The following is a 72089-nucleotide window of genomic DNA, read 5'->3' on the forward strand; positions in this document are numbered from 1 at the left end:
AAAGCACATGAATAAAAAAAATAAAAACAATCTCAAGCAAGCTATGGTAAGGGGACCTCAAAACAGTTTTGTATTTCATCACATGCAGAGGACAAGGTACTACTTAATTTCCTCACACACAATTAAGGTATAGTCAAAACACTTTCGTTAAATATTCTGGTTAACATGTTCTTTAAAATTTAGGGGCCGTTTGTTATAAAATTTTGAGTAATAATTTTCAGTTTTTAAATAACATTACATGTATTTTTACACTCTTTTTTATCCACACGTATTTTTAAAAAATACAAACAACATTATCAAACCCCCTCAACATTTCTAATTTTACGGACATTCTCATATTCAAGACAGTTTTGGCTGAATAAATATAACACTATTTATTGAGGAACAAAGGCAAATGACCCTAGGAGTTGGGACCAGACCATCTCACTTTTTACGGCAATAGTGAAAATGTTTTTTTTCTTTTTTTGATGGGAGCAATAGTGAAAATGTTGATTTCAATGCAACATTTAGAAAAATCCAAGACAGTTAGATCTGAAAGGTACTGCTACTATATTTTGTCTGAGATTCGACCCCACTTAAAATTATGCAAGAGTCAAACAATCACGTGAAGCAATTAAAGAAAGTAGTTCGAATATAGGACAAACTCAAACCAATCATCCATGTACATTTAAGGAAAAAATTTTATAAAAGTTGACAAATTTCTCATTTTTTAATAATTTTTTTAAAGTAATATAATAATATATATACCTTTAAAAATATATATATGAGTAAAACCCATTATATATATATATGTCCAATGTCAGTTACACCCAAAATGGAAAGGGACATTATATGCGTTTGTTTGAGTAATTTTTTTTTTGAGTAAAGTATTATTTTAATAACGTTATTTAAGTGTTGTAAAAATACATGTTAATGAAAAAGTGTTGTGAAAATATGTGTTTTATTATTTAAACAATAAAAATTGTTGTTTAAATAATATTACCAAACAGGCCTCAAATTTGCACGGTTACTTGGACTATACTCTCTCTCGCTACATATATATATATATATATATATATATATATATATTGTAACTTTAGAAAATATAAACACGAGTGAACTTTGAAACGTTAATTATTAAGAACAAAACAATTTCCTCTTGATTGAAATCCAATGCTACTCCTTCCTCTTCTTTGTATATCTCATCACAACCCTCCCAATAAGATGCATTCTCAACAAACCCACCAAGCGAACTACGAATCTTCACCTTCCTCTTCTTTGTATCTCTCATCACAACCCTCCAAATCCGATCCATTCTCCACAAACCCTCCGTTGCATTTGAAATATTCAAAACCCGTGACCTTGCCTTTGCTTCTAGGCCTATTGTTATTTTTAGGTATTTTTATTTTTTTATTAATTTTTTTCATATGTGAAAAAATTAGGGTCATATTTATTTGAACCGTCAAAAACTAAACTAGTAATACTCGGTTTCATAAATCGTTGTAGTCAAATCTATATTTTACTCAACCATATTTGAAGAAATACTATATCCATAGCACTTCTCAACCATATTTAACCAAAATTCCTGTGTACTAGTACAACATGAATCTGATCTTGGAAGATTTTCAATACTCTTGTCTCTTGGACTTTGACACTTTATCCTCTTTTTTTTAATGTATATTTTATTTTTTAATTTAAAATCCTGACTCACTTAAATCAGATTTTTTTTTTTTTTTTTTTTTTTGAGAAAGCACTTAAATCAGAATTTGACATTTTATAACAAAAAAAAAAAAAAGACATGCATGACACAGGATCACCTAAAAAATAATAAAACAAGCCACTATCAAACTCACAATCTCAGAATCACAAGATAACGTGACACAAAAACTTCCTACCAATAAGTCGCCTCTTGAATGATAAATAGTTATCCACCATCTTTTTATACGCAACAACTGCTTGGTGCAATTATTTTAATGGTAAAGTAACCTTACCTCCCAAAACAACAACAATGCGCACAGAAAATATTTCAATGTTAAGCCTCACCTCATATTTCACAAAGTCGATACTGAACAAAACAAGTAAACAACAACGTAAACAAATATTTTAATTATAAATGATACCTCATACGCAAAAAAACCACTACTATAATTTGCAAACAAATTAATAAAAACAAAATTCCTGTGTACTAGTACAACACAAATCTGATTATGAAGGATTTTTAATACTATAGAGTCTAGACATGTGTAAGGTTGAATTTAATCAACAATTTTGTTGGCTTTATTTCATGTCAATTTGCTTGTAATTCAGTATTTAGAAACCCTGTATTTAGGTGGGAATCATGTAAGAGTAGTGTGTGAGAAAATGTGAAGAAAAACTTAGTAAGTATGCATTCTGCAAGGATTCGCGACTGGATCTCACGAGTGGCTCGCGGTTGGCAAGTCGCCAAAAGAGGCACATGTGTGAAGCATGCAGGGGAGCTGAAGAGTCACGCCAGCTGTTGCACTACAAGACAAAAGTCCCAAACTGGCCAGACAGTTAACTCGCAACTTGAACTTGCAACTTAGTTCAGTCGTGAGTCCAAGTCGCCAGACCACTCTATTATGAGAAAAACTAACCTTTCGCATTCCAAACACATACTAGTATAAATAACCCTTATACCCACGTATTGTAGAGAGCTCCCAGAGAGAATTTTGAGAGAGAAATCTTAGAGAAAAACAAGATTGACTTATCCACAATCTTCATCTTTTGATTCTCCAAATTCCTCTATTCTCACTCTCTCTATTGTTACATCCTTGAGAGGTACATTAGCTAAAAAATTTTCTCACCATGCCCATATCTGTGAGGAGGCTATTTGGTGCTTGGGAAGCAATTAGGAAGGGACCAATTGATATTGGTTGATGCTATGGGCTATAGCAGAATCTGGTAAGCTAGAAAAGACAAAAGTTTGGCGTAACCTCGTTGGAGCAAAAAACTTGGAGGGCTTAGGTACACTGGGTACTTTAGGCTTGGAGGGTCTTCTACTGTTCATGTATCCCAAATTCATTCTCTAGTGGATTATTGACTGCTTGGAGGGCGGTGGAGAGGTTTTACGCTGAGGACTTTGGTTTCCTCTTCGATAATATATCGTTGTGTTGTTTTTGTGTTTGCATCTCTCTTCCCTTAATCTTTGCCTTTTAATTACTGCTGTAGTTGTGATTAATTATGGTTTAGATTGTTTTATCAATTTTGTTTTAGCTTATTTTCATATTCGCACATACATTATTTGATAATAAGCTTGAATTGGTATTTATTAAGTTGGGGGTCTAAAAGTTCAAGGTGTTTTACACACTATTTGAACATTCAACATGTATGTACTTTGGCACGTTATCCTCTCATCTTTTATTTTTTTTAATATATATATTTTTTAAGTCACGATCCCAATTCATTTAAACTTGCATTTGACATAGTACAAGATCACCTAAAAAAATAATAGAACAAGCCACTAGTCAACCCACAATCTCATACTCACAAGATAATGAGATATAAAGACTTCCAATAATTAAACTCCTAAATAAGAAATAGTATCTTATGTGTCTAGTGCGTACAAGATTTTTGCCGTGGATGGTAAGTTATTATCCATCTTTTTTATGGACAAAAACTAGGTGCAACTATATATATTAATGGTAAAGTAACCTTACCTCACAAAACAACAACAATGTGCACAGAAAATAATTCAATGATAAGCCTCACCTAAATTTCATAAAGTCGATACCAAACAAAACAAGTAAACAACACCTTAAACAACAAATATTTTAATCATAAAAGATACCTCATAAGCTAAAAAGCCACTACTATAGTTTGCAAACAAGACAATAGAAACGAAATTCTTGTGTACTAGTACAACACAAATCTGATATTGGAAGATTTTCAATACTCTAGAGTCTAGTGGACTTTGGTACGATATCTTCTCATCTTTTTTTTTTTTTTTAATATATATTTTTTTAAGTCACAATCCTGGGCGCTTACTTAAACCCAAATTTGATTAGTGCAGGGTCATCCAAAAAATAATGAAACAAGCCACTACTCAAACCCACAATCTCAGACTCACAAGATAATGGGACACAAAGACTTTCTACCAACAATTAACCTCCTAAATAGGAGATAGTATCTAGTGCACCAGGCACTTACAAGACTTTTGTCCTGGATAGTAAGTAATTATCCATCTTTTATGCACAACAATTAAGTGCCCATTTGGGAACAATTTATTTAGTTAAAATTGAAATTTTTTTATTGAAAGTACTATAGATAAAGTTAAAAAGTAGCTGAAATAGTACAGTGAAATCTATGAGTAATATAAAAAAGTGCAATAAAACTCATAAATGATAGTAAAAATAAATTGAATAGTAGCCAAACGCAAAAGTGCAAATATTTTAATGGTATATAACCTTGCCTCACAAAACAACAGAAACGTGCACAGAAAATAATTCAATGATAAGCCTCACCTCACATTTCACAAAGTCAATACCATCCAAAACAAGTAAACAACAATCAACACTGTAAAGAATAAATATTTTAATAATAAAAGATAACTCATAAGCTAAAAAGCCACTACTATAATAGGCAAAAAAAATAAACAATAACGTATTCAAAAGTGGTCAAAAAATTCTAGCCATGGTTACCACCATTAGTGATATCCAATGCTACTCCTTCCTCTTCTTTGTATCTCTCATCACAACCTTCCTAATCCGATCCATTCTCAGCAAATCCACCAAGGTAACCACGAATTCTCACCATCTTCCTAGCCCACCAGCCCTCCCAATCATTGGTCATCTCCACCTTCTTGGTCCATCCTTATACAAATCCCTCCACAACCTGTCTAACAAATATGGCCCTCTTCTCTATCTCCGCTTTGGTGCATCACACTGCCTACTTGTTTCTTCAGCCTCTGTTGCTTCTGAAATATTCAAATCCCAAGACCTTGCCTTTGCTTCTAGGCCAAGATTTGCCTTTTCTGACAAGTTACTCTATGGAACTTCAGGGTTTGTCACTGCTCCATATGGTGATTACTGGAGGTTCATGAAGAAACTTTGTGTGACTGAACTTCTTGGCACAAAACAGCTTGAGCGTTCCCTCTTTGTTCGGCGAGAACAAAAAGAGAGGTTGTTGAAGAGAATGTTGGAGAGTGCAAGGAAGAAAGATGATGTTGATGTGGGTGTGGAAGTGATGAAGTTCACAAACACTGTGACTTGAAGGATGGCCATGAGTACTAGTTGTTTGGAGCAAGAAGGAGAGGCAGAAAAGATTAGAGATCTAGTGATGGAGTCCTTTAAGCTGGCTGCAAAGATGTGCTTTGGGGATGTGTTAGGGCCTTTCAAGAAATTGGGGTTTTGGGTGTTTGGGAAACAGGCTTTGGATTTGACTAGGAGGTACGATGAGTTATTGGAGAGGGTGTTGAAGGATCACGAAGTGAGAAGGAGCAAAAATGGGGGCGAGAGAGAAGATAAGGATTTGATGGATATACTCTTGGACGTTTGTCATGATGAGAAGGCCGAGGTTAAGATTACAAGAACCCATATCAAGGCCTTCTTTGTGGTAAAGTTTCTCCTTCTTACTTTTCAATCTATTTATTTTTCATTATTTGATTTCTTTTTTAAAAAGAAATTTCACTCTAACATAATTTAAGTGTATAAGAATGTAAAGTTTTTTTCTCAAAACTTAACCTTGGCCCTTCCCTCCACCCAAAAAAATACAAGATAGAAATTTTACTTTACCTTAATCTAAGTGTATATGTGTATGAAACTTTCTCATAGAGAATTGAATCCTAGTATTTGCATTCCAACCCACAAAAACTTTAAACTTATGGATTAACCATCATGCTAAGAGTGTGCGGTTGTTCCATCCTATCTTTTTATTTATTTATTTTTATTTTTTTGAAAGTTTAAGTCTATGACATCCGTTTCTGATGATAATTCTTTATCATCAAACCAAGACATAAATCGATTTCTAGTGTAGGCGGGGATTGAATCTCAGATCTCTTGTTCAGCCATCAAAGACTTTACCAATTGAGCTTACTGAAACCCATGTCCCATCCCATCTTTCAATATAGAGTAACAATGCCTTTGAATTAGCTTAATTAATTTAACTCCTCACTTTTTTTTATAAAATTTTATTTTTAACAACTTTTAGGAATTTAGTAAATCAATAAAAAGTCAATTCAAACAAACATTAAATGACATTGTTACTTGTTTTTTATTTGTGTTAAAAAAAAAAAAAAAAAACTATACAATATTTAAATGCTGAAGTTGAGTATTTATTGTTCTTACACTTATGTTGAGCCACATTATCATATCATTTCAATCCATTTCGGTCTACTTCGACCTGATCGGTACAGCTCAATCCACTTCGGCCCATTTTGGTGCATTTATATAAGAATGAGAAAACACATATTTGAATTAAGAGTAATTATTCTAAATTTGAATTTATTAAAAATATAGATCTTAAACTCGTTCCAAATTCTATTAAATTTTGAAATTGACAAAACTTAAATATAGTATACTGTTCCTTAGGTACCTTTCTTAAAAATCTGCTTATATCTAAGTGAACATAACTAAACAAATGGTGTTAAAACACCATTCTTTTTTCTTTCTTTCTTTCTTTTCCTATTCCTATGAGGAAAGTTAGAAGAGCCAATTGCAAATCTCTCAAAACTTCTCCCAAACAATATCAGAAAATAAAATCTGGCTTTAGAAGGACAAGTTTGTAATGATCTCCCATTATTTTCATTAGAAGACTAGTTGATATGTTCATATTTGTATCTTAGACCAACGGCTTTTTAAATAGTAAAAAGAAAAAATGAAGACTGTTGTAACAATGGAAAAGGTTTCCTTCAAACTCTTCCTATATATATATATATATATATATATATATATATTTATATTTTTAATGAAAATTTAAAAAATGTAACTGTTAGATTATATGTTCTTTATATTCTTAATATGCATGTCAAATTTCACAACAAATTGTAGGTAGTAATATGCAATTGGTTCTATAATTTGACTCACCATTGACATCACTTTTGTTTCTTACCTATCAACAACATATTATTACCTAGAATTTGTTGTGAAAATATTGCAGATGTAACATTACTCTAAACAATTTCTTTTGAGTAATTTTAGGGATACAAAAATTTCACAATATTTCTAAATTAGCATAGCAAAAATTTTAATTAAAGATTGTGGTGAGCTCATGTGTGAGTTGGTATGTTAATTTAGGAATGTTGTGAAATTATTGTTGTAGGGACACAATTTTTAACGACCCAAAGATGGGCTCGTATGTAAAGGGGCTCGAACAATATTATTTGTAGAGAGTGGGCTTGGAAAAGCTGGACCTTGGTCGTTGGGCGACGGTTTAGTCGGGATTTTCATGGAAGCCCATACGAAGGTGGGTTTGGCCTGTATGGCTAATCCTTACACGGATGTGGCATTGTAGGGACACAATTTTTAACGACCCAAAGATGGGCTTGTATGTAAAGGGGCTCGAACAATATTATTTGTAGAGAGTGGGCTTGGAAAAGCTGGACCTTGGTCGTTGGGCGACGGTTTAGTCGGGATTTTCATGGAAGCCCATACGAAGGTGGGTTTGGCCTGTATGGCTAATCCTTACACGGATGTGGTGTGAAGATCTATCTCCTCGGAATTAGTCCGAGGAGCGTCTCGCCCTTGTCATCCTTCTTTTCTATGAGTTCCTTCTCCTCCTTCCTCCGGCCCAAATTCTATTGATCAGGCCTTTGCCCAAGGCGCAACCCACAATAAATATTTGTAGAGGATGGGTCAAAGAACTTAGCCTCGGTGAGCCTATTCGGTCTGATACATGGACAATATTGTTGCAGAAAATAAAAGCACAAGAATGGATCTTTCACGTATGATTCTATTTCTTCAGTCCTGAATACCGTTTTTCTGTCTCCTGTCTTTGAGGGACTCCACTACATTATATAGTTCTCCTCTTCTCATCTCAACCTTACACTTGTTGATCATCTAAGCATCTACTTGAGCATCTGTCCCATCAGACGCCCTTATCACTCCCTTTGTGAGTTGCAGAGGCCAAGGTAGTACTGTTCAGGGGTCTTTTCCTCATTAATGCGGCCAGGGGGGTGGTTGAGGCGCAATTAATGTGGTGATGGCAGCTTTCCATGAGATATTTTGGATTTTATTCATTTTATATGTTGGGAGGATGAACTGGAATGGTTGGGGCGAGTTCCTCGTCTGGGCTTCGTAATGTCCGAGGAGGAGTTACTCCTCGGAAAGGTTTCCTTGACGCTATTGGGACTGAGTAATGCTTTATCTGTGATTTCTCTTCGGGCAGGATGCTCCTCGGACGGGCCTGAATTTGGACTAGCCCATTATTTTTGGGCCGGGCCCTACAATTGTAATATTTTGTTGTGTCCATTGCATTACTGTTTTATATATATATATATATATATATGGGCTAATATTTGGGGTCTAAATAATACTCTTATAGATATAGCAATATTCCTATTGGTTAGAATTTGGAGGCTTTTCTGCAAATTGAATTAGTATATAAAACTTATGCTTATTAATGAAATTTCAATTAAAAACAAGTTCAACGTCTAAAGGATGCCATCAGAACAAATTGATTCCTTCAAGGCTCCCAATTTGACCAATTGAATTTTGCTGTTATGCCAGGATCTCTTCATTGCAGGCACTGGCACCTCAGCAGAGTCAATGCAGTGGGCAATAGCTGAGCTCATTAATCATCCTAGTGTCTTCAAAAAGGTTAGAGAGGAAATAGAATCAATTGTGGGAAAGACTAGACTAGTTGAAGAGTCAGATATCCCAAATCTCCCTTACTTGCAAGCAGTTGTAAAGGAAACACTAAGACTATACCCACCAGGCCCTGTCACAACAAGAGAATGCCGCCAAAATTGCAAAATCAATGGCTATGATATACCAGAAAAAATTGCAGTGGCAATCAATCTTTATGCCATTATGAGGGATCCAGACTCCTGGGATGATCCCAATGAGTTCCGCCCGGAAAGGTTTTTGGTTTCACTCAATGAGCAAGAGAAATTAGACCAATGTCAAGTTGAAGGAAAGGGACAAACCTTCAATTTTGTACCATTTGGGGCAGGAAGGAGAGGGTGTCCAGGAACAGCATTGGCATTTAGTATGATACATACCGCAGTCGCAGCATTGGTTCAATGCTTTGATTTGAAGGTTAGTGGAGAAGAATATGGAACTAAGGTTGATATGCAACCTGGACCAGGCATGTCATTGAGCATGGCTCGCCGACTTATAGTTCGTCCTATTGTTCACTTCAATCCATTTACTGCTTCTATATAATCATATAAGCATAAACAATTGCCCTTGTTATGTATGTATGTCCAATAAACTAGGTATTTGGTTCTTTACTCAACATCGTATCTGCAACTATCTTTCTATGTCAAGCACCAGTTGGTGATGTAGGTCATTAATTTTGTTTGACATGGTACTTTAATATTATGATGTGTTTCTAAATAACATGTTTCGTCGTGGAATGTTGTTCTGGACATGGAGAGGTTGATGTTCATCATGATATAGAATTATTATCAACTCTTTAGATTCTCAATAACATAAATACCTACTTTGGCTTCGCTACTCAAAGTGAAACAAAAAGAATTGTTTCGGCCAAAGAAGGTATTAGTAGTGTCTTGACCTGAGGGATCCAGACTCATGGGATGATCCTAACGAGTTCCGCCCGGAAAGGTTTTTGGTTTCACTCAATGAGCAAGAGAAATTAGACCAATGTCAAGTTGAAGGAAAGGAACAAAGCTTCAAGTTTGTACCATTTGGGGCAGGAAGGAGAGGGTGTCCAGGAACAACATTGGCGTTCAGTATGATGAATACTGCGGTTGAGCTTTGGTTCAATCCTTTGATTGGAAGGTTAGTGGAGAAGGCGATGGAACTAAGGTTGATATGCAATCTGGACCAGGCATGTCATTGCACATGTCTCACCCACTAATAGTTCGTCCTATTGTTCACTTCAATCCATTTGCTGCTTCAATGTAATCATATATGCATCAAGAATTGCCTATGTTATGCATGAATGTACAATAAACTAGGTATTCTACTATTGTGATGTGCATCTAGAAAACATGTTTTCTCGTGGAATGTTGTTCTGGACATATGGAGGGGTTCATAATAATTAAGAATTACTGTCAACTCGTTAAATTCTCAATAACAGTAATACCTAATTTGGATTGGCTACTCAAAGTGAAACAAAAAGAAATGTTTTTGTCAAATAATGTATTTTGATTGAAATTTCACTTACACAAAAAAGAAACACAGTAATGTCTTCACTTTATGAGAAAAAAAAATTATTATGAAGTGAACACTATTGGTTTCAAATGTTATTGTATTAGGGCCCGTTTGGTACATGTATTTAAACAACATTTTTCAGTTTTTTTAGAAATACGTGCGAGTGAAAAAGTATGTGAAAATACATGTAATGTTGTTTAAAAATTGAAAACATGTGTTTGAACTCGCGTACCAAACGGAACCATAATTTTCTTTTTTTTTTTTAATAACATCAAACACAAGAATTGATTTATCGAGAGATAAAAACATTCAACCTTCGCATTTTGCAAGATGAAATTCTTTATGTTGTACCCACATAAACAAGATGGTTTCCCACGTTGAGCCAGGTACCCTCAAAGACTCATTTGCTGAAGTTGATATTGGAAAGTTTGACTCCCCTTCCATTTAAAACTCTCTCATTCCCTCCCATTTTTAACTGGATGAGTAATACTTAGCAAATAAAAGATCCAAAGGCTAATAATTACCCACTACAATTTCAAATTTTCTCTCAATTTGTTTCTTTCTTGACACCTCAGCATCAAAGGTGTCAAGACCATAGCTTTCTAGAGAAGAATGGGTGAAAACGAGAATATCCATTTAATTTGAAATTACTTTAAACCAATTTAAATCTATTTTCCTTTTGGAAAAAAAAAAAAAAAATCTTTTTTCAATCCACTTTAATTTAATTCCAAATTGAGTTTCAAGTGTTATACTTATCACTAACTCAAACAAACATTAAAACAACTTTAACTAAAGTTATTCTTTCTATCTATCTTTTTTTTTTTTCTTCAGAAGAGTTATTCTTTCTATCATTAATGCACGTGATTTCAACTTTTCACTTAACACTAAATTATCCTCCTATTATAAATAGACTAAAATGTCATTTTACGTTCTCTAGCACTGCATACCTTTAATGCGATGGTCACTTCACAAGTATAAGTGCTTGTGAGGTGTAAGGGGAAAAAGTCTTGGTTCAAGTTTCCAAGAGAGAGTTTCACATATATATACACTTAGATTAGGTTAGAGTAGAAATTTTATCTTGTAAAAAAAAAAAAAAACAACTTTAACATGTTATATATATTATTTCTTTTTAGAAAATATAGATAGGATGGAACTTTGACACATTATTCAGAACAAAACAACTTCCTCCTAATCCTAATCCTATACAATCTCAACAAACCCACGAAGCCAATAATCACAAGTCTTCACCTTCCTCCAAGCCCACCAATCATCTGATCTTGGAAGATTTTCAGTACTCTAAAATCTAGACACTTATGAAGTTATCCTCCATTTAAAAGAAATAAAACTCATAAAAATGGTAATTCCAGTTAACTCAACTAGTGAAGTTTTTGATAGTTGAATAAGAGATATGAGGTTTAATGTCTTCTTACACTAAAAATCGATTAGTGTCTTTGTCTGATGATAGAGAGCAAAAATCACAGAAGCGGACATCATAGATTAAAACTCTATAATAAAAAATAATAATAATAACTCAGTAAAGACAACTCATACTAATCGTCTGATCTAAGTGTCAACTTGGTTAATTAATTAAGTTAAACAATATGTTTGTTTAGGGGTCAAAACAAACAAACAAATACTAAACAGTAAGTTACAAGGGATGCACAAGTGATGCTAACTTGAAATTATATCATTCTCACATTTATTTTTTATATTTTTTATGAGATCATGTCCACCTTTCAAGGTAGCTTTTATCATTATTATTACTAGCCGCGAACCCGCGCGTTGCACGTGATAGTTATTTTTATGGTGGTTTTATTAATTTTTTTTTTACAATTTAAACTAATTTAATAATGAGTAATGTATTTCGTAATTATATTTTTATTTATTATAGGAAAAATCCAAAACACCAAAAAAAAATGTAAACTAAAAAAAATTAATAAAACTTAAAAATGATTAATTGAAACAATATTAGGATAAAAATTTTGTTTTGATAAACTATTAAGGTTATTTTCTTTGTAGAAATTATAATTTCAGCCACCCAAAACATATTATCAAATAAAAAATTATTAACAAAATCTAAGAATTAAATTTCTATACATGCATTGTTATAAAATAATAATAAAAAAAATAAAATTGCAAAAGTTAAAATTTGTCACCTATCCGATTATTTTCGTTTGGCTAACCTTTACTTTTCTTTAAATGAATGGTATTATAGAGTACTTCTAATACAACTATTAAAAGTACTTTGTCCACCACAAAGGATTAGAAAATAAACAAAAATTAGTAAAGTCTCATAGTTTAACATCTAAATTGAGCACTATAAAAAATCATGATATGTAACAAAATAAATACCAAATTATCCAAATCATGCTACATAATAGAATAATATTATATTTTTATATGCTATATTTAATTCTTTAGAATGCAATAGGATAACATTTAACCAAAAAAAAAAAAAAAACAACAACAACAACAACAATAATTTAAAAAACAAAACAAAATCACATTAATCAAAATAGAGTTTTAAAGAATATAAAAAATTATCAACCTAAAGTAGAGATACAAGAAAAATAAAAAAAATCCACCAAAAAATTTAGAGAGAGAGAGAGGGAGTACCATTTTTTTGTGAGGAAAAACTATGCATAGAATAGAAGAGATAGTGACAAATTTATAGTAAAAGGGTGTGAATAAAAAAAGACAAAAATAAAGGAAGATGAAGGGAAAGAGGTAAAATGATATTAATATAGAGAATAGTGGGGAGATGAAAAAGTAAGGGAGATAAAAAGGTAAGGGAGGGAGAAAGATTGAAGAAGTAGTGAGGAGATGAAATGGTAAGGGATAGAGAAAGGTTGGAGAAGTGTACATATTAAAAAAATAAATGTTAAAAACAATTATAGGAAAAAAAAAAAAAAAAAAAAAAAAAAAAAAAAAAAAAAAACCCCAAAGCTTAAAAGGATTCAACTCTTTTTTTTTTTTTTTTCTTTTCCTACCTTTAAGCTAAAAATGCTCACACAAAACCCTAAAGCTAAACTGAAAATGTTTTGGATTAGGCTTGATAGTGGAACTAAATAAATAAGAAGTGGGCTAGATAATTATACAGATTTATTATAGGGTGATAATGGAAGTAAATAAATAAGTAGTGGGTTGCATTTATAGAGCTAAAAATTGTAAAAACCATTTTAAAATTGTAGGACAAATTATATTTATAAAAAAAAAATGATGTGGCAGCTGATATGGTAAAAAGTGAGAACTATATTAAACGTTACGCTTCAACTTTTAGTAATATATAGATTATTATTATTATTATTATTATTATTTTACTATGCAAATGTAATACTCCCTGGAAATTATTCTATGTTTATCCACCTTTCAAGAGAGAATTTTATAAGGCATTGTGTATCTGAATCTAATTGATGGTTGTTGTAGCGGTAAAGTCTCAAGATCATACGATGGGTCTTGGGTCCCATATAAAATTCGACCACGTCCGAAGAGAAGGTGTGGGTACCAAAAGGGCTCCCGGCCTAATTCTTATGGGCCCAAAATTGTTTAGAAAGCGGTCCGAGGAGGAATGTCTCCTTGGACGTACCAATGTGTCTCAAACATGCACTCTGCCAGCTATAAGAATTCACTCCAACGAGTATTAGTAGCAGGGATGAGTCTCACAAGCCCGTAAGAGGGAAGATAGTGTAGGATGCCAAGAGAGAGGCTACAGCTGCCACATTAAATGCATGACAGCTACTTTTTTGGCCACATTAATGTGGAGAGGACTTGTGAGCAGTGTTACCTTGACTACTACAACTCACAGAAAGATGGGGGAGATGTCCGATGGGACGGGCACTCAAGTGAAGGCTCAGATGATCAACAAGTATAAGGTCCTAATGACTTCAAGGGGGCTATATAAGAGAGGGGAGTCCCCATGAAGAGGGGGACGAAAAAAAAAGAGACTTAGAACAGAAGAATAGGATGAGAACCACAGCCTTTGAGCAGGGACAGAGATACATCCCCCACGTCTCCTCGAACCGTATATCTAATGGACATGAAGGAGATTTTTCTCATTGCCAATTGTTGTATGGGCCAATGTTAACTAGTATGCACTCCGTTAGGGCCTAGTTCTGCAATCCACTCTCTATAAATTCATTATTTCGGGCTCCTTGGGCCAGAACCCTATACCTATTGGGCCTGAACCCCAAGTTGAGATCCCACAATTGGCGTCGTCTGTGGGGAGAACTTGTGCCTCAGCAAGTGAAATCGTTAGAAATGGAAGGATCAGGTCCGCGCCAAGCGGGACACCCAAACTCCCAACGGCAGGACAACTTCTTGAATCTCGAACGGGAGAGAGATCAAGACAAGCGACGAGAGGGTAGTGTAAATACCTCTCACACGAGCAGAAGTCACTTAAAAGGGAAAGGTCATGCATCCCAAAAGCGAAACAATCATAGGGATCTACAGCAAGAAATCGACGACTTGAAGAAGAAGTTACGCCGAGCGCAGCGAAGGCATCCTTCCCCCAGTCCGGACACTAGCGATGAGGAGGACAATGAGTACAGGCGGAGATTGAGAACCCCGCCAGGTGAAACCTTCTCCTATGAGGAAGAGCAACCTCATAAACGCGGCCACAAAAGCCCATCTTACTAGGGCCTAGCAAACGACGCTATGAGTAAAGCCCTGGACCGCATCTCCTAGTCACCCTTCACACATAGGATAGAGGGGGCTGAGCTTCCTCGGTGGTTCCACCAACCCGCTTTTGCTATATATAATGGTCGGACGGACCCAGTAAAGCACATAAGCCAGTTTAACCAAAAGATGGCCGTCCATTCTAGGGACGAGGCGTTGATGTGCAAAGTGTTTCCTTACAGTTTGGGACCCATGGCGATGAGATGGTTCGATAGTCTCAAGCCAAACTCCATAAACTCTTTTAAGCAGCTGACACAAGCTTTCGATTCTTGCTTCATAACTAGCAGCAGGGTCCCTCGGCCCCTAGACTCCCTCCTGTCCTTGTCCATGCGAGAAGGAGAGACCCTAAAGGCCTACTTAGACAGATATTGGGAAATGTATAATGAGATAGAGGGAAATTACGATGGCGTCGCCATTAGCACATTCAAAAGGAGCCTGCCGACAGAGCATGGTTTAAGAAAGTCCTTGACTGGGAAACCGATCACCAGTGTGCACCAACTCATGGACAGAATCAACAAGTATAAGAGAGTCAAAGAAGACCAACAGACGGGAAACGGCAAAGCGAAGGTTGTCCCTTAGGAGAGGAGGGACTTCAGGTTGGACCGCTTTAACAACAGTAACCAGTCGAGAAGGGATTACTCGGAGCAGTCTGGATCCACAGGGGCACAGGCAATCCATGCTGTGTTCCGAGAACCATTACATAAGATCCTAGAGAAAGTGAAGAACGAACCATTCTTTCAATGGCCAAGCAGGATGGCAGGCGACCTTGCGAAACGTAACCAAAATCTGTATTGCGAGTATCACTAAGAGCCAAGCCACACCACTGATGACTACAAGAATCTGAAAAACCATTTGGACCGGCTGGTCCGAGAGGGAAAGTTGAGACACCTCTTGCATCATCCTGTTGGATGGCAAGAGCAGTCGAACGTCGAAACAAGGCAAAGCACATGGAGACCACCCATTGGCACGATAAATATCATTCTTGCCGCACCAGGAAGAAGTGGCTCCCATCCTTTTAGAGTGATGTCGGTGGGCCGACTCCCCGCTGAAGCTAACGACCGAGAGTCCAAAAGGGCTAGAGGGATGGCCACGCCCCTAATTGGATTCTCGGATGAGGACAAACTAGGAACCCTATAGCCCCATGACGATGCTCTAGTCGTCACGCCCAAGATTGAGGGATATGACATGAAGAAGGTGCTAGTCGATCAGGGCAGCGTCGTGGAAGTAATGTACCCTGACTTGTACAAGGGGCTGAAGCTGAAACTAGAGGACCTGACAACATACGACTCCCCTTTAGTGAGTTTCGATGGAAAAACCATCACTCCGAAAGGCCTGATTAGGTTGCCTATACAAACAGGCTTAGACGTAGTGGAGGTGGACTTCATAGCGGTAGACGCTTACTCCCCCTACACCGCCATTGTAGCCAAATCATGGCTTCACGCCCTAGGGGCTGTATCATCAACCTTACACCAAAAGGTGAAGTATCCGTCGGAGGGTCGAGTGAAAGAAGTGATAGGGAACCAAGCCATGGCCCGGTAATGCATGGTGTCCGCCATCTTGCGACGACCGAGTACTGAGCCCTCCACCTCAGCCGAGAACGGCTTATAGCAATTAACAACCCCGGCCGTGGACTCGTGTAGTGAGGGACCTGCCGAGGGAGCGAGTTGTGAGGATTTGGAGAAAGTTCTTGTGGGCTCCGACTCGGAAAGATTTTTTCAGGTCGGCTCAGAACTGCTGCCCCAAAAGAAGGAAACACTAATTGACCTTCTCAGACAGAATATGGACGTGTCTGCATGGGACGCCTACGAGGCTCTGGGGGTCGATCCAGATTTCATTTGCCACCACCTTAATTGACCTTCTCAGAAGGAAACACTAATTGACCTTCTCAGACAGAATGTGGACGTGTCTGCATGGGACGCCTACGAGGCTCTGGGGGTCGATCCAAATTTCATTTGCCACCACCTTAATGTTAGCCCGGCTATAACACCTAAGAAGTAACCTCCTCGACGACCGTCGAGAGAGCATGCAGACGTGGTGAGAGAGGAGGTTATGAAATTGAAGAAAGTAGGGGCTATCAAGGAGATATTTTACCCCAAGTGGCTGGCCAACACAGTCGTGGTGAAGAAGAAGAGTGGAAAATGGCGGGTCTGCGTAGACTTCACAGACCTGAATAAGGCCTGCCCAAAGGATCCTTTCCCAATGCCTTGGATAGACCGATTGGTGGATTCGACCGTGGGACACCCTCGAATGAGTTTTTTGGATGCCTTCCAAGGCTACCATCAGATACCCCTGGCTTCCGAGGACCAAGAAAAAACGGCTTTTGTCACTTCCGTTGGAAACTACCACTACAAGGTAATGCCCTTTGGCTTGAAGAATCCCGGGTCGACCTACCAGAGGATGATGACCAGGATGTTTGAACTACAAATGGGTAAGAGCATCGAAGTCTATATATACGACATAGTGATGAAGAGCAAGTTAGTGTCCAACCACGTCAGAGACCTCGGTGATGTCTTTGGAATTCTGAGAAAGTACAGGCTGCGCCTGAACGCGTCCAAGTGTTCATTCGGAGTGGGATCAGGGAAATTCTTAGGTTACATGGTGACCCATAGAGGTATTGAAGTCAGTCCCGAGAAAATTAAAGCTATCCATAGCCTACAGCCTCCTCGAAACCCGAAAGAGGTCCAAAAACTCACTGGCATGATTGCCGCCTTAAACCGTTTTATCTCCCGCTCGGCGAACAGGTGCAAGCCTTTCTTCCTCTTATTAAGCAAGTGGAAAGGCTTCGAGTGGACTGAAGAATGAGCCTTAGCCTTCCAGCTGCTTAAGGAATACCTGTCTCGGCCACCAATCATGTCCAGTCCTGAAGCCAACGAGGTGCTATTCGCCTATATTGCGGTAGCCCCTCACGCAGTGAGTCTAGTGCTAATCCGGGAGGACAACAGCACACAACGGCCCATCTACTACGTAAGCAAATCGTTGCACGAGGCAGAGATCTGTTACCTCCCCCTCGAAAAGGCCGTCCTGGCAATCGTACAAGCCACACGACAGCTCCCCCACTACTTCCAAGCACATACTGTTGTTGTACTAACCCAACTCCCGCTCAGATCAATACTCCGGAATGCCGACTACAAGGGCAGAATAGCAAAGTGGGGGACGATTCTAGGCGCTTTCGACATTAGGTACATGCCTCGCACCATTGTGAAGGGTCAGGTTCTCACAGATTTGGTAGTTGAGTTTGCCGAACCCACATCAGAAGGAGGAGGAGGGCCACTAAACCCAAACGAAAAACTGATTGGCACAGTCTCTCAGCAAGAGCCCACTGGTTGGAAAGCATACGTCGACGGCACGGCCAACCAAAAGGGCTCAGGGGTGGGGCTCGTCCTAGTTTCCCTTGAGGGGATTACCATCGAAAAATCATTAAGGCTGAGCTTCTCTACCACGAATAACGAAGCAGAATATGAGGCATTATTGGAAGGAATGTCAATGATCCAGAAACTGGGTGGGAAGTCCATAAACATGTTCTCAGACTCAAGACTTGTCGTGGGACAAGTAAATGGAGAATTAAAGGCGAGGGATGAAAGAATGCAAGAGTACCTAGTCCAAGTCAAGCGCTTGCGGGCGCATTTCAATCACTTCAGCCTAATGCACGTATCTAGGAGTGGGAACACCCATGCTGACTCCCTTGCAACGCTCGCCACCTCCTCGGCTCAACCACTTCCTCGAGTCATACTCGTAGAAGATCTATACAGGCCAACGATGGCGAGAACCGACTTGGTACGGGTCCACAGCGTCAGGGCAGGGCCTAGCTGGATGGATCCTTTAGTACTATTTTTAAAGAACGACACCTTACCAGAAGATAAGAACAAGGCCGACAAGATTAGAAGAAAAGCTTCTCGATTCTGGCTGTCCGAGGACTCCAAACTGTATAAGCGCTCATTTTCAGGACCGCACTTGCTACGCATGCACCCAGATGCCACTGAACTTATCCTGGAGGAATTGCACGAAGGAATTTGTGGGAGCCATACGGGGGGTAGGTCTCTGTCCCATAGGGCCATAACACAAGGTTATTAGTGGCTGAGCATGCAGAAAGAAGTGCACGAATATGTGAAGAAGTGCGACCAATGCCAAATGTTCGCCCCGAATATACATCAACCAAGCGGAACCCTTAATCCGCTGTCCAGCCCTTGGCCATTCGCGTAGTGGGGCCTGGACATCCTAGGACCATTTCCTAAAATAGTGGGGAACAAAAGGTTTCTTCTTGTCGGCACGGATTATTTCACAAAATGGGTCGAAGCTGAGCCGCTGGCAAACATTAGAGACGTTGATGCCAAGAAATTTGTTTGGAAAAATATCGTCACCAAGTTCGGAGTCCCTCACACCCTAATCTCGGACAACGGTCTCCAATTTGATAGTAAAGCTTTCAAAAGGTATTGTAGCGAGTTGGGAATTGCCAATAGGTACTTCACACCGGCTTACCCGCAGGGGAATGGGTAGGCTAAAGCCGTCAATAAAGTCATAGTAAATGGGTTGAAAAGGAGGTTAGATGACACGAAAGGAAGGTGGGTAGAAGAACTGCCCCATGTCTTGTGGACGTACCGCACCACGCCACGCAGGTCCACAGGGGAAACTCCCTTTTCAATGACCTATGGGGCTGAGGCTGTTATTCCTCTAGAGACAAATTTCCCAACACTGAAGACCAGCACATTCTGCCCCAATGCTAACAACGGACTGCTGGAAAAAAGCCTAGACCTCATCGAGGAAAAAAGGGAGAGTGCAATGATCCAACTCGCCTACTACCACCAGAAGTTCAAGTAAGGTTACGATGCCAAGGTGAAGCGAAGGCCCCTGGCACCCAGGGATTTGGTATTGAGGAAGGTCCTGGGCATTGCAAGAAATCCCACGTGGGGAAAACTCGGACCAAATTGGGAAGACCCATATCGTATCACCTCGGTGGCCGGTATGGGGGCCTATTTTTTAGAAGATTTGGATGAACATGTAGTGCCACGCCCTTGGAATGTAAATAACCTGAAAAGGTACTATTATTAATGAAAGTTTGTAATTCTTGGAGCCACACTATTGTGCAATTTTATCTAAGTGTTAAACAGAACCCAAGTCTTGTTTGGCTCCTCGGACCACAGGTTTGGGGGAAATTAACCAGTGTGCAATTTTATCTAAGTGTTAAATAGAACCCAAGTCCTGCCTGACTCCTCGGACCACAGGCTTGGGGGAAATTAACCACTGTGCAATTTTATCTAAGTGTTAAACAGAACCCAAGTCTTGCCTAGCTCCTCGGACCGCAGGCTTGGGGAAAATTAACCACTGTGCAATTTTATCTAAGTGTTAAACAGAACCCAAGTCCTGTCTGGCTCCGCTTGGCTCCTCGGACCACAAGCTTAGGGGAAATTAACCACCATGCAATTTTATCTAAGTGTTAAACAAAACCCAAGTCCTGCCTGGCTCCTCGAACCACAGGCTTGGGGGAAATTAACCACTGTGAAATTTTATCTAAGTATTAAACAGAACCCAAGTTCTGCCTGGCTTCTCGGACCACAGGCTTGGGGGAAATTAACCATTGTGCAATTTTATCTAAGTGTTAAACAGAACCCAAGTCCTACCTGGCTCCTCAAACCATAGGCTTGGGGGAAATTAACCATCGTGCAATTTTATCCAAGTGTTAAATAGAACCCAAGTCCTACCTGGCTCCTCGAACCACAGGTTAGGGGGAAATTAATCACAGTGCAGTTTTGTCTAAGTGTTAAACAGAACTCAAGTCCTGCGTGACTCCTCGGACCACAAGCTTGAGGGAAATTAACCACAATACAAGTCTATCTAGGTATTAAACAGAGCCCAAATCTTATGTGGCCCCTCGGACCACAGGCTTGGGGGAAATTAACCTCGATGTAGTTTTATCTAAGTGTTAACTATCATTTTTCTCATCCTTTCATTCATGCTTAGCCGTATTGCTTAAATTTCAAGTAACGTTTGGCTCTCAGCAGTTAGTAGCATAACCGAAATTCATTCATAACAAAGGCATAAAAGGAAGCAGTGAAACAAGATTCAAAGGAGAAACAATATCATTCATTAGGCTCCAAAATGTATTCTCTTACAAACATTGGCAAAATAAAGAGATAAAAGATAAAAGAAGACAACTACAAGAAAAGTCCTACACTAATATCCTAGCCTTTATCTTGGGCAGAACTCTTTGTAGGGACCTCTGCCTCAGGGTGATCACCTCCTGCCTTGGGCTCAGGTACGGCCTCCTTGGCTTGCGCAACAACGTCCCTTATAGTGAGGGTGTCCATAGGCGACTTGTCCTTTGTAAGTGGCTGCACCTCCTCGGCTTCAGGTATGAGGGAATCCGGAGTAGTGACCCTAGCAGAGAAGGGCTCCTCAAGAGGAACCGAGCCCGGAATCTCGCGAATATCTTTAGGAAAGAAGATATTCTTAATCTTTCTAAGGTCGGAGTCCCCAGGAACTACCGCCTGGTCCAAGGCCACCCCCTAGGACATAGTAATGTAGTCCCTACATACCGTAGCCACCTCCTCAGTCAGCCTGGCCTCGGTATCCGCTACTCCGCGTTCGTAAGAGGCTACCACCGCAGCCTCAGCCACCTCCCTGGCCAAGCGAGCCACCTCTTTTGTCTTTGATAGCTCTGCCTTGAGGTCTAAGACCACCTACTTCTCGGTTGCGAGGTTTATTTCGGACTGATGAAACTGTTGGCGCATGTCCTTAGCCTGCTTGGTGGTGGTCTTAAGTCCGGCCTTAGCACTGTCACAGGCCTTCAGCGCCTCCTTTATTTCCTTATTCAGGCAATCCTTTTCCAGCCTGAGGACGTTGGTAGCCTTCTCCGCAGCAAGGCGGGACTGAACCTCAGTGTTCAGATCTTCATGAGATTTCTTGGCCCACTTCTCAGCTATAAAAATTTGTTAAGTGACCTGCGTGGGAGTAATGGAAGATTGATTAAAAGAAAATAACAAATAGGCAGGTGCGGAATAAAGAAATTGAACAAGAGTCTTCGTTTAACATGGCCATATCTCTCTTCAGCGACATGAAGAGATCCGGTTGCCGAGTAGCTCGGAGCCCCTCCATGTCACGAGGCAGGAGAAGGGGCTGTTGCAAGGCCTCAGCAAGGTAAGACGCCTATCCTCGTTGGGACTCCCATATAGTTGCGTCCCACAAGATAGGGGTGCTGTCCAAATCTAGGGGTAGGGACTAGGTCCGTTGCTCCCTCTTCATAGCTGCCTCGTCTCGGCTATCAACAAATCTTGTCCTTTTTTCCTTGGGCTCTTTACCCTTCTTCTGTTGCTTAGCCTTTTTAGGGCTGACCTCGCCCTCTTCCAACTCTTCCACTGGTCTCTTCCGCCTCAAATTGGGAAGAGGTTGTAGCCCTGGGTCAGTTGAGGGGGGAAGAGGAGGAGGAAGCTTGGCTGTAGCCTGCTCCTTGGGGGCATCCCTGGAAGACTGCCCCTTGTTTTTATTGGACAAGAGGCCCCTAAGACCAAACCTTGGCTTCAAATCCATGTCCTCTTCTTCAATCTTTAGGCTAGTGTCAACCTGAGCAATTACCAAGCCAAGGGTGGGAGCCGCCGAGGAACAGTCTATGTCCGAGCCGAAGTCTGAGAGCTCTACAGGCTTGGCTGATACCTCTCCCTCCTTGGTGAAGCGGAATTGATCAATTTGAGCCCCAAGAGATGAGTGCGAGAAATCAGCTCCCTCTCCTAGGACAACTACCTCTGGAAGAACGCGCTGAACAGGAAATTGGACGGGAGGTGTGTCTCTCCGAGCAAGAAAGCCTAGTTTAGAAACGTCGATGCAAGCTAATCGAGGACTTCCAGCCCTAATTGCTTGACCAGTGTCCACTAAAACGCGTGAAAGGGGCTCGTAGTCCAAGATAAGAGGAGCGGCACGCAGTTGCCCGTCCTTACTCACAAAGATTTCGGACCTTAGGAGGAAGTTGAGGGCCTGGACGTTGACCAAACTTAGCCACGGAGTTGTTTGTTCTCTGTTTGCAAATACTCAAAGAAAGGGTTATGTTAGTTCGAGGAGGCAAATAATCAAAACTAAAACCGAAATAAGGGAGAGAAAACTCGAAACTAAGATCCCCTCCAAGGGATCTGACCCTACAATGCCCCACCTGGTGTTCCCGCCCTAACTGGGCAGTGAAGACCGTCGTGCCATGCTTTAGAGACAATTAAAAGGTCGTCCTTCAAGCCTTTGTTGGACTTGAGAAGACAAGATATCAGCCTCACCTCGTCGGACCTGGATTTCAAGTAATACGACTCATTGAGGCAATGACATTCATATAGGTGAACTACATCGTGCCATGAGAGGCCAAGGTTCATCTGTTCATTCAGAGCGTCTATGCACCCTAGGATTCGGAACATGTTCGCGGCGCACTGGTGGGGGGCCAACCTATGACCACGTATATAATCCCTAGTTATTCTCCCCATGGGGATCGTCATTCCTCCTTCTATGAAAGCTATCATTAGAATGGCGACCTGCCCTGTCCTTCTCTTGGTTAAGATTTGGTCCGAGGAGCAATATTCTAGACCTACTTCCCAACGGGATACGGTATTTAGCCCTGAAACCTTCCATACCAGCCGGAGAGTCTACTAGTTTCTCAAGCTTACCCATCCCACTAACCCTAGGCGACACGAAGAAGGTTTACGTAAGGAAGGAAGCCGGGAAAAGCAACGGAGGGGAAAGGCTAAGTAATACGGGAAATGAGCACTTACGGGAGCGAAGACCCTAAACCTCTCAAGCTTGTAAAGAACTCACCGGGAATCTTCAAGGGAGTGTCTATGGAGTTTTGAATGCTTTGCAAAAGGAAGTACTGGAGTGCTCTAGGACGCTTGAGTGCTTTTTCAAAAAATGGAAATAATTCCCCTTGTAAATCTTATATAGCGGGGAGAAACTGAACGGACTTACTCCCGTCCAGAGAATTGGGAAATATCAACCGTTGATCAAGCACCCCACCGTTGGATTTGAGGGACATAAAGCTGTCTAGCGCAATAATTAGCGCCTTGTGGGTTACAAAACGCCAATAGCAGTAATGAGGCACGTGAGGTTGTACCTCCACATGCGTAAGACAAGGATTTACAATAAGTAATCCCATAAGTGTCAAAATCCCGCATTTTCTCCTCGGATAAGAGGGAAAGAACCAGAATTTTGAGGAGCTATTGTAGTGGTAAAGTCCCAAGATCATATGATGGGCCTTGTGCCCCATATAAAATTCGACCACGTCCGAAGAGAAGGTGTGGGTACCAAAAGGGCTCCCGACACAATTCTTATGGGCCCAAAATTGTTTAGAAAGTGATCCGAGGAGGAATGTCTCCTTAGACGTACCAAATGTGTCTCAAACATGCACTCTGTCAGCTATAAGGATTCACTCCAACGAGTATTAGTAGTAGGGATGAGTCCCACAAGCCCGTAAGAGGGAAGAGAGTGTAGGATGCCGAGGGAGAGGCTACAACTGCCACATTAAATGCATGACAGCTACTTTTCTGGCCGCATTAATGTGGAGAGGAATTGCGAACAGTGTTACCTTGGCTATTACAACTCACAGAAAGATGGGGGAGATGTCCGATGGGACGGGCACTCAAGTAAAGGCCCAGATGATCAACAAGTGTAAGGTCCTGATGACTTCAAGGGGGCTATATAAGAGAGGGGAGTCCCCATGAAGAGGGGGACGAAAAAAAGAGAGACTTAGAACAGAAAAACAGGGTGAGAACTACAGCCTTTGAGCAGGGACAGAGATACATCCCCCACATCTCCTCAGACCGTATATCTAATGGACATGAAGGAGATTTTTCTCATTGCCAATTGTTGTATGGCCCAATGTTAACTAGTATGCACTTCGTTAGGGCCTAGTTCTGCAATCCACTCTCTATAAATTCATTGTTTCGGACTCCTTGGGCCAAAACCCTATACCTGTTGGGCTTGAACCCCAAGTTAAGACCCCACAATTGTTTTCTTTGTTCCTCATCTGTTAGTAGCTCATATTAAACATAATATTTTGCTGATTTTCGAATTTGACTTTCACAGAACAATCAACAACGATATTGTTGTATACAATACTGTTGATCATATCTTATCATTTGTATGGCATAATCACGATTATGGGCATTCTCTTTTTATTTTTTTTTAATTTTTATTTTTTAAATGGTTAGAGATACTTAACATAATATATATATATATATATATATATATATCTGCTATTGCTACGGCCTTGGTAGCTTCAACTGACTCCCCCCTCTCTCCTAAAGAACTTATGGCTCGGGAAGGTACCAACTCATCCAATTATTTAACTATTTTATATTTTGACTTTCTGTAATCTTTAATATTTACCAATCTTATCATATATGTTTGCTTATATAAATACAAAATATATTGGCACATTTTAATATTTTCAACAAAGATATCTCCATAATACCGATCTAATAAAATGTATAAACAAAAAGTATGTGAGAGTTAATAAAATCAAAACACTTTTAGTTTCAATTTGGTACATAGACTTTCAACCCTCATATATAGTCATAGCTTCCAACTCCTACCCTTGGTCTTCTTCACCTTCCTTTCTTGGACCCTGTAAAGTTATAATTTACAACTATATGTTTTGTTGGCTTTTATTTCGTGCCAAATTTAATTGTAATTTTACTCAATCGTTTGTACCCTGTATTTATTGTGGGATTTAATTGTAAGGATTGTGTGATAGAGAGAAAGAGAGTGTGAAGACTTGAGCAATTTGAAAGTTCAATTAGTGTATAAAATACTATGAACGTTTAGACCCCCAATTAACAAATTATCAATTCAAGCTTAATATAAAACAATTAATGTGCGGAATATGATTATAAGCTTAATACAGAATTGATAAACAATCTAAACCAATTAAAATCACATCCATAGCAGAAATTAAAAGGCAAAGATTAAGGGAAGAGAGATGTAAACACAAGGACAACACAACGATGTGTTATCGAAGAGGAAACCGAAGCCCTCAGTATAAAACCTTTCTGCCGCCCTCCAAGCGGTAAATAATCCACTAAAGAATGTAGTTGGGATACATGAACAGCAGAAGACCCTCCAAGCCTAATTTACCCAATGTACTTAAGCCTTCCAAGCTCCTACTCCAACGAGGTTACGCCGAACCTATTTCTTCTTTAGCTTACTGGATTCCGCTACTTGACCATAGTATCTACCAATATGAAATTGGTCCCTTCTTAACTACTTCCCATAGCACCAAACAACCTTCTCACAAATATGGGTATGGTGAGAAAATATTTTGGTAATGTACTTCTAGAGGATTTAACAATGGAGAGGAAGAGAGTAGAGGAATTTGAAGAGTCTCTAAATGAAGATTGTGGATGAATCAATCTTGTTTTTCTCTAGAGTTTCTTTCTCAAAATTCTCTTTAGAAACTCTCTACATTTCGTGGGTATATGGGTCTATATATAGTAGGGTGAGAAGGGATGTGAAAAGTCAGTTTTTCCCAAACAGGGTGGTCTGGTGACTTGGCCTCACAACTGGGCTGAGTCGCGAGTTCAAGCCGCGAGCTAACGGCCTGGCCAACTTGGGACTTTTGTCCTATAGTGCAACAGCTGGCATGACTTTTCAGCTCCACTGCATGCTTCACACGTGTGCTAACTTTGGCGGCTTACCAGTCGTGAGTCATTCGCGAGTCCAGCCACGAGTCTCTGCATCCTTGCACAATCTTGAGCATTTCTTCACACTCTCTCACTCACTATCTTTACATGATTCCCACAAAAAATACAAGCAAATTTGGCACGGAATAAAGCCAACAAGATGGTTGATAAAATTCAACCTTACACAATTAAAGACAGAAGAGTTTTCGCGGGTAACTCGTGACTAAGCATCCTGCGAAATGATGCATGTGCCCTGCACATGACTGGAATGCGAAGAGTCAGGACAGATGGAGGTAGCTGTATTTTGCGAGTAGCTCGCGGGTAAGCCTTCTTATGAGACACTCGCGAAACATTCTATTTTGTCAGACTGTGCTATTTGATACACACTTTCTGTACCCACACTATATATACCTACATTGCCTACAAAAGTTGAGGCGTGCTTCAGAGAGAAAACCCTAGCCACAAACCTTGAGAGTTAGAGATTGTTATACCCACATTTCTCTACACAATTGCTTGTGAATTTTCCTCAACTCCTACCTCTCCATTTCCAAACCATTGAGAGATTGATAGCCCAAACACTTATCACATCCTTTCAGAGTGTTCAATGAGGTTTTGGTGCTGTGGAAAGTATTGGAAGAAGCCAAGGATGACAGATGCAACATAGAGCTTGTTGCGGGATCCGGAGAGTTAGACAAGACACGGTTCCGAGAAGTCTTGTTGGAGTAGGAGCTTGGAGGGCTTAGGTACATCGGGTAGATTAGGCTTGGAAGGTCTCTTGCTAACCCAAATATCTCAACTGATTTTCTAGTGGATCGATTATCGCTTGGAGGGTGGTGGAGAGGTTTTTCATCGAGTTCTTCGGTTTCCTCTTCAATAACACATCGGCGTGTTATCTTGTGTTTGCATTCTTCTTCCCTACTCTTTTACTTTTCATTTTACTGCTGTGTTATAATGTTTATGGGTTAGAGTAGCTTGTTTGTTTATCCGCTCGCATTTACTTTATTCCGCACTTAGTATTAAGTTAGAGTAAAATCAATCGAGCCGTAACTTTAATTTGGGGGTCTAAATAGCTCTTATGTTTTCACACATTTTCGAGCATTCAGACCCCACACATAGTTTCTGCATATAGCAAAATCATTATTCGATACTATAACAGGAAAACCTCTTTGACCTTAAAACTTCAACATTTATATTTTTAAGGGACTCAAATATGAGTTTAGCGACTTGGTCACCACTTGGCCTCTCATTCTTGTCCAATTTCTTTTTCTGGACTCCACCACCTTTTACTCAATCAAAAGTATAAAATAGTGAAACATTATTGATAAAATATTGTTAATTATGTCCTAATAGGATATTTTTTGAATAATTTGTTGAAATGAGAATTTTGATAAAATAGAGACAACAAACAATAAATAACTAGATAATTCATGCATCATTATTTTATTTCAATCAGCAGTCCATCAACTCATTTAACTTGCACATGATGCGGACTTTGGAATCTATTAATTGATAACAAATGCTAATTACACTAAAAAATTAATATCATAGCACAAAAAGGAAACATATTAAAATAGATTAGTGTAGAGTTGTTGCACTCCAAATATGTTGGAGCTAAACATTGGTTATATGGAAGGAAGGTTAGATTTTCGTTTTGGCTTTAGAAAGGAATTGAGAGTTCTACAAAAATTATTGATAAAGGTAGATGTAATTTGCTTGGCTAGGGACTAGGGTCATAAAATTCACTTTTGGAATGAGTCATGTGTGCCAAGGACATCCGGCTTCAAATTGAGTCCAACATTTGAAGAGTTAAGAGCCCAGCAAATTATGGTGTCTTCTTTTATAAATCACCGCGAATATTTAATGGGGAATCGGGTGCAGCAATTAAAAAGATCCGCAAATAAGTCAGGCTCACTCACTATAGAAATCTGCCCATAAGGTGGAGCATTAATCTGATTTTAATCAAGTAAATACAAAGATATGGAAAAGGTTATTGAGAAGCCAGATTTATGAGAAATTAAAGATGCTTTTTTTATAGAATAGCAACTGAATCCTTGGCTTTGCGATGTAGTGTTGCAAGATCCTGTTTAAGTGGAGTTCCCTTCCTTGTTCTTGGATAAAGCTTAATGTAAATTTAGCTTTGATCAAGCTTGGATAAGGAAGTCCTTGTCATGCTCTACTATCATTATTGCATATTAAATTCTAGATTCTATCATACGCATCAAGCCAACTATTGTCCCGGTCATCATCGGCAACCCCACACTACAGTTTGAATAGCTCATGCGAAGGACCAAAGGGAGAATCAATCCTAAAATCTTATATCACCTGAGGAAGCACATGGAAATGTGCTTATAGGTTATAAGAAGTGATTTCTTTTCAATATGTAGAGACATTTTCCCCCACTGTCATGCCCTAATGATATACTCCCTCCGTCTCAATTTGTTTGTTCTGTTTGAAAAGTCAAACTTTTTAAAGGAACATTATTTATTGTCTTGTTTGCTTTATAAAAATGTATAAGTTTACAAAACTATTCTTAAATAAATTTATCAGCTTTTTTAAAAAAAAAAAAGTTATTCTTAATGAGGCAACTAAAAATGTGCTCCAATTAAATTGATTTTCTAAATATTTGTTAGTTTTCTTTTCAAATAGTTTTGAAATTAAAGTAGGGGTATAATAGGAACATTAGTAAATTAATGACTTTTATTTTTAAAAACAGGACAATATTTTGAGATATCTCAAATTGGAATAGAGGACAAATAAACTGGGACGGAGGTAATACCAAAAGTTGAAAGGATCATTGCTTATCAAAGAATAGGGAAAAAAAACTGAATATAAATATATGTTACAACATTGACAATTGAGACTTGAGAGACTTTTAATTGTTACAAAAATTACTAACTAAAACAATTACTTTAAGTATATCTTAATTACATATGTTATTATATGAATAGTTATACATCCCAGCATCCGTGGAGAGTTTACTTCTCATCATAATTTTGCAATACACACACATACATTTCTTTCTTTTTTACATTATATATTCAGCAAAACCTAATCAAATAATTACCATCTTGGCAAGTGAAAGTGCTTGTGGGATCATCATAGGCATAACTATAAGACGTGGGGCAAACAGCCTTGAACACCTTGGAATAACCGGTAGGCTTGCATGAATCAGGGGTGGCATATGCACCAGTACAACAATATTCAGGTGTGTTATAGGCCAAGCAAGCACTCTTGCACGCCACAACATGACCATTTCTCTTCACTTGCAATCCCACAGGGCAGAGCCTATTCAACTCCGCAAGACAACTAATTGGTTTACATGTAGGCCCTGTACCGCTCAAAGGTTCTATTGAAACACGTACGTTATAGCCATCAACGAGACTAACGTCATAGTAATCCACAGGACTATCTAAGGTAAACTCAGCAAGTGTTGCTGGTGGTGCACCGCCAGCTCCAGTACATTGTAGCTTGCCACCACAGTCTCCTGTCAAGCATTGTCCATTACCAGCGGAATCGAACTTGCAAAAACGACGAGGCCAGAACCGGCCTGACCATTTCTTAGGTGCAGTAACATTTACAACTTCACCAGGGTTAAGCTGAAACCCTCCATTCATTAGCTGAATTTGTCCACTCCCAGGTAGAATCCCCGGCCATATTGTGTTCCTACATTTGTTTTGCAATGTAAACACAGCCGCTTCAGCTCCTGAAAATTCATACATATTTATCAACATTAGCTACATATTAGAGGTAATACCCAATGTACAGAACTTCCATGTTTTAAAAATTATTTATTTATTTTTAACGTGGGTGTCCAAAACTCTTGGAGAGTAACTATTTCTCTTCGTATGTATAGTTTTCGTCTCATACACACCAAGTAATTATGGGGATGAGTCTCTTGAGTGGTTTTAAAATGCTAATTATGAGTTTTGAATTTAAAATCTTATGGATCTCATAAAGTTTTAAAAAACTATTAGACCAATAACTCTTGTAGTTTAGTTTTTGCAAATAATTAGCTACATTCCCCCCCCCCCAAAAAAAAAAAAAAAAGATATCAAATAATGTTTGAGAAAAGATGTGACATGGGTTTGAATTATGGTACCTGATAGAGATAGAACCAGGAGAATGGGAAGTATGTACAATGCCATAAAAGATGGTTGAAAGTATGGAAGAAAGAATAGCCTTTGTTTGTGGAATTTGGAGGAAAAAGGGTGTGTTTGTGTTCGTGTTTTGAAATGGGTCATCATTATAAATTGAAAAAAGAAACAAACAATTACCAACCTTTTGTTTTAAGATAGTCACAACCGGGAATTGTCTATAACAGAATAAACAAAAACGACCAAGTTTTTTTCTGTTGAAACTGTGATACGGAAAGTATTGGTACAAATTCATTCAACCAAGGAAAGAAAAGTATAAAATCGGATTGGAGTTGTTGCTTGTGAATGAGGTGATTTATTGCCACTTGGCGTGTCTTCTGGTTTTTTTAGCCTTAAATATTGATGCTCAGCTTCACCAGCCCATATACTCGAATTTATGACGATGCTTAACCCATGTCATTGGGTCTGAACTCTGAACCCAATAATTTAGCCTACAACTCGAATGGGCTTTCTTCAGATCATGGTCAATTGGTCATGTGACAGTCTATATGTGGCATAAAATAATATTTTATTATGATAACATTTTTTATGACATATAGGAATCAAATTGCCACACAATATAAAAGTCAAAAATCAAAATGATAATTTACCCAAAAATAAAAATGGGGTTCATGTTTTCTAGGTAAAGTACAACAATTTGAAATTTTGATGATTAAAAAGTTAGCAACTGATATATTTTTCTCAATATTGCGTGGCAGTTGATTGAAAACTTTTGGTATCGTTTTTAAATTAGTGAGAAGGTGTTTTTTTTTTTTTTTTTTGGTAATTTGGAATGTTTTTAACACTTCTAGCCAGGCCAATAGTTTGGCCCATGGGTTTGTCTGGGTTTCTTTAAATGTTGCTCCTGGGCCCAAATCCATCTCTTCAATCACAACATTACTTTTCTTACTGATACAAGTAGATTAACATGACTCAGGAAGCCTTTTGTAGCTCTTCTCTCTCCTTTGTATCTTATTCAACTAAAAATATTAATAATAAGAAAAAAGGAAGAAAAGAAAAGAAGAATATATTCTTTGGGCTTTGGGCTGGAAGCAACGGAATCAATGGGATGTCAATTTTCTTAATTAAATTAATTTGAGTGTAATTTTTTACTTGCCTAATCAACTCGTGTTAAGCTAAGCATAAGATTTTCTTTATAACTTATAAGGTATCGTTTATGAATAAAATATTTGTTGTTTTGTTTAGTATTGACTTTGTGAAATGTTAGGTGAGCTTATTATTGAAATGTTTTCTAAGCAATTGTTGTTGTTCTGTTTAGTAGTAGCTTTGTGAGGTAAGGTTACTTTACCATTAAAATATTTGCACCAAGTTATTGTGCATAGAAAGATGGAGGATAACTTATACAAGGGGTGGTTTAGTGGTAGGAAGTTTTTGTATCGTGTTATCTTGTGAGTTTGAGGTTGTGGGTTTGAGTAGTGATAAGTCAAATTTCATTATTTTTCGGGTGATCCTACACCATGTCAAATTTGGATTTAAGTGGGCCAGGGTTATGACCACACCTATGGATTGTCTTTATTGAGTTGTTATTGTTATTTTTTGTTATAGAATTTTAATCTATAATGTCCGCTTCTATGATTTTTGATCTCCATCATCAGATTAAAACACTAATCGGTTTTTAGTGTAAGAGGAGATTGAACCTCATATCTCTTATTCAATCATCAAAGACTTCACTAATTGAGTTAACTGGAATCACCATTTTTACAAGTTTTATTTCTTTTTAATGGAGGAATACTTCATACATGTCTAGATTCTAAAGTACTGAAAATCTTCCAAGATCAGATGATTGGTGGGCTTGGAGGAAGGTGAAGACTTGTGGTTGGCTTCGTGGGTTTGTTGAGAATGTATAGGATTAGGATTAGGAGGAAGTTGTTTTGTTCTGAATAATGTGTCAAAGTTCCATTGTGTCTATATTTTGTAAAAATAAATAATATATATAACGTGTTAAAGTTGTTTTCTTTAAACTTGCATGCTAGAGAACCAAAAATGACATTTTAGTCTATATATAATAGGAGGATAATTCAGTGTTGAGTGAAAAGTTGAAATTAATTCAATTACGTGCATTAATGATAGAAAGAATAACTCTTCTAAAAAGATAGAAAGAATAACTTTAGTTAAAGTTGTTTTAATGTTTGTTTGAGTTAGTGATAAGTATAACACTTGAAACTCAATTCGGAATTAAATTAAAGTGGATTGAAAAAAGATTTTTTTTTTTCCCCCAAAGGAAAATAGATTTAATTGGTTTAAAGTAATTTCAAATTAAATATATATATATATATATATTTTGGGTAATTTGGAATGTTTTTAACACTTCTAGCCAGGCCAATAGTTTGGCCCATGGGTTTGTCTGGGTTGCTTTGAATGTTGCTCCTGGGCCCAAATCCATCTCTTCAATCACAACATGACTTTTCTTACTGATACAAGTAGATTAACATGACTCAGGAAGCCTTTTGTAGCTCTTCTCTCTCCTTTGTATCTTATTCAACTAAAAACATTAATAATTAAAAAAAGAAAAAAAGAAGAATATACTCTTTGGGCTTTGGGCTGGAAGCAAAGGAATCAATGGGATGTCAATTTTCTTAATTAAATTAATTTGAGTGTAATTTTTTACTTGCTTAATCAACTCGTGTTAAGCAAAGCATAAGATTTTCTTTATAACGTATAAGGTATCGTTTATGAATAAAATATTTGTTGTTTTGTTTAGTATTGACTTTGTGAAATGTTAGGTGAGCTTATCACTGAAATGTTTTCTAAGCAATTGTTGTTGTTCTGTTTAGTAGTAGCTTTGTGAGGTAAGGTTACTTTACAATTAAAATATTTGCACCAAGTTATTGTGCATAGAAAGATGAAGGAAAATTATAGGAGGGGTGGTTTAGTGGTAGGAAGTTTTTGTGTCTTAATATCTTGTGAGTTTGAGGTTGTGGGTTTGAGTAGTGACAAGTCAAGTTTCACTATTTTTCGGGTGATCCTACACCATGTCAAATTGGTTTTTAAGAATTACCTAGTTATTTATTGTTTGTTGTCTCTATTTTATCGAAATTCTCATTTCAACAAATGATTCAAAAAATATCCTATTAGGACATAATTGACCATATTTTATCAATAATGTTTCACTATTTTATACTTTTGATTGAGTAAAAGGTGGTGGAGTCTAGAAAAAGAAATTGGACAAGAATGAGAGGCCAAGTGGTGACCAAGTCCCTCCCCTACAATTTTACATTGATTTTATTGTAATAGCATTTGCATTAGTTGTAAAATATTATAAGACCCCAAATTTGTCCAATCTACCCCAAAATGCACCTACATCTGTTTATGTATTATTGTGCAAAAATATGTGCTATAGTAGCTATGCAAATTTACACAATTACTGTACCACAAATTTATTTTTGCAAATTTACACAATTACAATAACACAATGTACTTTTGTACGATGATAGCATAGACTAATGTGGGTGTATTTTGGGTTGATTGGGAAAATTTACACAATTATTGTTGTTATGCTAGTGGATGTTTTAGAAATTATTTAAATTGAAGATAGTTGTTTTTGGTTGAGGAAGAGAGATGATTTGAGATAATAATGAAAAATTGATAAGGAAATAGTATTATGATGAAATGTAGTGTAAAATAAATAATAGTGAGTATATAAAATAAAAAAGTAGGTTATTATGCTAAAATATATAGAAATTTTTGCGTGAGCTGATACAAATGTTCTAATGTATTAAGAAACAATGAAGTTTTGTGTTTTTATCTTAATTAGTAGATGATTGCATTACAATGTATTATGAAACAAAAAATTTGTGTATTTTTCTTTGTTGATTTTTTGTTAATACTAAATAGATACTTATTTGAAATTTCATGATTTCTCTTTTACTTATACTCTGGCCCCCCTTAACTCGAAATCCTTGGTCTGTCCCTAGTTGGAAGCAGCATGAAAATAGTAGGGAGCTCAAGAGAGACAATGAGGATTTGGTGGATATATTACTAAAGGTCTATCAAGATGACAAAGTTGAATTCAAGATTAACAGAACACATCTCAAAGCTTTCTTGCTAGTAAGTCACAGTTATTTTGCATGTGTTTTTATTTTATAGCCTCATTCCCCCTTTCCCTAATTTCTCACTTGGTTTTTACATATGATAGAAGTTCTTTTAGGGCCGCAACTTTTGTGTTACAATTTTTTTCACAACTCTAATGTGGCTAACTATGAGTAGCTACGTATCACTAATTTCATATATATCCACCACTTTGTTCTCTACCGGTCACAATCAAGCACATCTGAAAACTTGGATTTGTGCTAAAACACACGAGCTTGTTTAGACCCTAAATTTTAAATTATGGCTAGATTGTTTTTACTCTAACTTAAATAAAGTGCGGAATAAGAGTAAATATGCACAATGAACCTATAATGCTACTCTAAGCCATATTCATCCACAATCAACAATAACATGAAAGTTTAAAGAATAGGGAAGAGAAATGCAAACCCAAGATAACACCAAGACGTGTTATCGAAGAGGAAACTGAAGAACTCGGCGAAAAACCTCTCCGCAACCCTCCAAATCAAAATCGATTAACTAAAGAATAAAGTTGGAGTACACGAATAACAAAATACCCTCCAAGCCTAGTCTACCCCATGTACTTGAGCTCTCCAAGTTCCTGCTACCAACGAACTTCTCAAAGTCTTGTCTTCTCTAACTTTCCGGATCCTGCAATTCAGCCTGATTGCATCCGCCACCAAATGGCTCCTTCTAATGCTTCCCAGCAGCACCAAAATCTTACCTAACACTCAGAATAGGTGTGGTAAGTGTTTGGACTTACAACCTCTCAAGGATCTAGAGATTGAGAGGTAGGAGTTGAGGAAAACTAGAAGGAAATGTGTAAATGATTATGGGTATGATAATCTCTAACTCTCAAGTGTATTTTCTAGGATTTTCTCTCTAAAAAGCTCTCCTTACAATTCGTGGGTAATAAGGGTATTTATAGTGTGGGTAAAGAATTTGGCAAAGCAACCTAACTTTTTGCCAAATAGAATGTTTCGCAGGTACTTCATAGGATGACCCTTCTCGCGAAACACTCACAAACTTGATAGTCTGGCATGACTCTTCAGCTTCCAGTCATGTGCTTTACACATGGTCTTTTCGCGGGTTACTTCTCATGAGCTACTTGTAAACTAGTTGCGAATTGCATTGATTCATCTTTTGAAGCTTGATTCTTCATCGATCTCTCACACTCATCCCTTGCAAATAAACCCACTTACATACAGGGAAAATGATTGGAAAAATTACAGTCAAATTTGGCACTGAATTAAAGCCAACACAAGTTAGTTGGAAATCACAACTTTACAACATCAAAGTTGATTTTCTCATACAATGGTCAGACCATAAGAAAAACTCTTAAATAATGCTTAGAAGTTCAAATGGGTATACAAAATAAAGCACATCAAAGTTGATTTTCTCATACAACGATCAAACCAAAGAAAAATTCTTAAATAATGCTTAGAGGTTCAAGTGGGTATACAAAATTAATGGTGCATTGCTTTCCTTTTCCTTTGTCATTTATTGAGATATAAAGATTGATTATTTAGTCATTCTTGATTGCAATATTGATGTAGGACACAATTTAATATTTAATTTTTGTAATTATTTAATTTTAATATTTTTATGTAATTTTTGTTATTTTAGGTTTAGGTTATTTGTTTCCATCTTTTTAGGTGTTTTAATGTTGTTTAGTCAAATTAGGGTTTTACATGCTTTCATAGCCGCCTTAGGGTTCCTAGTTGCCATAAGTTTTCTTTTTACTATTTACACGCATTGTAGCCTCCAAGGACAATTTAGTTTTGAAATTATTATCAATAAATACAGACATTTTGTCAAATTTTCTTCTGGTGGATTCTAGTTTTATCTTCTTGTGGATCCAAGGATACCCCTCATAGATTAGAGAATTACTATAAAAAAACTAACAGTTTAGTTTCTGTTCCATCAAAGAGAGCATCGTATGTGCTTTTTTCAGGCTTCCGTGACATCACATATGCATGTTAAGTAAACAGAGTCTACTCCCTTCAAATGTTCTTATTTCAAAGAATTTTGGATTAGAAAAGATAAAATTACAAAAAATATTCCATGAACTTTATGTTGAAATCCAAATGGCATTGATTTGGAATGATCAAATTAGTCGTTACATCACATTTCTATATCAAAGAGTATGGAGCTAGTTTGATTTTAACATAAAAGTGTAATTGTTTTTGCATTTGGTCTTGAAAAAAAAAGTAAAGAAAAGGCTATGAGCCTTTTAGGTCCTGAACTTAACATTACTCCTCTATACATTCCGGTTTATAGGTAAATAGCAGCAAAGTAAAACTTAACTTGCATTTTTAAGGATTATGTTAAAAAATGACACGGGGGAGGGGAAATTTATAAATGATAGAGATTTTTAACTCAAATCAATGTTAGCTTATTTGATATGAATTTTTTTAATTAATAAGTTATAGAACCCCTTTCCCTCTCCCTTATATGTGTGTGTTTGTTTCTCAAAAAAAAAAAAAAAAAGTTATACACGCTTATTAATTAATAGGTTTTACAATCAAAATATCACCCTTCATCTATTTATTACGAATATAGAATTTGTCATTTAAGTCAAAACTCAATGTGACCCTTGCAATGGATTCTAGCTAGTTAGTTCAGCTAATAATCTTGTCATTGAATAAAGAATTTGGGTTCAAACCTCGCTTACATAAAAAATAAACCAATTAGTATACTCTTGAGTCTTGGCCTTATGATAAATGACAATTATCATGTGGCTGAGTTCAAATCTTGTTTACACTGAAGTGAAACCAATTAGTACCATAATTTGATAATAAAAATACAACTACCATGGAGCAGAATGGTATATATATATATATATATATATATATATATTTTTTTTTTTTTTTGAGAAAATAATGGTATTTAATTTAAACCCTATGGTATTTATTTTCTTTTTCTTTTTTTAAGTGCGACTCGTCTATGATACTATTATCCTATTATATTTATCAACAAAAAATTTGACTTGCAATGAATATGAATATATATATATATATATATTAAATCACTGAAATATTTAATTATAATACCATAATCAGTTATAATATGAAATTACGTTAATCAGTTGAATAATCTTCTCAAAAAAAAAGGTTGAATAATCTTCAACATAATTAATATTTTGGCTTGGTTTACAGGCGGGATTTTAGGGATTAAGAATTTACCAGAAAATATGTTTTGGATAAATAGATCGAAGATGACCCAAAAAAAAAAAAAAAAAAAACTGTGGATTACTGCAGCGCATCTAAATCTGTATAACTGACTCGATCAAAATTACAAGAACTATACTCAAATATTGATTCTATTGTAATATCATATGATTGAAAACTCATCTCACCATCCCTTACCTTTTCACGTACGCCAAGTTGCAATATAATTAAATCTCATTCTTCCTTTCACACCCCTAAAATTCAAAGACAACACAAAATGTCATGATTATATATAATATAAAAGATAGACAAATCTTATCCAAAGTATTTTTTATTTTATTTTATTTTATTTTAGGAGAATGAGTCTTATACTAAGAAAGCAACTATCAAGTGTGTTTGAATACCGCTTATTTTGCTGAAAATTGAAAACTGAAAATACTGTAGCAAAATAATTTTAAAATGTGTGAATAGTACTATGAAACTCATTTTTAATAAAAGTTTTGTTGAAAAAAGAGGTTTGTGGGTCCCGTGAACAGTGTATGGGACCCACGAGAAAAGGAAATGCCCTTCTTAAAAAAAAAATAAAAAAAAAAAGGAAACGCCAAAACACAAACCCTTGAGCAAATAATCAGTATCCAAATAGGTACTAAATTAAGATCCACAATGCCTTAAAAAATGCTCTTTAAAGGTGCACAAACATTAGGGCCCGTTTAGTAGCCTATTTTGAGCAATATTTTGAGCATTTCAAACACACTTATACATATTTTCACACACTTTTTCATCCATATGTATATCAAAAACACTCAAACAACATTTCAAGTGAGTTTCACAAGTGGCAGTTAAATTATTAGCAAGTCAATATCAATCATAAAACGATTTTGAAAGTAGAACAATAATTAAGCAGCAATGTCAAGAAAGAGTACTTCAGGATCAATTATAAAGCTACCCATAAATTGAGAGTTTAACAAGTTGATACAAACTTGTCCTTGGAGTGAGTATCAGAGTAATCATGGCCACAATGAATGATTACCAATATTACTTCCTGTGTTTCCTCCTTTATTTCCTCTCAACTCTCTTACTCAAGTCCTTGTTGAAGACAAAGAACCCTCTAAACCTCCCTCCAAGCCCACCAGTCCTCCCAATCATTGGTCATCTCCACCTTCTTGGTCCATCTTTATTCAAATCCCTTCACAACCTCTCCAACAAATATGGTCCTCTCCTCTATCTCCGGTTTGGTGCTACGCGGTGCCTTGCTGTGTCAACGGCTTCCGTTGCCACTGAAATATTTAAAACCAATGACGTTACCTTTTCAGATCGACCACCGCTCGCTTTCAGCGATAAATTACCATATGGAAGATATGGATTTTTCATAGCTCCATACGGTAATTACTGGAAGTTCATAAAAAAACTTTGCAATTCTGAATTGCTCAGTGCCCGTCAAGTTGAACAATCCCAGGCTGTTCGACACGAAGAACTGACTTGGTTTTTGCGTAAAGTGTTAGAGAGTGCTGAGAGAAAACAGGTCCTTGACATTGGTGCTGAGTTGATGAAGCTTACAAACAATTCTTCATGTAGGGTGATTATGAGCATGAGGTGTTCAGATGACAGTGATGAAGCTGAGAGGATTAGGCAGTTGGTGAAGGAATCCTTTGAGGTTGGTGCAAAGGTATCCTTTGGGGATGTGTTGGGGCCACTGAGGTTTTTGGCTTTTTGGCTATATGGAAGGAAGGCCATAGATTTGACCCTAAGGTACGATGAGATTTTAGAAAGGGTGTTGAAGCAGCATGAAGAGAGTCCTCAAATAGAGAATGAGGATTTAGTGGACATACTATTGAAAGTGTATCAAGATGACAAAGCTGAGTTCAAGATTAACAGAACACATCTCAAGGCTTTCTTGCTAGTAAGTCACCTTTGTTTTTGTCTGTGTTTCTCTTTTTCAACTTCATTATTGCATGACTAGAATGAGAGCATGATCCATTTCTTTTTAAGGGACATTTTATAAGGGAAAAGAAAAATGGATATATGACAGGTCACGATTGATAAAACATAAAATAGTACACTTAGAAAGGATTAATTTTTATTCAATTCTGTATATATTTTTTGTTTTTATTTTCTTCCCTCAATTCTTTTCAACCTCCTTAATTCATTATCAATTCATTTGGTTCCTTAATACAACAGCCAAGCCAAAAGTAAATTTCTTAAATAAGGCTTAAAGGTTCAAATTGGGTATACAAAATGGTGTCATCCTTTCTTTTCCCTAGTCATTTTGAGATATCAAAGATTGATTTAGTCATTGACTTGTTTGGGATAGGCGTTTTGACAAAGAGAAAATTACACATTGTTCTTTGGAACTTACGAGTATTTTTTGGATTAAAAAAGAAAAAGAAAAATACCCCAAATATATACACACACATATATAGAGTAAGACTTAGGTACAATTTTTAAAGGTACAATTCTTAAATGTTATTCCTTAAATTATTCTCTTAAAATTCTGCTATGTGGTTACTTAACTTAAAAAATACATTTCCATCCATAAAAAACAGCATCTAAGGTACTTACATAAGTTTTGTCCATATATATTCAGTTTCAAAGGAACATATACATTGTAGAAAATCAATACTTAAGTTGCATTTTTAAGGAATCAAAAGTTGTAACGTACAAAAATGACAAAGGAGAGGTAAAATTAATAAATAATAGAGATATTTTTATCTCAATGATAGCTTATTTTATTTGAACTATTTTTTATTGATAACTTACACACATATGGCTATTTTACGTCCAAAATCTCATTTCTATTATCTAACTACTAAGGCGAAAATGATATTTAATGCTTTGTTTCTTTCGTTATACAATAGTTTACATCTATTTGTTTCATTATAAAAATGTTATACGGAAAATATTTTCAACATTTTATTATTTTTGCTTTATTGGAAAATTTGGTCAAACTCAAAAGTCTTTTCCGTTGACAATAAAATTATTTGTAAATAAAAATAAAACAATTAAAGATTTCCTTGAATTTAAGAGTCAAACTAATCTATCTGTAAAACAAAACAAAATAGGAGAACTTCAATTATTGCTATGCTAAAATCCTCTACAAAATTATTTGGCATCATTTTGGTATACAGTAATTACCTGTGTGGTAAACTGAAACTAAATATTAGTTAATTAATCACAATGCAATACTCTCTGCTACAATCATTACAGATATCAAATACCATTTACAACAAACTCTTTATCCATTTCATTGATTCAAATGATGCCCTTCCCCTAGGATCTATTCATTGCGGGCACAGGTACCTCATCAGAGGCCATGCAATGGACAATAGCTGAACTCATCAATCATCCTTACGTTTTCAATAAGGTCAGAGAAGAGATCAAATTTGTAGTTGGTAGCACTAGACTTGTGGAGGAATCAGATGTACAAAGTCTCCCATACTTGCAAGCAGTTGTGAAGGAAGCATTAAGACTACACCCAACAGTGCCTGTTGTAATAAGAGAGTGCCGCGAAGCTTGTAAAATCAAAGAATTTGATATACCAGAAAAAACTATGGTGGCAATAAATGTGTATACAATAATGAGAGATGGAAAAACATGGGATTATCCAAATGATTTTCGGCCAGAGAGGTTCATGGTCTCTTCCAAAGAAAAAGAAAATGCTATGGAATATATTCCTTTTGGGGCTGGGAGAAGAGCATGCCCAGGTTCCAAGTTAGCACTCAGTTTGATACACACTACAATTGCAACAATGGTTCAATGCTTTGATTGGAAGGTTGGTGGAGAGGGAGAGCAAGTTAAGGCTAATATGCAAGTCGGACCAGGCATAACTATGCCCATGGCTCATCCATTTAAATGTCTTCCGGTTGTTCACTTCAATCCATTTGCTTCTTCAATGTAATTCAATAACTTAGACCACTTAAATTGCGCTCATCCTTTCATAGCACTTGCTTTGAAAATTATGGAATAAATATATATATATGGGTTTTACTAAACAATTTGAGAAAGCGTTTTATATGGAAAAAGTGAAAAAAGTGATTAACTTTTTTTTATAGCTTTTTCAATAATTTTGCATATTACAATCTGTAGGTAACATGTAATGTTTCAACTTTCGAGGCACACCATGTTTAATAAAATGTTCTTATAAAATATGTCCAATAGTATAAAATAACTAGTCTAATTATGTATTCTATGTATAAGACAATGTAATGAGGTTCTTTTTCTTCTTTTTTTTTTCCTTAACACTGCCTGATTCATTCTTGGACTATGATATATATATATATATATATATATCTCATTTGTATATCTCCAAATGACCAACAAATTAAACTAGGGCCCCCGAACCCTTAAAAACTCTCGATAAATACAAACTTCAGTCTAGCAAAATCAGACGTCATACAGTTCATAAATGGCCACAAAGAAAACAAAAAACAATGTCAAGCGAGCTTCACATGTTCATACTATATATTATATGGTTACAGTTTCGTATTTCATTACATGCAGAGGACAATATACTACTTGATTTCCTCACTCACAGCAACGGTATAATCAAAACACTTTTGTTAAGTATTCCGGTTAACATGTTCTTTAAAATTTAACATTTCTAATTTTACGCATATTTTCATATTCAAGAAATTTTGGCTGAATAAATGCAATAGTGAAAATGTTGACTTCAATGCAAGAGTTAGAAAAATCCAATTAGATCTGAAAGGTAGTACTATATTTTGTCTGAGATTCGACCCCAATTAAAAGTAAGCAAGAGTTAAATTACAATGCCAAGTGAGTACTATTGGCTAATCTTTAACTGTTCCTTTGGCCCTGTTGACTTCAATTCTATTCATTGTACTTCACACATAATATGAAGTGTTTTAGTTTAGATCCATTATTACAAAACTAGTATGTAACCCATGTTTACGCACGATAATAATGAATTGTAGCGTTGTTATTTATGTTAGCTTGTGTTATAAAATATATAGGATATTAGTTCAACTAGGATATTAATTTGGAAGTACTAAAATAGTTTATTTTTTTTATAAACTATTTAAAAAAAAATAGTTTTTAAAAAAATTGCAATAAATAATTTTTAAAAATTGCAAGAAATTTCTTGCAATTTTCATGATATTGGTTATGCCAAGTTTCTCATTACACTGTTATTATTTATATAATTTTGAAAATCACTATTAGATACTACATATTCAATATTAATTCACAATTATTGTCCGTGTAATTCTACTAAATACAACATAAAATAAAAGAATAAATTAGTCCAATAGTATCTCCTAAATTGAATGAGGATAGGTGTATAAGATCGTTCAGTTTAATTACAATTTGTTGCGTTTAAGATCCTGACATACAAAATATCTGAATAGAAACAATTAAAAAAAAATGTTCATTAGTTCAAAGAAAAAATAACAACAAAAATCTAAACAATTTAATTTCTATGGAAAACTAAGAAAATAGCTTGTGTTATAAAATATATAGGATATTAGTTCAACCAAGACATTTGGAGATACTAAAATAGCTTTCTTATAAAATATTTTTAAAAATATAGTTTGCAAGAAATAATTTTTAAAAAATTACAAAAAATTTCTTGCAATTTTCATGATATTGGTTACGCCAAGTTCCTCATTATACTGCTATTATTTATATAATTTTGAAAATCACTATTAGATACTACATATACAATATCAATTTACAATTACTATCCGTGAAATTTTACTAAATACAGCATAAAATAAAAGAATAAATTGGTCCAATAGTGTCTCTTAAATTGAATAAGGATAGGTACATGAGATCGTTCAGCTTAATTATAATTTGTTACGTTCAAGATCCTGGCATTCAAAATATTTGAATAGAAATAGTATAAAAAATATACTCATTAGTTCAAATAAAATATAATAGCAAAAATCTAAACAATTTAATTTGTATGGAAAACTAAGAAAAGCAAAATTTAATTTTGAATCTAATTAAATTTTCTCTAAGCATTGGTTATATATATATATATATATATGATTAGATTTTTTTACAATTTATTTATATTGAACTCCTTGTTTTCTACATTGAATTAACTCACTTAACACAAAAATTTAAAAAAAAAAAAAAAAAAAAAAAAAAAAAAAAACAACATACATTACATGAGATACGTGGTGTAAAATTAAGCTCTAATTGAATTCCAATTTTTACATTAATTTAACTAACTTAGCACAAAAAATTAAAAATTTAGATTAGATGGTACACGTGGCGCAAAATTAGTATCTATTACAAGTGTACGGTCTTAAGAATGTGTAATTTTTGTGAAATTACCACTTATCTCTTATTTGCAAAAAAATAAAATCAACCACCCTTAAGTCACAATAAATTAGTAGAATTAGAACCTAACAACACCAAAAATAATTCCATCAATACACAAATTTTCCACTTAAAAATCTATTCTTATACTTAACAGTATAATTAACAATATAATATTTGACAATATTGATATTTCCAAAATTTTCCACTTATTCACTTAACTATCCAATTCACTTTCCGCTTTGTTTAGATTGTTCTATTTCACATATTTTCACTATCTATAAATTGGCATGAAAGTACAGCAATTCTACATAATTCTAGCATTTCATTATATGTCCAACCATCATATAATCTACTACTATTCTTTAGAAGCCTCATATTATAATCTGAATTGATCAATCCAATAGCCCATTATTCCCTTGATGCCGCAAAACATAAATGATAAGGCTGGACTAAGTATTTGAACAATGATAGGTGCATAGATGCATGACAAATTGGTGAACTTAGTTAGATAGTATATGACTTCTTTATATCTGCGTTACATTGGCTAATCAGATTTTGGGCTTAAAAAGATTGTTGCATAATCAGATTTTGGGCTTAAAAATATTGCTGTATAATCAAATTTTTGGCTTAAAATCATTGCTACATATCGCAATGGCTTAGAGATGATATCTAATAACCATAAGGCGTGGAAGGTATCTAATAACCCTAATGCAACTTTTTCCATTAATTTAATTATAGATATCCTATTAGCTCGATTCCAAGACATACATTCAAAGCAACCCAGACAAGCCCATGGGCCAAACTATTGGCCTGGCTAGAAGTGTTGAAAACATTCCAAATTATCAACAACAACCAAAAAAAAAAAATCATCTTCTCACTAATTTAAAAACGATACCAAAAGCTTTCAATCAAATGCCTTGCAATATTGAGAAAAATATATCAGTTGCTATAACTTTTTAATCATCAAAATTTCAAATTGTTGTACTTTACCTAGAACTGTCACATGACAATGATCTGAAGAAAGCCCATTAGAGTTGTAGGCTAAATTATTGGGTTCAGACCCAATGACATCGGTTAAGCATCTTCATGAATTCGAGCATATGGGCTGGTCATGCTGAGCATTAGATTGAAATAAACCACTTCATTCTCACAAGCAACAACTCCTAGCCGATTTTATACTTTTCTTTCCTTTGTTGAATAAATTTGTACCAATACTTTCCGTATCACAGTTTCAACAGAACAAAACTTGGTCCTTTTTGTTTATTCTGGTATAGACAATTCCCGGTTGTGACTATCTTAAAACAAAAGGTTGGTAATTGTTTGTTTCTTCTTTCAATTTATAATGATGACCCATTTCAAAACACAAACACAAAACACACCCTTTCTCCTCCAAATTCCACAAACAAAGGCTATTCTTTCTTCCATACTTTCAACCATCTTTTATGGCATTGTACATATTTCCCATTCTCCTGGTTCTATCTCTATCAGGTATCATAATTCAAACCCATGTCACATCTTTTCTTAAACATTATTTGATATCAATTTTTTTTTTTTTGGGGTGTGTGGGGGGTTTGATGTAGCTAATTATGTTCAAAAGCTAAACTACAAGAGATCTAGGAGAATGAGATCCATGAGATTTTAAATTCAAAATTTCTAACTATACGTGCCGTTGTTATCTTTGTGTTTGCATCTCTCTAGCCCTTACTCTTGCCTTTTAATTGCTGCTGTGTTATGATTAATTATAGTGTAGAGTTGTTTATCTATTTGGGTTTTTGCTTGTACTTATTATTCTGCACATCTATTGTTTGGGTATAAGCTTGTATTGGTTATGTTTGAAATTGGGGGTCTAAAAATTCATTAGTATTTGTCACACTAATTGAACTTTCATGAGAGAACTCAAGAAAGGGCCATATTTCATGAAAAGAAGTGAGGTCGACAACAACAGTTTTGATAATCATCAGTTGGAGAAGGAACAAGGAGGCTCATTAGAAGTTGGTCTTGTGGAGTCCAAGAAAGGAAGGTGAAGAAGATCAAGGGCAGGAGTTGGAAGCCATGACCATATATGAGGGTTGAAAAGTCTATTTACCAAATTGAGACTAAAAATGTTTTGATTTTATTAACTCTCACATACTTTTTGTTTATACATTAATTTTATTAGATAGGTATTACGGATATACCTTTATTGAAAATGTTAAAATGTGCCCGTATATTTTGTATTTATATAAGTAAACATACATGATACCGAGCCTTCTGGCCTAAGTGGTATCTAGTTATCCTAGGGACCGTCAACTCAGGGGTTCTAGCCCCTGCATAAACAATTACCAAAAAAAAAAAAAAAAACATGATAAAGATTACATAAAGTCAAAATATAAAATAGTTAAATAGTTGGATGAGTTCGTACTTTCTCGAGCCATAAGTTCTTTAGGAGAGAGGGGGGAGTCAGTTGAAGCTACCAAGGCCGTAGCAATAGCATATATATTATGTAAACTTGTTAAGTGTCTCTAACCACTTTAAAAAAAAATGCCCATAATCATGATTATGCCATACAAATGATAAGATATGATCAATAGTACTGTATACAATAATGTCGTTGTTGACTGTTCTGTGAAAGTCAAATTCAAAGATCAGCAAAATATCATTATTTATGAGCTACTAAGAAATGAGGAACAAAGAAAACAACCATCAATTAGATTCAGATCCACAATGCCTTATAAAATTCTCTCTTGAAAGGTGGACAAACATTGAATAATTTCCATCGAGGATTACATGTGCATGGTAAAAATAAAATAAATAATAAATATAAATAAATAAATAAATATATATATATATATATATGTATATATATATATAACTCCCCTTAAAGGTGGACATGATCTCATAAAAATAAGTGTGAAAATGATATAATTTCAAGTGAGCATCACATGTGCATCCCTTGTAACTTACTGTTTAGTATTTTATTAGAGTAATGTCAGAGACAACGAAAAATTATAACATTTCCAACACATTCCTAAATTAGTAAGCCAAATCATACATTGGTTCACCACAATCTCCAAAACATTTCTAAATTAAATTGTTGTGAAATTGTTGTAGTTTTTTTTTTGCCGTTCATAACATTACTAATGTAGGACAAAATTTACTATTTAATTATTGTAATTTATTATTTTTGGTATTTTTATGTAATTTTCGTTATTTTAGGTTTAGGGTATTTATTTCCTTATTTTTAGGTGCTTTTAATACTTTTTAGGTCAAATTTGGTTCCTTTTATGGTTAGGTATTAATTAGAACTTATTTTAAAATATATTTTCTTGTCTGTCAATTTTTATGGAGCCCTTAAATAAGTTTTTAAGTCTGTAAACGTTTTTCATAGATTATTTTCAATGAAAATTTACACATTTGGTTAAATTCTTTTTCTGGTAGATTCTAGTTTATCACTTTGTAGATTTAAGGAATCTCTCGTGTACAATAAGAAACTAACAGTTTAGTTTCTGTTCCATTAAGAAAGTATCGTGTGTGCTTTCTTCCGGCTTCCGCGACATCAAATACTCATTTCATTACTTAAACAAGATTGAGCACCAACTAAGAAAGCAATTTAACTATGAAATTAAAACATTCAGATCCACAATGTCTTTTAAAAAGTTTTTTTTTTTTTTTGGTTGAGAAATTATAAAATTTTCTTTGAAAGGTGCACAAATATATATATATATATATATATATATATATATGGTTACAGTTTCGTATTTCATTACATGCAGAGGAAAACATACTACTTAATTTCCTCACACACAACTACGGTATAATCAGAACACTTTCGTTAAGTATTCCGGTGAACATGTTCTTTAAAATTTAACATTTCTAATTTTGCGTACATTCTCATATTCAAGACAATTTTGGCTGAATAAATATAACATTATTAAAGACCCTGGGAGAGCAGACCATCCCACTTAGAAGAAAATGGAAAAGATGGAACAAAATGAAATGTTTTAGTTTAGATCCATTGTTACAAAATGTTGGAAATATAGTATGGAGCGAATAAGAAAATGACTCAGAATGTGTCCACTTAAATATAGTATTAAAGAAAATGACTCATAATGTGTCCACTTAAATATAGTATTAAAGTGGTCAAAATCTTTGAGTTGCACATAAAAAAGGAAAGACTTTTCGATTTGATTCCTCGGGAAGCCTCCTCTATAAAGGCATTCCAGTTTCAGTGCTCTAGTCAAGGTTTTTTTTTTTGGGGGGGTTGCGGTAGCTTCTACTTCAGCTCTTCTTTATAAGTCACTTGGAGAGATAATATATGAGTTTATATGCTCATGGGCTAAATATTATTTTGAGCTTTGGCATATGTGAACTGTTTTTTTTTGTCCAAATAATAATATTTTATTTTTTATTAATGAGTGTTTGTCCAGAGGAAGAGGAGGGGAGGGCGCAGAAAACACATGAAATTTAATTGGTTAATAATGTAGATGCTGACTTTAAGCTAACAGAGTAAGCCTCAATATTTAATGGTCATGTGGAACGTAAATTAGGATCATGTAAGCTAGAAAAGTCCCATAATCTCCTCTAATGATCTACTTGTCGCTTATCTTCATTAGTGATTTAAAAGGCAACTCACTCACCTTATATATACATAAAGTACACTCCTTTCTTTCGTATAATACTGAGAGTCTGAGACTGACTTGAAGGTGTGTTTCACATTTGATTGTGAATGCAGCAAAATTATAAGGTCATGTTGCTAGTGTTGAAAAGTATAGTGAGACTTTATTTAATTATGGTGTGGAATGTGTTTTCAAACAGATTAAAATACACATGCCAGTAGTGCTTTGACTAGCTTGTGTTCACAACCTCAAGGTGATCGTGAGTGTTTTTCTTAATATTTATGTATAGTAACTTAATAGTTGACTTATATTATGAAAATAATGTTGCTACAATTACTATTTATTATGTCAACAATCGTGAAATTGATTGTGTATAACTGTATATATAATTTCTTTTAAATAATAATAAAAACCCCCATTTTAGAAAGGCAAACAAGCATCATTTACTAAAAAATTATATGCATCTCAATTTGAATTCGAGGGCACAACATGACAGGACCTACTCGGGTCCACAAACGATGTTATTTAACTTGGCAGGAGACAAACTACTACCAGCCATAGCCACCATGATTGATACCCAATTCTACATGTGTATATGTGTATAGGTTAATTGGCAAACTTGAATACAAACTTGTATAGGTATATATCACAGTGCCTATAGGTATGATTAAACAATGCTCAAGATACTGCAAATCAGAGTACAAGAACAAAGAAGTTGCTGCTTTAAGGAATATTTTTTTTAGTAGTTTAGATCGAAGTTCGCATCTATTGAATTATTTTGCAGCCCATCATCCCATCAAATATATAGGGTTTCAATCCTACTTCACTAAATATATAATAAAAACCCTAATGCATGTTTTCCAAGACTTGGAGAGCTACTCTTTTGAAATCTGAAAGATTTTGTACCTTGTACTCTTTCAATCTTCAACCGAAGTTCACACTTACACTCTTAGTATTGGTGGAATCAAGTTGCAAATGAAGCTTCAGCTATTAATTGATATTATGACTGTAAATCTCTATCTGATAGTGGATTATTCTTCTTGGAATTGGTCCTCCCAAGTTTTTCCTGGGGAACAAATTGTTTCATAAGGTTTCCTAGATCATCATCATCATAAATATCATTGTGTTTTTTACTTTCCACTGTGCATAATATGTTTGATTGTGTAATTTAACCAAGTGCTTGTATAATTAATCTTATCAATAACTTAGCCTTAAAACTAGTTAAATACTTGTATATTCAAAAGTCTAAATCTTCTAATCAATTGTTTTTTATATAAATCTTAGAAAACTAGCATTAAAAATTCATTATACTTAAAACAATTAATATAAAAATATATGTGTTTATCATGTGTAAAAATGGGTTTATTGTAAATTTAAGTAAATTTAAGTTCTGTTTATGTTAACTTTTATCTTTATAAATTTTTAAACTTTCATTCTTACCTTTAAAACTTGATGCTGCAGGAATGAAGATGTTGACTTCAATGCAGAAAGAAATTGATTAAACGTCATTACTTAGCTTTGCTGCGATTAAGTTTCTACAAGTGGAAGTTAAATAACCCTGTCTATCAATTATAAAACACTTTTGAAAGGTGCACGCTAATTAATTAAACTAGTCGCTAACCCGTGCGATGCACGGGATAATTTTTATAATTTGGCTCAAAGCATATATTATGGCTCAAAGCATATTATAATTTTTTTTAACCCATAATAGTACAGAATGTTAAAGCAAGAGCAAAATGGGGGAAAATATAAGGAGAATACAAATTGACTAAAAAATGGATGAGAATCTTAACAAATTTAAGTTAAGAATAAGCAGTTGCCAATGTAAATCCTTCAATTTAAGAACTTTCATGGCCTTACAATTAATGCCGAAAAACCAAGTCTTGTCTGGTTGAAAATAGGTACGGAATAAAAAAAAAAAAAATTAAAAAGGGGGGCTCTCTCCTTTTCTTCTAACCTCAAGTGTCAAGCAAGGATCATAGGATGGATTATGGGCAATAATAAAAGTCCACAACACAAATTTGGGTAAAAGAAACCACCTGCAACATTTAACATTCTGTGAGGCAAAAGATATGACAATCCAACTACAAATTTGAGTTAAAAAATTAATTGCAAGTAATATAGAAAAGCATGATTCCAATCCAAAATTTGGATTCTAAAACAGTAATAGGTTCAAGAACAAAATATGATCCAACTCAGATTTTCAACAAAGATGAAAAAATTGATGTGTAACCCCAAAGTCTTAGGGCATAAAGTTCAACTTAAGCAATCTATATATTAAACTCTAGGAGTTTAAACTTTCTTTTTCAGTTTTAGATGTCTTTGTGATTCTCATTAAAAAAAAAAAAAAGCTTTAAATGTAAATAATCACCCTTTCATCAACATGTTTAATATAAACACAGGCTAGGGAAAAAAACCATAACCAAAAAAGAAAAAAGAAAAAAGAAAAAAGAAGAGAATCCTATAGAGTTGAGAACAATTACATCTCAGCGAAGAAGCAATTAACAATAAAAGTACTAAATTTCTAAACTTTGTTTTATCAACATAGTACAACTTTTTCATTAAAAAAATTAAATTAAAAAAAAAAAAACATAGTACAACTTAAAATGATGAACCATAGAACAATGGAGAACTTTGTTCTGTTTTTTTTTAATAGTAGAAAAAGGAACAAAACGGAATAGTAGAAGAATTAAAACCTTCTAGGTTGTGTTCCTTGCAATCCTCCAAAACCAAAGGAAACCCATCAAACAAAAAAAAAAAACATGAAAAATAATCAAGCAATAGGGAACCAAACGAAATAAAAGAAAAATCCATATGGAAAAAAGAGAGGAAAAAATAGGGATGTACAAAGATTCAATGGTGGAGTTTACAAACAAATAGAGAGACAAACGGATATAATTTAGGAAAACAAATTTGAAAAGAATTGGGAGAATTACCTGACATGAGAAACCAATCAAAATCTCATCCTGATTGTATTTTTGCTGAATAAAACTTTGGATGCTGTACTTATTTTGCTAAATCTTGTCTTTGCCATTGCAAGGTGAAAACAACACAACTTTCTTATATCCTTTATGCAACATAAATTTCAATGAGGTTGATGGCATGCTAAGCATGGCTGTAGCTCTGTACCTGCAATTACATATATGTACTTACATATTTGTATTGTAAGAGTTCCAATTAAAACAAATTAGAGATAATTAATAACTTCCCTAATATGAAAAAAATTCATCAAGAGCATTTACAAATATAATAAGTCTAGAGGATAATTCAGTGATATAACAATAAGGGAAGTGGCAGAATAAATAAAATCTAAATGCATCTTATAGGGAGTAACAATTAGCATAGCTGCTCCTGGCTGCTCCTTTTGGAATTTAGATCAAACATATCTTTGCAGCTCTCCATACCATTTTAAATCACAATCATATCATTGAAAAAACTATAACACTATAAGAAGAAACTATACAATGTATAAAAGGAATTGAAATGGAACAGAGCTGATATTGTACAAAATTACAACAGAAATTGCTATGATAAGCCTAAAGACTGAGCTAACCTACATTTTTTTTATAAGTAAGATACACATACATTGGCTGGATCTTGAACCCAAGACCTCACCATCTACTTTGCTCTTACTAACATACAAGCAGGTTTAGAACACAAAGAGCCTCCACAAAGCTGATCAAGCTTGCTCTCCAAAATTCTTCACAGGTTTGATACCCAATAAATTAAATCAAAACCAACCAACCAAAATACAGAAAACTAAATCCTACGAAATGCAAAATTAAAAATATTTTTGTTAGTGTTCATATATTTTGATGAAGATTAAGTCTTTCAAACATGGAAGACTCATAGCTTGTCTACAATTATATGGATAACAACAAATAGAACCCAAAATATATTTAAAACCTTATTCAGAAGTTTTGAATTAAAAAAACACAAATTAGTAAACCAAAGTGCTAAACTGGACCCAAAAACCACAATTTAGAACAGGTTAGGGAGGAAATCCTAAATTAAATTAAAACCTCAAAACACAAAGAGACAAAGCATAGGTAGAATTTGATCTTCTATGGTGTTCCCCTGGGAAAAACAAAAAAGAACAAAGAGGAAACATATTAGCAATTGAAATCTATAATTGCAGCAAACCCTAATTAGGAACCTCAAAATCCCAAAACTAATAAAAACCCCAAATCAATCCTTCAGCTTCAAAGTCATCTTGATTTTGTCCTAATTCAAGAATGTTCAAAAACTATGGAAACAAAAACCACAAATTAATTATAAGCAAATAGATTAGGACAACAGCAACAAAAAAGGAAGAAGATAAGGAAGATTGAGGATTCAAGGTGATCTTACCAAGGAGTTCTTGAGAAATTGAACCGGGAGATTTTGGGGCAACATTCACTTTTACCCTCTGCTTCATCCTGAAAACAAAACCGTCACATGCATGTGATTGGCCCTTATGAAAAACACCAAACGTGATTGACCTGTCAATGAAATATGCAAGTAGCAAAGAATTAATTTAGATAATAGCAGTGATTCAACAAAAAAAATAGAAAAGCAAAGAACATAATTGGGCTAATTAGTACTCTGATGTTTAGGGTTTTAACGGGTTTCATTGAAAAACAAATCAGAGGTTGAAAGGGTAGAGAAGAGAGATGAGGGAGAGAAATAGAGAACAAAGAGGCGGTGTGTAAGAAGAGGTTTAGGGTTTGGGGAAGGAGAACAAAAATTTGGGTATCGGGTTTGGTTTTGTCGTGGAAATAGAAATAGGTTTTTTTAGTTTTTTTTTTTTTTTTTTTAATAATGCTGATGATTTTAAAAAAAATGATGACGTGGATTGGGAAATAAAAATAGTTTTTTAATTTTTTTTTAAATGGCGATGATGTGAAAAATTGTGGAAGTTTCAAAAGTTTCGGTTTTATATATATATATATATATATATATAGATAATGTCTCAACAAATCCATGGATTAATTATTTCTCTGAGGTTATAACGTGCAAAGTTATGTTCAATGGTTGAGAGTTCAGTTTTACTTGTTAAAACTTGGTCATAGAGATAGATTAGTCCAGGCCACCATGACTGATTACCAATACTACTTCTTGTGCTTCCTCCTTTGTTTCCCCTCAACAATCCTACTCAAGTCATTGTTCAAGAAATCTTGTAAGACAAGCACCCGTCTAAATCTCCCTCCAAGCCCTCCAGCCCTCCCAATCATTGGTCATCTCCACCTTCTCGGTCCATTCTTATACATATCCCTTCAAAACCTCTCCACCAAATATGGCCCTCTCCTCTATCTTCGCCTTGGCGCTTCCAAGTGTCTTGCAGTTTCAACAGCTTCCATGGCCACCGAAATATTTAAAACCCATGACCTTGCTTTTGCAGGTCGACCAAGTTTTGCTTTCAGTGATAAATTACCATATGGAAACTATGGATTTTTCATAGCTCCCTATGGTGATTATTGGCGGTTCATCAAAAAACTTTGCATGAATGAACTGCTCTCTACACGGCAGGTTGAAAAGTCTCATGCTGTCCGACATGAAGAAATTACCTTGTTTTTGCATAAGGTATTACAGAGTGCCAAGAAAAAGCAGGTCCTTGACATGGGTGCTGAGCTGATGAAGCTTACAAACAATTCTACATGCAGGGTGATAATGAGCATGAGGTGTTCAGACGAAGATGGTGAAGCTGAGAGGATTAGGCAGTTGGTGAAGGAGTCCATTGAGGTTGGTGCGAAGGTATCCTTTGGGGATGTGTTGGGGCCATTGAGGATTTTGGCTTTTTGGCTATATGCATGGAAGGAAGGTTATAGATGTGTCCTTGAGGTATGATGAGATTTTAGAAAAGGTGTTAAAGCAGCATGAAAATAGTGGGGAGCTCAAGAGAGATGATGAGGATTTAATGGATATACTACTGAAGGTCTATCAAGATGACAAAGCTGAATTCAAGATTAACAGAACACATCTCAAAGCTTTCTTGCTAGTAAGTCACGGCTGTTTTTGTGTGTGCTTCTTTATTCCAATGTCATTTAGCATGTGTTTTTATTTTAAAACCTCATTATCCCTCTCCCTAATTTCTCACTTGGCTTTTTCATACAATAAGAGTTCTTTTAGGACCGCAACTTTTGTGTTACAATTTTTTTTTCAACTCTAATGTGATTGATTATGAGTGGTTATGTATTAAGAAAGTCGATTTCGTACTGTATTGGTCGATATAGCTGGTATTTACAGTTCCAACACATACACCAGTACAGAAACACTAGTGTTTCGTGCCGGTTCAAATACCGATTGTACCGGACTCATTTCGGCCGTACCGGGTTATATACCGGATTTCGGCCGGAAAATGAAAATAGACTGGTAACTAAAATTCAAAAAAAGGAAATATATATATATAAACGAAAAAGAAAATAACAAATAACTCACATATCCTCGTCGCCACTAGTTTTCTAGCACTAGTCCATTTTGCCATCATCTTTGTTTGCTCTTCTTCTTCCTCCTCTTATAGTTCTTCTCTCTGACTCTTTTTGTTTATTTAAACTATTATTTAAAAAGCTTACTTCTCTGGGATTCTTTTTTTTTTTTTTTTCAAAAATGCTCTTACACCCCTAGGTTTAAGTAAAGACAAAGCTAAAGAACAATCCGAGAAAAATACAACTCTAATTTCCATTAAAATATAGCCTAAAAATAGGGTTACTCTCTTATTGATTTTCAAATTACTTTATTTACTTATAAATTGGATTTTCATAATATAAATTATATATAAAAAATAATCACACATTTTTTTTTTTTTACTATAAAATAGGACCACTAAACCCAAAAATAATCTCATCGCATGCACAAAGCACATGTTACGTAGCTAGTCTCTCTTTTACTATTGTTCTTTTCTTCTTTTAAATTCAATCTTGAGACTTTCTTTTGTTTTTATAAAAAGCAAAGTACATTTGTTTTCTTATGGTGGTGTGCCTTGACACCCACCCACGTGAACTAAGTACTAACATTTCAAAGTAACAACTTCCAAAGAACTACTTTTTCTTTTTCTGTTCTTTAGAAATCAGGTTTCAAAAAGACAGTGGGAAACTTATTAATTTTTTTTTTATATATACATGCATGTGATCTGCCAGTGCTATCTATCAAATCTACATCATCATCAATTAAGTAAATTGCATATTATTTTAATTAACTAACATTTCAATTAGGGGTTAACATATTAAATGAGACATAGATTTATAATTTTAAATATTTTTAAGAAAGTATATATATTTTTTTACTATTGAACATATAAATATTTATATTTATTAATTTATATATATATCAAATCAGTGGTAATTCTAAAACGATATATTGGTATTGACTAATACCGAAATATTTTATTTTCCTAACTAAACCTAAATGGCCTCCGGTATGGTATTAACTCCCTTACTATGCATCGCTAATGTCACATATATCCGCCACTTTGTTCTCCACCGGTCACAATCAAGCACATCAAAGTTGATTTCCTCATACAACAGTCAAACCAAAAGAAAAATTCTTAAATAATGCTTAGAGTCTCAAATGGGTATACAAAATCAAGCACATCAAAGTTGATTTTCTCATACAATGGTCAACCCAAAAGAAAATTTCTTAAATTATGCTTAGAGGTTCAAATAGGTATAAAAAATTAACGGTGCATTGCTTTCCTTTTCCTTTGTCATTGATTGACATATAAAAGATTGATTATTTAGTCATTCTTGGGACAAAATTGGCTTCTGCCCTTTTCGGGAAAAATAAATAGTATTCTACCACATTTCCCAAACTAATTAGAGAAATATCCCTCTTTTGAAACTCGACTTTCTTAAAATCGAGTTAAGTCCTATGGTGACGTTTTTAAGAACCTATAGTGATATTTTTAAGAACCTATAGTGGCATTTTTTAACTCAAGCTCTATGAAATCAAGTTATAGGTAAAAAACTTGCATAGAACTCGAGTTGATGGAACTTGAGTTACAAAACGCCACTATAGGTTATTAAAACGTCACTATAGGCTCCTTAAAACGCCACTATAGGGCTCTAGAATTTAATTTTATTTTATTTTTTTTTATTTTTAACTCGATTTTGAGAAAATCGAGTTTTAAAAGAATGACATTTCTCTAATTAGTTTGGAAAAGGGGGTAGAATGCTATTTATTTTGCCCGAAAAGGGTAGAGGCCAATTTTGTTCGTCATTCTTGATTGGCATATGCATGTTAAACAAACTGAATTTAGTTCCTTCAAATGTTCCTAGAAATTTCAAAGAATTTTGGGATTAGGAAAGATAAATTACGAAAAAACATCCCATGAACTTTATGTCGAAATAAAAATGACTTATTGATTTGAAATGATCAAATTAGTCGTTACATCACATTTCTATATCAAAGATTATGGAGCTAGTTTGATTTTAACAGAAAAGTATAGAGTGCTTTCGCATTTTGTCATGAAAAAAAAAGTAAAGAAAAGGCTATGAGCCTTTTAGGTCCTGAATTTAACATTACTCCTCTATACATTCCGGTTTATAGGTACATAGTAGCAAAGTAAAACTAATTAACTTGCATTTTTAAGGAGTTAAAAGTTGTTACGTTAAAAAATGACAAGGGGGAGGGGAAATTTATAAATGATAGAGATTTTTATCTTAAATCAATGATAGCTAATTTGATATACATTTTTTTAATCAAAAAGTTACACACGACCATTAATAGTTTTTACTATTTTACAATCAAAACATCACCCTTCATCTATTTATTATGAAAATAGAAAGTGTCATTTAAGTTAGAGCTCAATGTGACTCTTGCTACAAATTCTAGTTAGTTCAACTCTCGCTTAAACAAAAAATAATCCAATTAGTTTACTCTTCAGTCTTGAGTCTTGGCCTTATGATAAATGGCAACTATCATGTAGCTGAGTTCAAATCTTGTTTACACTGAAGTGAAACCAATTAGTATCATTTGATAATAAAAATACAATTATCATTGAGTGGAATGGTATTTAATTTAAACCCTATGGTATCTATTTTCAAAAAAAATGTGACTTGTCAATAACACTATATCCTATTATATTTATCAACAAAAAAAAAATGTTACTCTTTTCATGTGACACTCTTTTGTTTATTACTATCTTCCACGGGAGGTTTTTTCAACAAATTAACTAATCTGCCTATATATATATTATAGACTAATTCCAAACTTTTTTTGAAAACATCCCCTCCTCCTTTTTCCACCTTCTTAATCTGACATGCATCAACTATAATAGACCAACAGCACCATTATTTTGGCTTCCCCTATCCTAATGAGTGTTCGCTTATCTTTTCTTCTTTTGTTGTTTTCTTTCTTTTTTGAGAATAATGAGTGTTCACATTCATGAATTATTTATCTAAAGAATATAAATACAAAGTCTTCCGTTTATTTAAAAACCTATATTGCTATATATACATTATTAGCTCATTACTTTATCGATTCTCAAAAAAAAAAAAAAAAAAAAAAAAAAAAAAAAAAAAAAGCTCATTACTTTATTAGCTAGATAAAAAAATCCATATATTAGAAACACATATAGTTATATTCCTTTGGACAAAGTTTACTTACAAACTAGTTTGTCTGTAATGACTACAGACTCCCACCAAAAGATTAGCATAGCTATATATTTGGAAATTCTAACAATTGAATTTTATGTTTATTATATTCTTAACATGCATATCAAATATTGTTCAAATTTTATATTATTTACTATTTGACATATAAATTTATTTTTTATGCATAATTTAATACTACAAAAATTTTAAATTTAAATATTTAATTGATGACATAACTATTAATATTTAATCTTCATCAAATTTTGCAATCAGGGAAGGTATCATAATAAGAAAATTAAATACAATCTAATGGTGTATTTAACAAATTTACATTAAATAAAAAGATATAGGGTAAAGTCAAACTTTGTTCTACACCTTTTCCTTGTCAACCTAAACTAGATCACATTCACGGCAAATGAACTGTATATAACGGTTATTAACAAAAATAAATTTCAAGGTTTCCTTACGTCAAACTAATTAATTATCTATTTAAAAAACAAATCAAGTGGAGAACTTCAGTTGTGATTTAATTTTTTTTTTTTTTTTAAAGCCAGCTTGTGTAGTAAATATTAGTTAAATAATTATGAAGCAATATTCTCCACAACTTTCTTCACCCATATCAAAGACTATTTACAAATATATATATATAGTGTGTCTATGTCCATTTCGTCAACTCAAATGTTGCCCTTTCCTCAGGATCTATTCGCTGCGGGCACAAATACCTCATCAGAGGCCATGCAATGGACAATAGCTGAACTCATCAATCATCCTGATGTTTTCAGTAAGGTCAGAGAAGAGATAAAAGATGCGGTCGGTAGTACTAGACTTGTGGGGGAATCAGATGTCCCAATTCTCCCTTATTTACAAGCAGTTGTGAAGGAAGCATTAAGACTACACCCACCGGTGCCTGTTATAATAAGAGAATGCCGCGAAGCTTGTAAAATCAAAAACTTTTATATTCCTAATAAAACTATGGTGGCAATCAATGTGTATGCAATAATGAGAGATGCAAAAATATGGGATTGTCCAAATGATTTTCGGCCAGAGAGGTTCCTTGATTCCTCTAAACAAAAAGATGGTATGGAATATATTCCTTTTGGTGCTGGAAGGCGAGCAGTCCCAGGTTCAAAGTTAGCACTCAGTTTAGTACACACTACCGTTGCAGCAATGGTTCAATGTTTTGATTGGAAAGTTGATGGTAAGAAAGGCGACAATAAGGTTAATATGCAAGTTGGACCAGGCATATCTATGCCTATGGCTCAACCATTTAAATGTCTTCCGGTTGTTCACTACAATCCATTTGCTTCTTCTATGTAATATTATCAACAACAAAAAAGAATTACCACTTATATCACGCTCATCCTCCCATACCACTTGCATTTGAAAATTATTAAATAAATATGTAGAATTATATATGTATTTCTGCTCTCAATAACTGCATATATATTACAATCTGTACATAACGTGTAGTGCCTCGACACGCCATGTTTAATAAAATGTTCTTATAAAAGTATGTCCAATTTATAGTATTACATAAGTATTGTTTAATTGTCTTATTCTTTGTATAAGACAATGAAATGAGGTTTTTTTATTTTTTATTTTTTTAATTATATAGTTTTTTTGATGTGTATACCTCTCATATTTGGGATTCACTTATTTTACTGAAACTGAAAACTTTTTGTTGAAAGTAATATAAATAAAAGTAAATGTTAATTGAAATAGTACAATGGGACCTATGAATAGTACCAAAAAGTGTAGTAGGATCCATGAATAATAACAAAAATAAGTTGAATAATAAAATAAGTTGGCAAAAAATAAGCTAGCTAAGGGTCTGTTTGGGATTCGTTTATTTTACTGAAAGTGAAAACTTTTTACTGAAAGTACTGTAGATAAAGATAAAAGTTAGCTAAAATAGTATAGTGGGACTTATAAATAGTATAAAAAAGTGTAGTAAGACTTATAAATAGTAGCAAAAATAAACTGAACAGTAAAATAAGTTGGAAAAAAATAAGCTATCTAAATGCAACCTAAACTAGGACCCCCGACCCCTTACAAACTCTCGAAAAATACAAACTTGAGTCTAGCAAAATCAGACCTCAAACAGTTCACACTGGCCACAAAGAAAACGAAAAACAATGTCAAGCAAGCTTCGACATGTTCATACAAAATATATTATATGGTTACAGTTTCGTATTTCATTACATGCAGAGGACAAGATACTACTTTCCTCACACCCTGCTACGGTATAATCAATACACTTTTGTTAAGTGTCCCGGTTAACATGTTCTATAATATATGACATTTCTAATTTTACATTCTCATATTCAAGACAATTTTAGCTGAATAAATATAACATTATTGGGTAACAAAAACAAAAGTGAAAATGTGAATATGTAAGAGTTAAAAAAATAGTGAAAATGTTGACTTCAATGCAAGAGTTAGAAAAATTCAATTAGATCTGAAAGTTAGTACTATATTTTGCTGAGATTCGACTTAAATTACAATCCCAAGGTAGTACTATTGGCTACTCTCTAACTCTTCCTTTGGCCCTGTTGACTTCTTATGCTACCTTACTCTTTCAATTTATTCAAAGAATTTGAATAGATTGAAATAAAGACTAAAGAGGAGACTACCCATTGTCCTTCAATGAAATGCTTTAGTTTAGATCTATTATTAGAAAATTCTCACGCATGTGAATATGCAAACAAGAGAAAAAATTAGGTCAAGCTTGGCGTAAAACACTAGTTTTATGCTAGCCAATAGATGTTTGCCACGTCAGGCCCATCACTTAAAGAAATAGAATCACTTCAAAAAAAAAAAAAAAAAAAGTTCACGCTCACAGCTTCTGCTTCCTTCACACCGATCACCTCTGCATACTCATCAAATTAATGCTTCTAGATTTTTCATCACGTTTTTCTCATGACTTTTGATGAAATAGAAAATGTATCATCAAAACAACAGTAAATGAGCATTAATACTGATGTAACAAAAGAACCTTCAACAGGTTATGTAACCACTGATCATTAAAGATGATGAGCCCAATCATCTGATACGTTACGAAAGCAATAAAGCCTAGTTAATGTCGAACGTTATTCATTGACCTTAAACTCCTATTAAGACAGAAACCATTAAACATGGGGAAATAATTACCTGCAATTATATACACAAAGACATTTATGTGCACCACAGCTATCCAAATCACCTATAAAAGGGACAATCCATCTCGCTTGCTAAGATAGGTCAAAAACTACTACATAACACTATCTATATACAAAGTATATGGGCTAATTCTGACTTTATCATCGGAGGGTTTAAAAAAAACACCCCGCTAGTGTCTTCTCCACCAAAATCTCTTTTTTATCTTGCAGACATTTGAAGAAGGCATTGGCTATGTTCGACGAATAACATACTGACGATTTTTGACATCATCAACTTTGATCACATAATAATATTGGTTAGGCTTTTAGATAAGTTTGTAACCTTTTGCAAGATTTCAAGATATTAGGGCTAGGATCTAGCATCCCCACAATGTTTGGGATCTAGCTAGTATCACTTCATAAAACATATCAACCATGTAGATCATGACCATTACAACCATGAGGTTGCTTTTCATCTCCCAAGTTGGTCATTACCAAACAAGTGTGGTTGTTGCTTGCTTTCTCACATGTAGTGTACAAAACATAATATTTCCACAGAAAGCCAATATTGTATAGACTTGAGATTAGGTTGTGTAAGTTTACAAATACTACATAAAATATTAATTTAATAATTTATATTTATTAATAATATAAATAGTTTATTTTGTAGTATAAAATATATTTAATTTTTAACAATACAAGGTTATTGAATTGAATTTAATTTTCTAAGTTCAAAAAAAAATTCAACTTATCCTATTAACTTAAATCCTCTCTATTTTTTAGTGTATAAGAATGCTTGCATTTGCTGGATTTTTTGGTGTACTAATATGTTGTAACATGAGTCTATTTATAGGCTCAATAGGCCTCACGAAATTATTAACCAAATTAATTTGATTAATTAGATTCATTATTCTGATGTAGTGGGTGTTATAAGATTAATTGTTGGATATTAATCTGATGGGCTGGAGTTACACAATTAATGGATGAGATAAGGAGTTTCTAAAGAATGAAAAGACCTAAACGGATAGTCCATTAAGCAGGTTAATGGCTCATCATTTTCCATAATAAAGATGGAATATTAATTCGAGTCATTTACTCACCAACGAATATGGTAATTATTCTAAATGGGCTGTCAAGTAGGAGGATCCAAGATGCTAATTCATGTCCATTTTTGACACCTCCTCCCTTCACCTCTCCCTTGGGCACGTATTTAGCCCAATATCTAAATCAATACATATTAGCCCATTAATAACCACAATTAAAAAGAATAAAATAATTTTTCTCCTTTTTAATGTGGGATTAAACATTTTCACTAACTCCTCATCTTCCATATTAACTTCCATATCTTTACATTTATGATGTATTATAAATCAATTTTAATTATAAAATATTAAAATGCTCCAACAATCCCCCACTCATTTTATTATTAAATTTTTTAGTTAAAGAGAGATTACCAAGTAAAGATAGGTCATTATGCATCATGAAGGTGTGCTCTGCATTGAACTTTCACTTAGTAAAACAACGATCTCAACTCCAGAGTCGTAATGGTCCCTGACTTGAACTAGGACTGCTTTAAGGGAAATTAAGCATCACTGCTTACACATAACAACCCATGTGTTGACATGAGTTTTTATGGCTAGCACTTTACGACCGTGTGTTAATTCCAGTTTCATTAGTGTATTTGAGATTAAGTCCAAATCTCATAGGGAGCAGCTCCACCCCCACACTCACATAAGTGAAATTTTGTCAAATGTGCTCTTATAATTCTAACACCCCACTCAAACAAGCTAAAAATTTCATTAAGAGTTTTTTACTCAACATCTCCACATTACAGGCTAAATGCACTTATATCATAGAGATGAATAATTAAAAAATTATTTGCAAAATAAATAGTTAAAGAAGTAAATAGTGCATTTCTTACGACCATCGTATGGTTTCTTTTTCCCATTGAACCCAATTCTCAGGATCTCTGGTCCTTGGGTTAGGTATCCTCATACATGGCTCGTGAATATATGGACTTTAGTCTCATGCCCCTTGATATATTGTAAATGGATTTGCAAGATTATCATTAGACTTAATATAATCCACTGTTATAATGCCACTACTCAAATAAGATCGCATGGTATTGTGTTTTCTTCTTATAGGTTTGGATTTACCGTTGTAATAATGGTTTTTAACTCTACCAATTGCGGTAGTGCTATCACAATAAATTAATATAGGTGGAATTGGCTTTTCCCAAAATGGAATTTCATATAACAAATTTCTAAGCCAATTTACCTCTTCACTAGCTGAATCTAATGCTATTAATTCAGCTTCCATTGTTGAATTAGCAATTATTATTTGCTTTTTAGATTTCCAACAAATAGCACCACTACCTAAGGTAAAAATATAACTAGTGGTAAAGAGAGAATCACCTGACAAAGTATTCCAATCGGCATCACTAAAATTTTCAATCACAGCAACGTATTTTTTATAAAATAAGCCATAACTTTTGGTACCAATAAAATATATCATGACTCATTCAATAGCTAGCCAACGATCTCTACTAGGCTTGCTAGTAAATCTGCTAAGCACTCCTACTACATATGAAATGTCAAGTCTAGTACAATCTGTAGCATAACGTAAACTACCAATGATGCTAGCGTAGACCTTTTGATTAAAAATCTCATTATTATTATTCACAGGAAATAAATAAAAATTAAAATCAAAAGGAGTAGCTACACTTTTGTGATCATGAAAATTATATTTTCTCCACATAATGTGATTGATCAAGGAATATTCCATCACATGTTTTTTGTAATTTTCATGCCTAAAATAAAATTGGCCTCACCAAGATCTTTCATATCAAAATGGCTTTTAAGTATATTTTTTGTCTCATTTATAACATGCATATTTGAGCCAAAAATCAACATATCATCCACATAGAGTCTAATAATAACATGTAAATTATTCCATGATTTAGAATAAATACATTTATCAAATTCATTTGATTTATAAGCATTCTCAATCATGCAGGAATCAAACTTTTCATGCCACTGTTTAGGTGTCCGTTTTAAGCCATATAGTGATTTAGTTAGCTTGTATACCTTGCTTTCTTATCCAATCTCTACAAAGCCTTCGGGTTGGTCCATATAAATCTCTTCCTCTAAGTCCCCATTTAGAAAAGCAATTTTTACATCCATTTGATAAATTTTCAAACCAAAAATTGTAGCAATAGCAATTAACAGTCTAATAAATGTAATTCTTGCAACCAAAGAAAATGCATCAAAGAAATCAAGATCAACCTTTTGTTTAAACCCTTTTGTAACAAGTCTAACTTTAAACTTATCTATTGACCCATCCAGTTTTAACTTTTTTCTAAGGACCCATTTACATCCTATGATCTTACAACCTGGTGGAAGATCTACTAATTTCCAAGTTTTATTAGAAATTAGAGATTTCATCTCATCATTTACAACCTCTTTCCATTTGGAGATTTTCCTCAAATGTTAAAAACATAATAATCAGGACCAAAATCCTTTTCAACTCTAGCTCTTTTACTCCTAGGTTCCATTTCAAAATTTTCTTGATTTTGTAAATGAGAAGCAGAAGAACTAGGTTGTGACAAAATATTTTCTTCACCCCCACTATTTTTCAATTTAAAAGGAAATTTTTCTTCATGAAAAATTGCTTCACCAAATTCAAAAATTATTTTGTTTTCAAGATTCAAAAATCTATAGGTTGTAGTATTAATCGTATAACCAAGAAAAGTACAGGTAGTTGCTCTTATACCTAATTTAGGTATTTTATGGTCAGTAAGCCTTACATAAGTAAGACAACCCCATACTCTCAAATATCCTAAATTTGGCTTATGTCCGTTGCACATCTCAAAAGGTGTGGTATGTGACTTTTTAAGTGGCACCCTATTGAAAACATGACATGCAATTAAAATAGCTTCACCCCAAAAATGTAAAGGTGCACCAAATTCAATTAACATGTCATTTGTTAACTCAATTAGAGTTTTATTTTTTCTTTCAGCCACACCATTAGAAGCAGATGAATATGGTGCAATAGTTTTATGGATAATTCCCCAAGACTGAGCAAATGAGTTGAATGCACTTGATTCACACTCACGGCCTCTATCACTTCTTATTATTTTTATTTTTCTACTGAATTGATTTTCAACTTCTTTTAAAAAATCTTGAAATTTTTCAAAAGTATCACTTTTATTTTTTAACAAATAGACAGTTGTATCTTTTGAAAAATCATCAATAAAAGTGATAATATATCTATTTCCTCCACAAGTTAAAATTCCCTCAAATTCACATAAATTAGAGTGAATTAACTCAAACAATTCGGTATTTCGTACAACACCTTTATAAGGCCTTTTTGTAATCTTAGCTTGACTACAAGTTTCACATTTTTCAAAATCTTTTTACAGTCTTGGAATTAATCCTAAACTATTCATGATTCCCACATATCTACTATTTATATGACACAAACAAGCATGCCAAAAATTAATAGAAGAAAGCATGTAAACTGAATTGGTAGATGCTTTATTATTCTCAGCATTCAATTTAAACATTCAATCACAAGCATAACCCTTGTCCACAAATAATCCATTTTTATTGATTACATAATTATCAGATTCTATAGTCTGTTGAAGCCAGCCTTTTTAAGTAAAAAACTTGACATCAAATTATTTCTCATGGACGGAGTGTAAAGCACATCTTTCAATGTTAGCACATGTCCAGAAGTGATTTTCAAATCAACCTCACCACTCTCAAGAACCTTGGTTTTGCTAGAGTCACCAAGCATGATTGTTTTTTCTTCTTCAAAGGGAGTGTACAACTTGAACCAATCTTTGTCATAACAGACATGCCTATTAGCACCGAAATTTGCCCACCACCCTTCAACATATTGCGCCATATTGATGTCTGTAATCATAGCCACTAAAAGCTTTTCGGTTACATTAGCCTACAGAATAGATTCACGTTTCCGAAATTTGCAAAATCGAGCAATATGCCCACTCTTGCCACAAACAAAACAAGATCTATTAAATTGATCTTGTGAAGGGGGTCCTTAGTTATTATTGTTTTTTTTATTTGGGTTTCCTCTTCCTTGAGGTATATTATTATTTTTGAAAAATTCTCTTTTTAGGCTTCAATTGACCATTTCTTGGAAAATGATTTTTGGACATATTATTATTGGCTAAAATAAGGTTTACCTTTGTGGTGGAATTACCACTACTCTCTTGTGTAATGAGTGCATCTTGTCCTCTAGCTTCCTCCTCCACACAGATGCATGTGATCAAAGTCTCCAAGGATGTCTCCTTTTGTTTGTGCCGCAAAGTCTTTTGGAACTCCCTCCAAGATTGTGGTAGTTTATCAACTATGCCAACTACCACCAAATTATCTCCTATTTTTATGCCTTTGGATCATAATTCTGCCACAATCATCTGGAAGTCTTATGCTTGATCCACCACTAATTTTCCATCCACCATTTGGTAACGGAAAAATCTACTAGTAGCATACTTCTTTGCACCAGCCTCCTCAATATCATATTTGCTTTGTAAAGCTTTCCAAATTTTCTTGGCAGAATTATAAGTTGTATCATAATAATCATAGAAATTTTCTTGGCAAGACAATTCAAAAGATAAGAGTGACAATTTTATTCATCTTTTGTATACTTATCTATTTTCTCCTGATGGAGACGAAATTCTTCCTCACTCATCTCATTGGTAGAAACCTTTGAAGGATTCTTGTTAGTGTGAATGTAGACGACTTTGAGAAGACTCAAATAGAAGAGGACCTTTCCTTATCACCTCTTGAAGTGAGCTCCCTTGAAGCGAAAGTGCTTGTTGAGATCTCCAACAGTTTCATTTGGTTTCTCTTGTGTAGGCTCCATGTGTTGAATCTCCTTCAAATTGTTGGTTCAATTACAATAATAATGGAAGTAACACCAAAAGAAACTGAATAATACTTTTGTATATTATTAATTTGAAAAGAAAGAAATACATAACACAATTTAGAATGAGGCACGGCACTCGCTCTCTCATAGGAGATTCAAGCTCTTGGTTGGCTAAACTTTGTAACCGGTGCAGACCTTCTCTGACTTGTCTCCCTAAGATACAACAGCCCAACAAATGTCGTATAGCTAGAACAACATCTATACAAAGTGTTCATGCCCAAAGTTCCACCAGAAGAAACACCCTTCTTTGACTAGAACCTCTCTATCTTTTAGTGTATAAGAATGCTTTCTGAAGAATGAAAATGGACACCTCCTCCCTTCACCTCCCCCTTGTGTACGTATCTAGCCCAATATCTGAATCAATACATATTAGCTCATTAATCACCACAATTAAAAGGAATAAAATAATCTCTCTTCTTTTCAATGTGGAATTAAATATTTTTACTTATTTCTCATCTTCCATATTAATATAAATTCCCACATCTTTACATTTATGTTGTATTATAAATCAATTGTAATTATAAAATATTAAAATGCTCCAACAATATTTATGTATGGTGAGGTAATAGTTTACTTATATTATGACAATAACGTTGCTACAATTACAATTTATTATGTCAATAATGGTGAAAAATGATTGTGTGTAACGGTATATATCATTAATTAAAAAAAAATTAAAAAAAAAAACCATTTTAGAAAGGCAAACAAGCATCATTTACTAAAGAATTAAATCCTTCTCAATTTGAATTCGAGGGCATAACTTGACAGGACCGACTCGGATCCACAACCAATGTTATAAAACTTGGTAGGAGACAAACTACTACCAGCCATAGCCACCATGATACTGAATCTGAGACTGATTTAATTACTTAATAATTAATGAAGAAGCTGACTTTAAATCAGTGATGTTTCGTTGTATAGTTAGATGTTGGGGAAAAATCCTAATCCCCTCAATGTCTATGTGTGAATTAAAATATCTATCTACCAAGCAATAGTAATATTATGGAAACAAAAATTTCAGCAAGCACCACATAAACACAACCACACAAGTACACCAAATTTTACGTGAAAAACCCTCCAGTATAGAGGGAAAAACCACGGAGCAGCTCCAAAAAATATCCACTATGAAATAGAGATTACAACTATCAAGTTTATGCTAAACTTGAGTTCACAATAAATTAGATATACAACAAATAAATCTCAAGGAGTAAATACAATCTCATCACAAAGCCAGTAGCAAAATCTTTCTCTGAATACTCTAACTCTCCATGATTGTAGCACTCAAAAACTCTATGAAAACTCTACCAATTTATCTTCCTTGTGTGTAACTTGAACCAAAAAAAAAAAAGTCTCATTTTTCTTTTTCACTCTCTCACACTCTCACTGTGTTTCTCTCTATCTCTTTGTTCGGACGGCACCTCTCAAGCTGAAGCTCTCTTTCTATATGTCTTGCTCACTCTGGAACTCACACACAATAGCCAAAAATGACTCTCTGTTACAGCTCTCCACTCAAGGCCGAATCACCCTTGCTTTTTGCTTCACCTAATTTTCTTTCTTCCTTTACACTATGTTTGGTCGGAGGGATTATAGGGAGGATGGAAAACAATGGGTGGAAAATTGCGTGGAAAATAGTATTTTCCACTGTTTGGGAAACGAAGGAAAAAAGAGAGGATGGAAAACCCGGGAGAAAATTTTCCTTCCGGGCCCACCAATTTTTTTCCTCCCAAATCGGGAGGAAAACTGTGGAGAGAAATCTACTCTTACCGTGGAATTACACAAAAAAAAGAGATATGACAAAAAAGAGACCGAGCTAGAGAAAAAAAAGAGAGAAAGCACTTCTTGAATGAGGGAGAAAAAGAAAGAAAAGAAGGGGGAGATAAAGAGATATGACAAATGTGTATGGAGGAAAAAAAAAACCAGAGAGAGCGAGCTGGAGAAAAGAAACAGAGAATGAGAGTGCTGGATGATTTGCTGGAATGAGTGTGGAGAAAAAGAAAAAGAAGGGGTGGGGATAGAGATAACAACGTGTGTGGTGGAGGAGACAGCGTAGAAAAAACAAAAAAAAACAAAAACAAAAACAAAAACGTATGGATGAAATGAAAAGATTGAAAAGAGAAATAATATAAAAAATAAAAAATCCTAATTGAGAAATGTTACTACAATATTTTTACAATAAATTTTAAGTAACACATTGTTATTAGTTAATATTTGTGAGTAAAAGAATAATTTCAGTAGTGGGTTTAAATTATAACTAGTAACAACTTTTCACATAAATTTTGTTGTGAAAATATTGTGAAAAATGTTGTGGACGTAACACTTCTTATTGAAAAATATAATAGTTGGTAAATTTTATATTATTTAATGAGTATAAATAAATCTATTTCTTACCTATTATGTAACAAGGGTATAATAGTCAATTTATATAAACTACTTTTTCTATCATCCCACTTTTCTTTTCAACCAAACAAAAGAATTTTTCATCCTCCTACTTTTCTATCCCTCCAACCAAACACACGAAGGAAAATTAAATATTTTTCATCCTCCCACAATTTTTCATTTTCTCACTTTTTCACTCTTTCAATCAAATGGACCCTTAACGTGTTACACGCTTGAGTCAAATCTCATTAAAAAGCATGGTTGACTTGAAGACTTTTGGAAGACTTTTGGAAGCAAGCTCATAAATGAGCTTTGACAATACATGTGGGCTGGATCGACTTGGTGCTTTTCACCCAACATTAAATGTGGATATGAATGGGAAACAAATCTTTAAGCTTTTCTTTTTTGAGAAGCAACAAATCTTTAAGCTAACAGAGGAAGCCTCAATATTTAATGATCATGTAAGCTAGAAAAGCTAACGTCTTAATTTAGAAGGCAGCTTTGTCCCTTATATTCGTTAGTAATTTAGAAGGCAGCTCACTCACCTTATATATACTTAACGTACACTCCTTTCTTTGGTATAATACTGAGAGTCTGACACTGATTTGATGGTTTGTTTCACGTTTGACTGTGAATGCTGGTGTTGAAATGTGTGAGTCTTTATTTAATTAGGGTATGGAATGTGTGTTTTCAAAAAGATTAAAATACACATGCCTTCACAACCTCAAGGTGATACACTGTTTTTCTTAATATTTATGTATGGTGAGTTAATAGTTGACTTATATTATGACAATAACGTCACTACAATTACAATTTATTATGTCAATAATGGTGAAAAATGATTGTGTATAACTGCATATATCATTACTTAAAAAAAAAAAAAAAAAAAAAAAATAGAAGGCATTTTAGGAAGGCAAACAAGCATCATTTACTAAAGAATTAAATCCTTCTCAATTTGAATTCGAGGGCACAACTTGACAGGACCTACTCGGATCCACAACCAATGTTATATAACTTGGTAGGAGACGTTTAGCCAAAAAAAAAAAAAAAACTTGGTAGGAGACAAACTACTACCAGCCATAGCCACCATGATTGATACCCAATTCTACTTCCTTGGCTTCCTCTCCTTTATTTCTTTAACCTTTCTAATTATATCCTTTGCCAACAAAACTTCCAAGCCAGTAACAACCCATCTACGTCTCCCTCCAAGTCCACCAAGCCTTCCTGTCATTGGCCACCTTCATCACCTCTATGGTGCACCCTTGTGCAAATCCTTGCAAAGCCTCTCCACCCAATATGGCCCTCTTCTATATCTTCCGCTGGCTGCAGTACGATGCCTGGTTGTTTCATCCGCTTCCATGGCCGCCCAGATATTCAAAACCCACGACTCGCACAAGTTTTGCTTTTGCAAGTCGCACAAGTTTTGCTTTTGCCAAAGAATTATCACTTGGAAACCTTGGACTTTTCCCTTCCCGTTATGGGATTATTGGAAGTTCATGAAGAAGCTTTGCATGACAGAAATGCTCTCACCTAAGCAGCTTGAGTGGTCACATGCCATTCGACGTGAAGAAATAGTCCAATTTGTGCATGTGGTGCTGGAGAATGCTAATAAAAAAGTGGTGTTTGATGTGGGTGATGAGCTTATGAGACTGACAAACAACATTGTAAGCAGGATGTTAATGAGCACTAGGTGTTCAGAGAAGGGTGATGAAGCTGATAGGATTACGGAGTTGGTGAAGGAGTCCTTTAAGGTTTGCTCAAAGATGTGTTTTGGGGATGCCTTGGGACCTCTAAAGATGTCACGCCCCAAACCCAAAAGGGTCCACAGCATGAGAAATCATCTCAAAGGTACCTGTAGATTTCTCATTTTTATTTTTGACAATTCAAATAGTAAGAGATCTCTCTTTAAGCTCCTTTCTTTTTCCACAGGATAAGAATATATAACCACACTAAAATCTTCATATTACAAGTCAGAGCTCTATCACATATTTACAAACAATAACTAAAAATTTTGTGTCTCCACATGATACATAAATATATTACAAAAACTCCAAATGATTTAAACAAAAAGTCCCAATGTTCTCTAAAATATGTAATCCCGAAAAAATTCCTGGGCTAACAAACCTCAAGAGCCCAACTTCTAATAAATTAACTACTACTAGCTCCCTTAAAAACAACTAGATCGAATCACCAACCATTAGTAATGTATGTCTCCCAATTCAG

At 34.7% G+C, this 72089-nt stretch overlaps 4 protein-coding genes and 3 pseudogenes across 5 annotated transcripts; 6 read left to right on the forward strand and 1 right to left on the reverse strand.

Moving 5' to 3' along the window:
* Positions 1-4442: 4442 nt before the first annotated feature.
* On the forward strand, positions 4443-9476 carry LOC115983926 (annotated as a pseudogene). Its single transcript, XR_004090303.1, has 2 exons — positions 4443-5550; positions 8661-9476. The product of XR_004090303.1 is annotated as a cytochrome P450 705A22-like (transcript).
* Positions 9477-15074: 5598 nt separating this feature from the next.
* On the forward strand, positions 15075-15524 carry LOC115984441. The gene has a single exon (XM_031107466.1). It carries the CDS (start codon positions 15075-15077, stop codon positions 15522-15524), a length of 450 nt encoding a protein of 149 aa, XP_030963326.1.
* A 2271-nt stretch (positions 15525-17795) lies between these two features.
* On the forward strand, positions 17796-19016 carry LOC115984442. The gene has a single exon (XM_031107467.1). The coding sequence runs from the start codon at positions 17796-17798 to the stop codon at positions 19014-19016; it is 1221 nt and encodes a 406-aa protein (XP_030963327.1).
* Positions 19017-29546: 10530 nt separating this feature from the next.
* Positions 29547-30808, reverse strand: LOC115987802 (thaumatin-like protein). The gene is made up of 2 exons (XM_031111411.1): positions 30684-30808; positions 29547-30287 (listed from the first exon to the last, which is right to left on the reverse strand). The coding sequence occupies exons 1-2, from the start codon at positions 30727-30729 to the stop codon at positions 29623-29625; spliced, it is 711 nt and encodes a 236-aa protein (XP_030967271.1). The 5' UTR covers positions 30730-30808; the 3' UTR covers positions 29547-29622.
* Positions 30809-38963: 8155 nt separating this feature from the next.
* Positions 38964-41915, forward strand: LOC115983175 (cytochrome P450 705A12-like). The gene is made up of 2 exons (XM_031105815.1): positions 38964-39855; positions 41227-41915. The coding sequence occupies exons 1-2, from the start codon at positions 38965-38967 to the stop codon at positions 41848-41850; spliced, it is 1515 nt and encodes a 504-aa protein (XP_030961675.1). The 5' UTR covers position 38964; the 3' UTR covers positions 41851-41915.
* An 11993-nt stretch (positions 41916-53908) lies between these two features.
* Positions 53909-59721, forward strand: LOC115984143 (annotated as a pseudogene).
* An 11233-nt stretch (positions 59722-70954) lies between these two features.
* The window catches only part of LOC115983888, a 4852-nt pseudogene continuing 3717 nt past the window's right edge, over positions 70955-72089 (forward strand).

The sequence above is a fragment of the Quercus lobata genome, chromosome 4, assembly GCF_001633185.2.
Source record: "Quercus lobata isolate SW786 chromosome 4, ValleyOak3.0 Primary Assembly, whole genome shotgun sequence".
NCBI classification, from domain to species: Eukaryota; Viridiplantae; Streptophyta; class Magnoliopsida; order Fagales; family Fagaceae; genus Quercus; species Quercus lobata.

Coding starts and splice junctions, on each gene's coding strand:
- LOC115984441 (XM_031107466.1), top strand. CDS start 15,075: ATGGCCGTCCATTCTAGGGACGAGGCGTTGATGTGCAAAGTGTTTCCT.
- LOC115984442 (XM_031107467.1), top strand. CDS start 17,796: ATGTCCAGTCCTGAAGCCAACGAGGTGCTATTCGCCTATATTGCGGTA.
- LOC115987802 (XM_031111411.1), bottom strand. CDS start 30,729: ATGGCATTGTACATACTTCCCATTCTCCTGGTTCTATCTCTATCAG. Junction 30,288..30,683: donor CCTGGTTCTATCTCTATCAG/GTACCATAATTC, acceptor ATGAATTTTCAG/GAGCTGAAGCGGCTGTGTTT.
- LOC115983175 (XM_031105815.1), top strand. CDS start 38,965: ATGGCCACAATGAATGATTACCAATATTACTTCCTGTGTTTCCTCCTT. Junction 39,856..41,226: donor ATCTCAAGGCTTTCTTGCTA/GTAAGTCACCTT, acceptor CCCTTCCCCTAG/GATCTATTCATTGCGGGCAC.